This window comes from Callorhinchus milii, unplaced genomic scaffold, assembly GCF_018977255.1.
Source record: "Callorhinchus milii isolate IMCB2004 unplaced genomic scaffold, IMCB_Cmil_1.0 Scaffold3, whole genome shotgun sequence".
In the NCBI taxonomy this organism is placed as follows: domain Eukaryota; kingdom Metazoa; phylum Chordata; class Chondrichthyes; order Chimaeriformes; family Callorhinchidae; genus Callorhinchus; species Callorhinchus milii.
Window position 1 is genome coordinate 21,821,301 of NW_024704744.1, and position 72,089 is coordinate 21,893,389.

Genomic DNA, 72,089 nt, shown 5'->3' on the forward strand with positions numbered 1-72,089 from the left:
AAGATCCTCACCCTTGTTTTCAAATCCCTCCACTCCTCTGCACCCCCTACCTCTCTGACCTCCTCTCTCCTCACAACAGTGCCCGTTGCCTTCGCTCCACCAGGTCTGGCCTCCTCCTTGTCCCCCGAATCCTCCGCTCCACCATCAGCTGAGGATTCAGCCACTGTGCCCCGAGGCTCTGGAACTCCCTTTCTCACTCCCTTCGCCTCATCCCCTCTCTTCCTATTTTCAGGTCTCAGCTGAAGACCTTTCTTTTCGACTGCGCCTTTGGTCACCTTCGTCCCCCTCCCCTGGCTCGGCCCCGGAATCTGTTACTGTGAAGCGCTCTGAGATGCCGTCCGGCATGGAGGGCGCTATATAAAGTTGTTGTTATTGTTGTTGTACTCTCCCTGTAGGATCGCAGCTTTTTTTCCCCCCAGATTATAGATCCCAACAAAGACCACGACTTCTGGATGTTCCCCTTCCCCCTATAGTCTGTTTTGCATCCGTTCCTTGATGTCTTCAACCCTGGAATTAGGAAGGCAACATACCATACGAGAGTCACGTATTTGGTTGCAGAAATGCCTGTCTACTCCTTTCACCATTGTATCCCCAATGACAATTGCATTGACACTCTTCCCTGTGTCCCCCTGTGCAACCATTTGCTTTTGACTCTCGCAAGTCTTCTCCTTTATATAGGAATCCACCTCAAGATAGATTTCCCGCTCTTATGCTGAAAGAAAGAGTTCACACTTGCTTTCTGGTACCTCTCCTGCTAAAGAATTCCCACTCTCACCAAATTCCTTAACAGAATTCTCACTCTGTTCCACCTCAGTCAGTTCCTCCTCATGCTGCTGGGCTCTCTGCTCAATTCATCTGTAAAAGTAGATGGGACCTTGGTTTAATATCTCGTATGAAGGATGGTATCTTCAACAATACAACACACCTCCAGCGTTGTACTGGAATGTCATCTTAGACAATATGAGTTCAAAGTCCTGATATGAGGCCTGAACCCACAACCTAATTCAGAGAGAAGAGTGCTACCAACTGAGCTAGAGTAACATACAACATATCATGTGGAATGAAAATGTGACCCATGTGTTTCATTTTGCTCACTTTCTCCACTGGCTTATGTTTGAGCATGGAACAGAAGTGCTTTGGATTTCTTTGGTAACTCACTTATTTGGCCATTCTTCATGTAAGCCTATAGACAGTGAGCATTGACAGGGCATTTTATCATAAGATCATCACAGCCAAGCTTAATACTGTTTTAATCCAATGGCCATATATTGCCATCATGGGTCATTTGGGGTTATGGTAGTTTGTCAATAAACCTATGTCATCTATCCCTGCATAGTTGAGATAGCAAACATGTATAGCTTAGAGTGCTCAACATGCGCAAAACTGAGGCCCTCCTGATTGGCTCGCGTCAGCGCCTCCACACCTCAGGCGCTGAAAGCATCAGCATCCAAGGCTGCACTCTCCACCTCTCAAAGCCAGTCAGGAACCTTGGTGTTCTGTTCGACCCTGAGCTGTCCTTTCTTCCCCACATCCACTCCACAACTGGCACCGCCTTTCACCACCTCCGGAATGTCGCCAGACTACGGCACTACCTCACCCCTCACGCTGCTGAAACACTGGTCCACATCTTTATCACCTCAAGGCTGGACCAAGGGAGCTCTCTCCTCGCCGGCCTTCCCGGCACCTCCTTCCACAAGCTGCAGGTCATTCAGAACCCTACAGCTCATGTACCGTCCCGCACCAGGCTTCGCGACCCCATCACTCCCACCCTCGCGCGCCTCCACTGGCTCCCCATCCCCCAGAGGATCGAATTCAAGATCCTCATCCTCACCTACAAGGCCTTTCACGGCCTTGCTCCCTCCTACCTCTCCGACCTACTATTCCCCTACTTACCTGCCCGTACCCTCCGTTCCTCTGGCTCTGGTCTGCTCCACATCCTCTGCCCTAACCGCCCTACCATCGGTGGCCAGGCCTTCAGCCTCTCAGCCCCTAGGCTCTGGAACTCCATCCCCCAGTGCCTTCGCCTTGCTTCCTCCCTTTCCTCCTTCATGGCTAGTCTCAAGACCATTCTCTTCAACCGTGCCTTCAGCTCCCCTCTCGACTCTCTACCCCCTCCTCGCTCCCTACCTTCCCTCCCCTCACCCTGACCATTTCCCCTCTGCTCAGGTGCCGACCCATCTGTCCAGTGCCTTGGGACGTCCTCCCGACATGAAAGGCGCTCTATAAATGAGATGTTGTTGTTGTTGTAAAAGTCCCAGAATTGTACATTTCCTTGGTAAGACTGTATCTGGTGTTCCGCATGCAGAATTGGTCTCCTTATTTCAAACCAGATGTTGCAGGGAGTGTGGAGAAGCATAGAGGTGCTAGGTTAATTGCAGAACTTATGGGACAGAGGTATGAGGAAAGATTGGCCACCCAGGGGTTTCGGCCTTGAAAACAGAACACCGAGGCAGTCTAGATATAGGTGTTTAAAATCCTGAAGGGTTTGGAAAATTTGGTTTCAACCATGTTTTCCTGGCATGAAGAAAACAAGGGGTTGTGGCTTTAAAGTAAAGACAACAAAAGTGAAGAGAAAGAACCCACTGAAAGGATGATAGGCATGTGGAAGAATTTATGAGTGCAGGCAGTGGAAAAAGTCATTCAAGATCCTTTTCCTCACATTCAAATTCCTCCACCATGTCACCCCATCTGCAACCTCCTGCAGCCCTGCCAACCAAGCCACTTCTTCACTTAGCGAGCACTGTTCTATTTCATGTGCCCCACCCTACCTACTCCAGGATTCACAGGCAAGGTTTTAACCAATCCTTCCCCACTCTCTGGAACTCTCTGGAATTCTGTGTCACTCCCTTCTCCACTTTCAAAGACCTCCTTAAGATCACCTCTTTGACTGCTTTCAGTCATCATTCCCCTCTTATCCTCCCCTTCTCTTCTGTTTGCCCCCACCCACCACCCCCACCGGCTGAGGTGCCCAGCAAGTTTTGTGAAGCACAAAAAAATCATGTTTCATAACAGGTTTGATGTGACACAGCCAAATGTGCCAAAATATGTTAACCCGTAGTAGAATTTTTTCACTCAGAATTGTTGAGATGTGGAATGCCCTGCAAAGTAAGGTGGTAGAGGCAGTGTCCATCATGATTTTCAAAAGTGCAGTAGACAACTATATGAAGAATAGAGGCTTGAAGAGAAATGAGGATAGGGCAGGGCAGAGGGATTGAATGAACTTACTCTTAAAGGCATTGCAGACTCGATGTGCCGAATGGCCTCCTTCTGTGATTCAAGTTTCTATCAATCTATAAAATGCCTTGGCAACTAATTGGTGCAATGGGTTACCATAGATGTGTTTCTCTTCCAAGAACTGGAGTCCCGTAGGTCAGTGGTTGGAGCACTCGCCTCGCAAGCGAGAGACCTTGTTCAATTCCTGGCAAGGCAAAACCTTGGGCAAGTTTCCTTACACCACACACCTAATAATAATCCCTCAAGAAAAAAACACAATAATAAATTGGTCACTTCAATCATAGAATCATAGAATTGTACAGCACAAAAAGAGGCCATTCGGCCTATCGAGTCTGTGCCGGCTCTTTGAAAAGAGCAATGTAATGTCAATTCCACTTCCTAGCCCCTTTCCCCATAACCCTGCAAACCCATCCTCCTCAAATACCCATCCACCATGTTTTTAAAAGTTGTTATCGAATCGGCCTCCACCACCCTTTCAGGCAATGCGTTCCAGATTCGAACAACTCGTTGCGTGAAAACATTTCTTCTCACCTCCCCTCTGCTTCTTTCAGAAACTATTTTAAATCTGTGACCTCGAGTCACCAACACACCCACCAGTGGAAACAGTTTTTCCCTTTCTAACCTATCAAATCCCCTCATGATTTTGAAAATCCCTATTAGGTCTCTTCGTAACCTCCTCTGCTCCAATGAGAATAATCCCAGCCTCACTAACCTTTCTTCATAATCAAGATCCCTCATTCCTGGTACCATCCTTGTAAATCTCCACTGCATCCTTTCCAATGCCTTAACATCCTTCCTATAGTGTGGTGCACAGAACTGGGCGCAGTATTCTAACTGAGGCCTAACCAGTGTTTTATATAGGTTAATCATAACCTCCTGACTCTTGTACTCTATGCCCCTATTTATAAAGCCTAGTATCCCATATGCCCTTTTTAAAGCTTTATCTATCTGTCCTGCCACCTTCAAGGAATTCATTTACCTGAACCCCCAGGACTCTCTGTTCCTTCACCCCCCTTAAGATTGTATTACCAGGCTATATTGCCTCCCCTCATTCTTTCTTCCAAAATGCAATACCTCGTATTTCTCCACATTGAAACTCATCTGCCATGTGTCTGCCCATTTTACCATTCTGTCTATGTCTTCCTGCAGTTGGCTGCTATCCTTCTCACTGTTTTCCACCCTACCTAACTTTGTGTCGTCCGCAACCTTGGAAACGGTACTTGCTATACCCAAGTCCAGATCATTTATGTACATTAATACTGTTTGTGGGACACTGCTGTGTGCAATTGGCTGCTGCGTTTCGCCCATAAATATACAGTCAATTCACTTTACAGTATATTCTGTGAAGTGCTTTGAGACATCTATAAGACGTGAAAAGCGCTTTATGAAATGTAACGCTGTTGCATTATACTATTATATATATAAATGGGTTTGAATTCTCGCCCAGACTGACCCTATGTTTCAAGTTTGTGCATAAATGCAGTGTAGTGCGTGCATTGCCTAAACATTCCAGTTTCTATTAGCTGAAAAATTTAGGGTGAAGCATAAGTACATTTCCTGTCAGTTGTGTGTGCTGTAGAATAACCTCCCAGTTGTTAGTGTGCGAAGCCAGAGAAATATTCTTTCAGTTTCATGAAGTTGAGAGCAGATGGCTAGTTAATCAAATGATCGAATAACCTTTGTACCTGGATTTTTTTAAAATCAGGATTTCTGATCACATCTTGCACTGAATACAAGATGTGGTGAAATTGCATTCATGTTGCATTCACCTGGCATTATTTAGTGCTCAGCAAGCAGTTAGAAAATGTGCACAATTAAAACCATTTGTCATTTTTACAGTTATAATTGAGGGTACAATTGTTGTATGATTAATAATCCCTACAACAGTAGTCATGAATATTTATCAATGGATTGGGTGGCTTGAAAGAAATAATGTGTGTGTCTGTGGATGATTGCACAACTTTGAAGATTTAACTACAGACATGTTTTTGCAATTCATTAAAGCATAATAATTGGCAAACGTACAAGCCGTCGGTGCTAGGAGGCAAACAGTTTAAACTGAAATGTATTTTGCAGATACAAATAGGTTTTGGAAATCATATAACACGGTGCTTGTCATCGATTGTGGCTGTGATCAACAGATGTGCTTTTTTTTGTTAAACTTTAGTCGGATCAAAAGTTTCCAGAGCATGAAACTTATGTTTAATGGCCAGCACACCTGACCTTTTCGGAAGAGCCCTTAACCCGACAAAAGCTGCTTGGCTGGAGCAGCAGAAAAGGGCCTCCTGGTATAACACACATCATTATGTAAATGGATGTACAAGAACAATTTGAATGAGTTGAACAATTTCAAGACTTTTTTATGCAAACAAAATATTTTGCTTCTGCTCCTGGCGTTTGTCTCTTATTGATGAAAGCCAGACATGCCATGATTTTCTACTGTTGGATTTAAGTGGAACGCTGCTGTTTCATTCCGCACCGCCTTTGCATGGAGTTCAGCCTGCATGCCATTTACAATTCATTACAGACACGCTGACAAGTCTTTTCTGACATGTTAATATTTGAGCAGGCTTTATCTGCCTCAAACATTTTGCGAGCAGTTTCCATCAGCCTTTACTGTCACATATTCCTGTGACCATTGTATAAAAAAGTAACACTCATATTAGGAAGTAAAACTAACTTTACAATGCTTTGCTTCACATGGTATTTGAATCTAGATGAATCTAAATGTGTCGCCTGGTAGAGAAGTAGCCATTACTGACAACTTTTATAGCATTTACAATAAATATTTCTTTCGGGCAATAATAAATGCAAAAAAAGTGTTAATCCAGCAAAGGATTTACAGCAATGTGGGAACTATTTTAACATGAGGTGTAGTGGAATGCTTTTAAAGTGAACCAGTGTGTTAACCCATTTCACATATGCTATGGCAGCTCACTGGCGCAAGACACTAACACATAAGTGTTTTCCCTGCCAGGAACTGGGTTTGAATTCCAGCCCAGAGGAGTGAGGTAAAATGCTTCTCTGTATGACAGTTCTAAAGGAACTGGGTGAAATAAATTTGTGAAGTCTCAATCCAATCCCTAGTAAGTGTGGTTTCAAGCACAAAACTACTCATAGTTTGGAGATATAAAAAGCACTTCATCATTATATAAAAAATAAAGGAATATGAGGAGACTATTCAGCCCATCAAGTCTGTTCCACAAGTTCACAAGATTGGTTTGGTTGAAAAAAGCCCTTCAGCCAATCTGATCTCAACCCTCTAGAACACCAATCCTCCTATCACAGCACCAAACTGCTTTTTAATCAAACCATTCCTCGCCTCAACCATCCTTTCTGGCAATTTTTCAAGTCATTATTAACAATCTGGATAAAGAAACACTTCCTGGTCTCTGTCCTGAATTAGGTTTTCACAACTCTAAAGCTATGGCCTCTTGCTCCATGTCTTAGTGCATTCTAAAGTATTGATCTGGGTTTATTTTTTCGATCCCATTTAAAATTTTATATACTTGGTGACATCATCCGCAGACATGGAGTTAACGTCCACATGTATGCGGATGACACCCAACTCTACCTTTCCTCCTCTACTCTCAACTCCACGACCACCGATGTCCTGACAGCCTGCCTGTCCGACATCGAGTCCTGGACGAGAGACAACTTTCTTCAGCTCAACGTGTGAAAAACCGAGGCCCTCCTGATTGGCTCACGTCAGCGCCTCCGCACCTCAGGCGCTGACACCATCAGCATCCAAGGCTGCACTCTCCACCTCTCAAAGCCAGTCAGGAACCTCGGCGTTTTGTTCGACCCTGAGCCGTCCTTTCTCCCTCACATCCGCACCACAACTGGCACTGCCTTCCATCACCTCCGGAACATCGCCAGACTACAGCACTACCTCACCCCTCACGCTGCTGAAACCCTGGTCCACGCCTTTGTCACCTCAAGGCTGGACTACGGGAACTCTCTCCTCGCCGGCCTTCCCGCCACCTCCCTCCACAAGCTGCAGGTCATTCAGAACTCTGCAGCTCGTGTACTGTCCCGCACCAGGCTTCGGGACCACATCACTCCCACCCTCGCCCGCCTCCACTGGCTCCCCATCCCCCAGAGGATTGATTTCAAGATCCTCATCCTCACCTACAAGGCCATTCACGGCCTTGCTCCCTCCTACCTCTCCAACCTACTATCCCCCTACCTACCTGCCCGTACCCTCCGTTCCTCCGGCTCCGGTCTGCTCCACGTCCCCCGCCCCAATCGCCCTACCATCGGTGGTCGGGCCTTCAGCCTCTCAGCCCCTAGGCTCTGGAACTCTATCCCCCAGTGCCTTCGCCTTGCTTCCTCCCTCTCCTCCTTCAAGGCCGGTCTCAAAACCTTTCTCTTTGACCGAGCCTTCAGCTCCCCTCTCGACTCTCTTCCCCCTCCTCGCTCCCTCCCTCCCCTCCCCTCACCCTGACCATTTCCCCCCTCCTCGCTCCCTCCCTTCCCTCCCCTCACCCTGACCATTTCCCCCCTGTTCGGGTCATGACCCAACTGTGCAGCGCCTTGGGACGTCCTCCTGACGTGAAAGGCGCTTTATAAATGGAATCTTGTTGTTGTTGTTGTTGTTATCCCCTCTGAGACATCTTCTCTCAAGACTGAAGAGCCCTGGCTTGTCTAATCGTTGTTCACTGCTCATTCCTCCAACACCGGGGATCATCCTTGTTGCTTTCCTCTTTACTGCCTTGAGGGCTTGGGCAGTCCCTTATGCCAGAGACCAGAACTATGTGTAATACTCTTGGTGTGACCTGACCAGAGTTTTTTGTTACATCCGCATAATACACAGTAATATGAATTATTATTATTATTATTGAATCATGACAGGTCTTATTTAAATTTCTCTGCCTTTTCTTCATACTCCTTAACAACCTTACTTCCCAAAATGACCTTTACTGTATTACCAAATAAAGCACTCTCCCCATCTGAGTAATTTTAAATTATTTATTTTTTGATTTGGAACATATTTCTAAATCCAATGCTAAATGTTTTGCTTCTGAATGTTATCTATGTTCTGAATGTTATGCTAAATATTATTCATCTTGTGGATAAAGGGATTAAGGGATATTGGGATAAGGTGGGTAGGTGGAGTTAGAATAGATCAGCCATGATCTTATTGAATGGCAGGCCAGGTTCAAGGGTCCGAATGGCCGACTCCTGCTCCTAATTCTTATGTTCTTAAGATTGGGGTTAAACTTCAGCAGAAATCTATGAGCATCAGAAAATCTATCAAGTGATATTTTGCAGCCCTTATGATGCAGATCTCTCTTCAAGACTGAAATTCCACCTAGTCTTAACCTGAAAAATTATTTTGTTTTAAAGGTTTACAATTGTGCAGAATTGTGGATCATTTTGATTCAGTCTTAATTTGGGAAGCTAATTAAAAAGCAGCAGAAAATTAAATTAAGGAGTGAATTTAAGAATTTTCTGCATTCCGGACCTGGATAATGCAGTGGTGGACGTTTGTATTCCAATATCACAAACATATGTTGGTGATGGTGTAAAGGTATAGTGTGTTGTGCACGATCAAAGGTTCAAGAACTTATTAAAAAGTGAACTTGTTTATTTGCTGCAGTGGCTCAAGAATTCAAATCCGATTTCCATTGATTGTAACAAAGTGAAATACAGTATAAGCTGAGGCAACCTGGGACATAGTTAAAATTGGTCTGTTCACTGCACTATCCCGGACCTGCAACATGAGAGTTGCCATTAATATTTTATTACATTGCACCTTGTCAACAGTTGAAGCACATAATTATTTTTCTTAGCAGTGTTCTCCTCAAGTGAATTGAAGGAAGGGTTGTATTTTAACTGTTTTTGTCTGTTTTCTTTCTCATAAATGATACTGGATATTATTTTACTTGGAAAAGTTTTGAAACTCTTATCCAAATTGTGAGGTACGGAAAGGTTAAACTACCACAGGAGAAATTTCAGAGTAAACAGTGGACATTTTGTCAAGACTTTTCTTTGTCTGAATTTTTAAGTTTTTATTAAGTTTATTTATTTCCACTCTCAGTTGAGTAAAATTGAGTAAAAAGAACTCACATTTTTATACCACATTGAAACAATTTAAATATAGTCACAGATTTTGCAGGCAAATATATAACCATATTGGGATAGCAAGTTTCAATAAACAGCCGTTAAGTGAATATTCAAATAATCTGTAGGATTATCAACCAGGACACAGCCATGGGTTCATGGGTTCTATAGAGTCATGGGATCTTCAAAATCTACTGCAACAGGCAAACAAAATCTCGACTTAATGTCTCATCCAAAGAGTAGCACCTCTAACCATGGAAGCGCACCCCCAGTATTGTGCAAGTGTAAACTATAACATCAACTCTCAGTATAGAGCCGGAACTCAAAACATCTAATTCTGAGTCAAGAATGTCACAAAAACGATTAAAAAAACGATTTGATAATAAGCCTGCAATGTTTCAAACATATTTTTCCATCCTGTATTCATATTTTAAAGATACCATTGCATGATTTACAGTGATTATTCACTAATAACAATAATCCTGGCATTTCAAGAGGACATCTCAAAGTGCTTCACAGGATTTACTGTGTAGTGACTGTATATTTTGTAGGTGAACATGGTAGTTAATTTGCACATAGCAATATCTCATAAGCAACCATGAATTGAATGGCCAGGACATCAGGAGAAAGTCTCTTCACTTTTCATATGAGATCTTTAATATTCACCTAAACAAGCAAATGGGAGCTTGGCTTAACATCTTATTCAAAGGACAGCATCTCCAACACTGCAGCTCTTCCCCAACACTGTACTGTATTTGAGTGCCAACCTAGACTGTGAGCACAAAATCCTGAAGTGGGTCTTGAACCCGCAATCATCTGACTCAGAGGCGAGATAGCTCCCAAATGACGTTGTTGATAAATCATTATCAAGTTCATGTTGATTGTTTAATGATTGAACTGTGCACTAGAATATACAGAAAGAAGTTACATTATCAAGACAGCACATAATCTACTGTTTTTTTCTCATCTTTCTACACAGGAACCCTGGCTGCTGGGAGTTCGGCAGTGCCCCCTGGCTTGAAGTACAGGACTGTTGTGCACCTGCTGTGGCTGTTCATGGCCTCTCAGAATACCCCCAGCACTCACAAACAGCTGGGCTGGCGTGGCACATGAGCTGGCGTGACGCTTGGGCTGGTGTATGGGAACGGTGGAACAAAGTCATCAGGGCCTGGGATTGTGGCGTGAGGAGAACAGGAGCGAGGCCAACAACAACAACAAAATTACATTTGTATAACATCTGTCATGTCGGGAGGACGTCCCAAGGTGCTGAACAATCAGTGTTTCAAGCCCAAGCTGGGGGAAGCCAACAAGCAGGGTTTGCATGATCAAGCCTGGATATTATGAATACGTGTATGAGGGTCTCGGCAGCCTACGGTGTGAGACAGTGTCGGAGCCAGGCGATGTTGTGGAGGTGGGGGAATGGGGGAAGACAGAGCAGGTCATGGTATGGATGTGGGGTAGAAAGGATAGTTGAGGGTCAAACAAGACAGCAAATTTCCAGACTGGCTCAGTGAGGTGGAGTGTGCATCCTTGGATGGTGATGCTGTCAGTGCCTGAGGTGTGGACAATACGTGGGACTTGGCGCAGCTCGTGCCCCAGAAACTTCTTGTCTCTCTTAAAATCTTTACCCGCCCCCCCAAAAAGGACCCCTTAGAGCCACAAACACCCAGATATCATCCCCACATCAACCCACAGACAACCCACTATCATACTTCCTTGCTGCTTCCCATATGCTGACGTACATTCCTCTCCCTCTGCTGTCAATTCATCATCACAACAGCTTCTGACCAGTGGCAGAGGTAATGGGGCGAGGGGGGGGCTTAACAGTGCAGAAAATAGGGGTTTTGAGCACACCCCACTATAAAATTATTTCAGCACCACTGTTGTTTATTGACTAAACTGTGCACTCGAATATACAGAAAAAAGGTACAGCGGCAGGACAATGCTTAATTCCTTTTTTTTTCTCATCTTTCTGCAGAACCACAAATTATATATGAAAGAAGCCCATTAGATTAAATTAGTCAGAGTGCATGCTCCGTGGTCTTTTAAAGATGAGGAATAAAATTCACCCCGACCTCTGGGAATGTTTCTCTTTCAAAATTGCAGTGAGATAAAAGGGAATGGTTATCATTCACCAGGTGCCTCTGTTTGCCTCCTTCTGCATCGATGCTTCACCCGCCAGGAAGAAATTATTCCTTTGGTGAATTAATAATTGAACCCACAACCAACTCATCTGAGATTAGAAACAGTTGAAAATCAACCAGACTTGTCTTAATATTTGCTCTTCATCATTGTCACAAATCATCTATTTATGTCAATGTGTATGGGCCAGCAACTGTTTTCCATAATCCTTCTTTAATACTTAAGTATAGATACTGTTTGGTCAAGGTTCCTGTGTGCTCTTTTCACCTGAGTGTACACTGTGCTCCACAAACAGAAGACCGAGCATTAACAGCCTCACTGTGTGTCCGACCACTCAGGTTTGGTTTACTCAGACTGTAGCCCCCATTTCCCAGTAAGCAGGAGTCATACCGGTCATACAAGAAGCACTGAGATCAAAGTGCCGGGCAAGGTTTCACTGAGAGGTTACCATGAGACCAGCTATATACATATGTGAGGGAGCAGTGAGGATCCCTGTGTAAACTCACTGCTTTTAAACTCCTATCAGATTGATCAGCCTTATCACTCACAGGGCTCCAGGGTAAAATGAAGGTTTCCCTTCAAAATACCCTTCTCTTCCCATTCTTAGACCCATCAATCAAACATTTACCAGAAACAATCAGCTCCGTGGTCAGGCAAATCAAGGTTCACTCATTGTTTAGCTCAATCTGGAAGAGGGTCAATTTTACGTTATTTCTTAAAATTGAATTTCTTGACTAGAAAAAATGATTTCTTAATTGAGAAATGCAAATGGCAACTCATTCTGGTAAATGGAATTACATCACATACATCTCTGTCCTGTACAAGAGCTCCGAGACGCTCCCTTAATGAAGGTGCTATATAAATGAAAGTTGTGGTTGTTGTTGTCTTGAGAAAACCCTGCCCTGAAATATATTGAGGTTTTTTTTGATCACCCAGATGTCCATACATGTACAAACCCATCAGTTTGCTTGAGATAATCCAAACCATACAGAAAGTTCCACGTATTTAGGCCACCTACAAAAAATTCCCTGTGTCTAGCATGAAATGCACAATATCTCCCCTGTTTATCTAATTCCATAGAATATTAAGCACAGGTTGCTGTCAGCCAAAGTGTGTGATGGGGTACTGGAGTTTGACCAGCTAAACTGTATAGCTTGCCATTGAGAGCACTGTCTGGCAAGCTTCTCACTCCTTGTCCAGCTAGGACCACCCTACCCGCAGAGTGGCAGAAAGCCCAGCAGCGTGAGGAGGGACCTGAGTGAGGTGGAACAGAGTGAGATTACTGTTAAGGAATTTGGTGAGAGTGGGAATTCTTCAACAAGCGAAATACCAGAAACCAAGAGAGAACTCTTCCATTTACCAGAAGAGTGGGAAATCTTTCTTTCTTCTCTTCAAGGGGAAGAATTGAGAGAGCCTCACTTGAACAGAGAGTGAGAATTCTATTCAGGAATCTGGTGAGAGTGGGAAAGAGGTGCATAATTATAAAATATGTTATATTAAAATAATATAAAATATATTATGTGAATATGGCAGGGCAGCTGAGACCGGTTGTATGCACAATGTGTGCCATGTGGGAACTGCAGGATGCTTAGTGTGCCCTGGATAAACACATGTGTTAAAAGTGCCTCCAGCTGCTTGAGCTCAGGGATTCTAAGCTCGAAAAGAGGCTGGTGTCACAGCAAACGGGAGGCTGAAGAGTTCATGCATCAAATGTGGTGGACATCCCACAGCACAGAGAGTTAAGAAGGAGAGTGAGTGAGTGACCACCTGGCAAGGTTGGAAGAAGGGTCGGGCAGGTCAGAAGTCCCCTGAGAGTGTGGCACTCACAAACCAGTTCTCTGTACTGAATACTGATCAGGGTGATGACACCTCTGGGGATCGGAGTCAAAAGCAAATGATAGGAGGGACGCAGGGAAGAATGTAAATGCAATTGTCATTAGGGACACAATGGTGAAAGGAGTAGACAAGCATTTCTGCAACCAAAGATGTGACTCACATGGTATGTTGCTTTACTTGTGCCAGGATTGAAGACATCAAGGAACGGTACAAAACATTCTACAGGGGGAAGGGGAACATCCAGAAGTTGTGGTCCGTGTTGGGATCTATAATCTGGGAAATAAAAGGCTGAGATCTTCCAGAGAGAGTATCAGAAGCTAGAGAAAAAGCTAAAGGGCAGGACTTCGAAGGTGGTGATCGCTGGATTACTCCCAGTGTCTAATGCAGGATCAAACACATGAATGCATGGCTGGAGAAATGGTGCAGAAAGGGAGGTTTCAGGTTTCTGGATCATTGAGACCAGTTCTGGGGCAGATGAGACCTGTACAAGGTAGATGTGGTAAACCTAAACAGGGCTGAGACCAACGCCCTGGCAGGAAAGTTAACTAGTGCTGTGGGGAAGGGTTTAAACTAATTTCGAGGGGGAAGGAAATCAGGATGTAGCATTAGAGAGGACAAACAACTTACATAGAGGGCTGGTAGAGGTGAATAGAAATGTAATCAGGAGTAGAGGGGGAGAAATGCTGAGCAGACTCAGTCATCTTGGAGTGCATGTGTGTAAATGCACAGAGTGTGACAAATAAGCTTGATAAGCTGCAGGCTCAAGTTGCCACATGGGGTTATGATGTATTGGCAGTAACAGAGACCTGGCTCAAACAAGGGCAGGAATGGGAGCTGAATATTCCTGGCTACAATGTATTCAGGAGGAATAGAGAAGGAAAAAAGGAGCGGGTGGCAATATTGATTAAAGACATGGTTACGGCCCTGAAAAGAGAGAATATGCTAGAGGGTCCAAAAACAGAATCAATTTGGTTAGAGTTAAGGGGCAGAATCTGCACAAAGTTTTCAGAAAGATGCCAAACCAATAGAGTAACGATAATAGGGGACTTTAATTATCCTAATATAGACTGGCAAAATAATAGTGTAAAGGGCAAGGAGGGGGAAGGAATTCTGAAATGTGTGCAACATAACTTTCTGGATCAGTATGTTTCCATCCCAACAAAGAAGGAAGCAGTGCTGGATCTAGTTCTGGGGAATGAAGTGGTTGAAGTGGAACAGGTTTCAGTAGGAGAGCATCTGGACAACAGTGACCACAACATCATTAGGTTTAGAGTACTTATGGAAGGGACAAGGATTAATCAAAGGTGAAGGTTTTAACTGGAAGAGAACTTATTTCAGTGAGTTAAAAAGGGACCTAGCCAAGTTGGACTGGAAAGAAAGATTGGCAGGTAACACAGCTAATGAGCAATGGGAAGCCCTCAAGGAGGAGATAGTTCAGGGATAGAACAAATATATTCCCACAAAGTGGAAATGTAGGGCATCCAAATCTCCCTGGACAAATAAGGAAATTGAGATTAAAATAAAACAGAAAAATGAGGCTTATGTTAAAAGATTAGCGGGTAACATAAAAGGGAACCGTAAGCTATTTTATAAGAAAATAAAGAATGAAAGGTTAGTCAAAGGTAGGGTGGGTCCAGTTAGGGACTAAAGAGGAAATCTTCTTGTGAAGGCAGAGGGCATGGCTGACCTACTGAATGAGTACGTTGTATCTGTCTTCACAAAAGAAGACAATGCAGCCAATGCGTCAGTATCGGAGGAGAAGGTAAAGAAATTGGATAAGTCAAGAATAAACTGAGAGGAGGTACTGAAAAGGTTGACTGTGCTCAAGATAGATAAGTCACCCGGTCCGGATGGTATGCATCCTAGTTTACTGAGGGACGTAAGGGTGGAAATAATGGGGGCTCTGGCCACAATATTTCAATTCTCCTTGGACACCAGGGTGGTGCCAGTGGGCTAGATGTTACTCCCCTCTACAAAAAGGGTCAGAAGGATAAACCCGAGAACTACAGACCAGTCAGCCCAATGTCAGTAGTGGGGAAATCTCTAGACACTATAATCTGGGCTAAAATAAAGTTTTACTTAGTAAATATGGATTAATAAACGACAGCCAACACAGATTTTTTAAAGGCAAATCTTGTCTAACAAACCTATAGTTTTTGGATGAAGTAACGGAAAGGGTGGATGAAGGTAGTGCAGTTGATGTAGTTGATATGGATTTTCAAAAGGAGATTGATAAAGTGCCACATAAATGACTTGTAAGCAAAATAGAAGCCCATGGTATTAAAGGGACAGTGGCAGCATGGATACAAAACTAGCTGGGAGACAGAAAGTAGAGAGTGGTGGTGAATGGTTATTGTTCTGACTGGAGGGAAGTGTGCAGTGGTGTCTTCCAGGGTCAGTATTGGAACCAATGCTGTTTTTGACTTGTGTAACTGACCTGGACTTGGGTGTGGGAGTACATTTTCCAAGTTTCCTAAGCTAGGAAAAGTAGTAAACAGTGAGGAGAATAGTATTAACTGCAAGAAGACATAGATCAGCTGGTAAAATGGGCAGACACGTGGCAGATGAAGTTTAATAATGTGAAATGATGCATTTTGGGAGGAAGAATGAGGAGATACAACATAAGCTGGATGATAAATCTTAAGGGGGTGAAGCAACCGAGAGACCTGGGGCTTCATATAAGTAAATCTTTGAAGGTGGCAGGACAGGAAGAAAAAACTGTTAAAAAAGCATGGGATACTAGGCTTTATAAATAGGGGCACAGAATACAAAAGTCGTGAAGTTACAATGAACTTTTATAAAACACTGGTTAGGCCTCAGCTAGAGTACAGTGTTCAGTTCTGGGCACCACACTTTAGCAAGGATGTCAAGGCATTGGAGAGTGTGCAAAGGAGATTTACCAGGATGGTACCAGGAAGAAGGGACTTCAGTTATCAGAAGAGGCTAGAGAAGCCAGGATTATCCTTCCTCGAGCAAAGTTAAGCGTAGACTCAGTAGAACTTTTCAAAATTATGAGGGGATTCGATAGGGTGAACATGGAGAAACCATTTCCACTGGCGGGTGGGTCGGTAACCCAAGGACACCGATTTAAAATAGTTGTTAAAAGAAACAGGGATGTGAGGGAAAATGTTTTCACACAGCAAGTTGTTCAGATCTGGAATGCATTGCTTGAAAGGGTGGTGGAATCCGATTTGAAAGCAACATTTAAGAGAGAAGTCAATAATCATTTGGGGAGAACAAGTTTGCCGGACTACGGGAAGAGAGCAGGGGAGTGGGATTGATTTGAATAGCTCTTTTCAAAGAACCAGCACAAATACGATGGGCCGAATGGCCTCCTTCTGTGCTGTATAATTCTATGATAATATGATAATTCTATGATAACCATTACGGATTTGGCTTGTAGAGTTAACAATGATTGGTCTGTCCTGTTGACAGGCCTGGCTGCCGATTTTGCAGCAGATCCTGCAGGTCTGACTGGCTCAGGAACTGGATTACCAAAACTGAGGGTTGACTCAATTTTGACATACTGTTGCCATGTATGTCACCTTGTAGCCAGCTCAGCTCCCAGCAGAGTACACTTACCTTACCTCAGGAAGATAGTCATAGATTGTGAGTATGACCTTGTTACAGTGGTTGAGCCCAAATTCAAGTAAATATTTTAATGGATATTAAGCAGCAATAGCCATTCATAAATCTTTAATGCTTAAGGATTTGTTTACGGAGAATAGGTCCGAGGAGAGATTCCAATTGTGAATTTCAAAGATTGAGTTTGTTACTTTACTAAAATATCTAAAAATCTAAATATTTTGGGGCATTTCATTAACTATATATAGTTAAATGATAAATATGCTTCAAAAGACAACAATGACAGATTAATTCTTAAACCCCAATGAAGGCAAAAGGCAAACAGTATCATACATTCATGCTGTCATCAATGCAATTAGATGGGCACAAACAGGTTAATCCCTTCAATTCCTGGCTATGAAGACACCAATAGGCATTACGAAGGATATTTGCTGAACATTCTGTGAACATTCACTCTCTAGAACTCCATCCTGGAGTCCTTCCGACTTGCTCCCTCTTTCACTTTGTTCAAGGTCCATCTCAAAATGTACTTTGACTTTCAGTCATCTTTCCTCCTCCACTCCCATCCCCAGTTTTGATATACTATCTGAAACAGTATAAAATATTAAAGCTCCTCTCTGGTATGCAACAGTATGCCAAGCCAGTATTGTTAAGTGTCATAGCCTCCTGATGTGATGTGCTATATAAATATAAATTGTTGTATTTGCAAATAGGACAAGACTACCAACTCAGCAACCACACTGAAATTAGTGTTTTTCACTGATTTACTATTACAAGTATTTCTGAAATCATTTCCTATTCATCTCTATGAAAAAAGTGAACCAGATAATAATATTGATAAAAAAATTATTATAATAATAATAATAATCCTTGCCATCAATTTTGCGCCTTTCACATCAGGAGGATATTTCAAAGCACTTAACAGGATTTACAGCAAAGTGTATATTTCACACTGTGTATTTTATAGGCAAGTGCAACAGTCAATTTGCACACAGCAATGTCCCACAAATACCTGTGAAATGAATTACCAATTTTATTTTGGGGGTCATTGAGTGAAATTCCCTTCTCTTTTCGAATTGTACCATTGGGATGTTCAACACCTGAACAGTTAAGACCTCGGTTTGACATCTCAACTGAAGGACACAATTCCCCAAGAACTGCATTTGAGTATCGGTATAGATTTTGTGAGGTCAAAGTCTCAATGTGGGACCTCTAACTCGGAGATGAAAGTGCTACCAAATGAGCCAGGAATATATTATGGCTTTGAGGATCATTGTTAACCACAGGCTAAATATAAGGAATGATAAAGCTGAAGCAAATGTTACAACATAGGTAGTGGTGGGCTTTCGAAGTTAAATCATAAAATAGTGTCACATTTCTTCTATTAGGCATGCTGTGCGATCTGCAACATAATGGAACTATTTAGTAGACCAGAAGCTTGGATAGTACTTACAGAGTTTTCCCTTAATACTCTAATATGCTTTCAACAATCACAGATATTCTAACTAAGGATTAGCAAATTTGGTCTGCATCCAATGAACTGAAACGTATTGAACTCTGAGCCAGAAGCTGATTTAAAAATTCCTCTTCCCTCCTCCAACCCCATCAACTCTATACTGTCTGAAACAGTATAAAATATTAAAGCTCCTCTCTGGTATGTATTAATGCAGAGTTGCCCAATACATTAGCCACTAGCCACATGTGGAAAATTGGAAATCCAGAATTTGCAAAATTGCATTTTTGACCAGTGAATAAAAAATAAGTAATAGACACCTTAAGGTATGTGGTGAAAATGGTGTCACTATAGCCACACCTGTGGCTAGTCAACAATTTCTATTGGACGCACTGTGTTAATTGGATGGGATGAAATTAGTAGTGATAATCGTCACAAGGAACAGGTTCTGAAATATCTCTAATTTCAACCCATGGAATATTTAAACCCTTCTTCATCTTATAGCAATGCTTTAGACACTTACTTTCAATCCATGGTTCATATGATCTGGGATGCTACCCTGCATGAGGGTGCTATATTGTTGTTGTTCTTACTCCAGAATCTTTGCTTGGGCTCCCAGTCTGTCTCCATGAAGAGATTTAAGATGTTTTCCTATCTGAAAGGAACAATAGAACAAATGTATTTACATTTTAAAGTAAAAATAATTACTGTAAAACATCCAGCGTTCCTATTAATGCAACAACAACAAAATTACAGTTGTATAGCGCCTTTCACGTTGGGAGGACGTCCCAAGGTGCTGGACAATAAGAGTTTCGGACCCGAGTTGGGGGTTGGGATCAGGGAAGGTTTAGGGTGGAGGGGGAAGGAGGGTGACTGATGGCACAGTCGAAGAGAACGGTTTTGAGACAGGTCGTGAAGGAGGCAAAGCGCCTTGGGATGTCCTCCCGATGTGAAAGGCGCTCTATAAATGTAATTTTGTTGTTGTTGTTGTTTGCGTAGTCGAGCCTGGATGTTATGAATGCATGTATGAGGATCTCGACAGCCTATGATGTGAGACAGTAGTGGAGCAGGGCTATGTTGCAGAGTTGGTGAAGGCAGAGCAGCTCATGGCACGGAGGGGGGTAGAAAGGATAGTTGAGGGTCAAGCAATGTTTCAGAATGGCTTAGTTAAGTGGATTGTTTCCTGAAGTTGTGAATACAATGTGATCATCAAGTCAATTCCATTGTTATCCTGTAAAGCGCTTTGAGAAGCCTCAATGACAGGATAAGGAGTTTATGAAAAGCAAATATTATTATTTTATTATATACATTAAGTAGGGGTAAGAGAGATTATATATTTCATTATATTCATATATTCCACCTACGGAATACGTAGTCACTGCACTTTACAGTAAATCCCATGAAATGCTTTGAGACATTTTAATGAGGTAATAAGGCACTATATCAAATGTAAGGATTATTATTGTAACACAAAACAAGTCATATGATGTTATCAAACTATGAGCACTCATAAACACTGTTTACATGACCTAAAGTTGGCATGTATGGTGCCGCGTCCCAGAGACTTTATGTGGTACATTATTATTTCTATAAATTAATGTTTAAAAGGTGCTGATGCTGTTCTAAATATCTCTAGAATGTATTTTGTAGTATCAATATAGTAGAATTTCCACATTAATGCAGACAGTTGTATTTAACAGGCATGCATGAGTTATATTTATACTATATATGAACTATTATGTTACAATATATACAAAATATAAGAATATATTGTCCATGTAATTCACTTAATAGCATCTGAAGAACTGAAACCACACTTTCGCTGAAATTTAAAATGACTAGTTTGATTCACAATCTTTAGTGTGCTGATAAAAGCGTTATATAAAAACTGTCAAGCGAAAAGTTTAATATGACTTAGTCCAGCATGAGACAATAAATCACCAAATAATTCCATAAACTGCTCCCCTTTTTTTTACACAAAAAAGTATAAAATATTAAATCTGGAATACTCAGATCCTATTTTGCCTACCATTTTATGTTTATGAATTAAGCTGCACTGGTTACATTCAGATTTGGACCTGAAATTCAATGCTGATCTGTACAGCTTATTGCTGAGGTAGTCCTCTTGGATGGACATTAATCAGGCTTGGAGCTGATGAAATGAGCAAAGCAGAGCTCACATTTAAAGCGGCATCTTATAAATGTTGCTTTTTACCCCGTGTTAAGTTTTATATCTCAATGCAGTTCACTTAAAGTGCCTCACAAGCAATAATGGATGGGACAGTTGTGAGTTTCTGCCAGTATTTGTTCAAACGCTTTGTGGTTCACTCAGTTGATTCTAGAGTTTCTTATCAGAAGATAAGGGCTGGAGTGGCTACCATCACACATTCCCAAAGCTTCTCCAGATGGCTCAAGAGTGAAAACTCACCCTTTCCAAACAAACAAACCCCTTTATTACACCATTTGTTAGTGGCCTGACACTGGCTGCTAATGTTCTCAATATTAGCTCACCATTAGGACAGCTATTTAATTAAATTCTCAAGGCTCCATTTTGGTAAGGGTAATTCATTTGTAATGATCAACAAAATGCAAGCATCTTTGCTTTAGATAATGCGCTTTTATCAACTGCACTGCTTTACTTCAAATACTGGCTAGCAACGGTTTAACAGAGTCATTTGATCTTCCACCATAATGATTGAGCACATCTGATTAAATCAAATGTTAGCATTTCATACATCTCACATAGGATAGGGATATGCTTCTGTTTGTAGATAATGTAATTAAAGATAAATGATCCAGTTCAGAACACAAATTAGCAAATGCAGTTTTGTTACATACTAAATATTATATCGTAACATATTATTCATTTCTATATAGACCTGACTAAGTTTTCCTTCCCCCTCTCCCTTCCCCCAATATTCTCTCCTTGTCCAAACAGTGTGAGGCAGCAATAAATAAGGCAAACAGGATGCTGGGCTATATTGTTATATCGGTTGAATTCAGAAACACAAGTCATGCTCAAGCTGTAGAGTGCTTTAGTCAGGCTGCACATGAATTACTGAGGGCCACCCAAGCTCCAAAGGTAGTGCAGAGGTAGTGCACTCAGAAACACAGCTCCAATGTGTAATTCCATGTGATTCATTTTATGCATCCCTGTGCTTTTCCATCTGATGACTTGTTGATTTTATATTTATGTCCAAGTATCTCTCCCTATCTCCTTGGTATTCAGATTTATCTATTAATTTATAAATTTGTAACATGAGTCACAAGTAGCAACTACCATCAGTAACTAGAAGTGTGCCATGTTGGTAGTCTTGATCGCCAGCTTCATCTATAGCAGAGTTTTTGAGGATCAGCCTGACACTTGCTGCAGGTTACGAGCAAGAATTCCTATTTGTGAATCCAGTTACAAATTTTGCATTTGAGAGCCCATAGATCAGAACAACTTAAGAACATAGAAATATTTAGGATCAGAAACAACCATTGTTGTTCATATAATACTCCTTACATTTGATATAGCGCCTTATCACATTGTTGAGACATCTCAAAGCACTTCACAGGATATACTGTGAAGTGGAGTGACTGTGTATTTTGTGAGTGAAATGCAGCAGCCAGTTTGTGCACAACAATGTCCCATAAACAGCCATGGAGTGAGTAATCCATTTTATTTGAGGGATTCATTGGCCAACTCAGAGGTGAGGGTGCTACCATTGTGCCAGGCTGACACCATATGACCAATTTCAACATAAACAATAATATTTAGTTCACTATCGTATCAATCAATCAATCAATCGATCAATCAAATCTTGCCAAATAGATGTCCACACCTCTCTTAACTGTTCAAACAAAATCTGCCTCAGTGCCTCCTTAGGTAGATTATGGCATGTATTCAACCCTCTGTGTAAAATAATAAAATCAAAACTCTCTGTTCATATTCTCTCTTCTGAGTTTGAATCTGTGGTCTCTTATTTTAGCTTTCGTGACTTTACGAAATCTATCTAGGAGTCCTGTAGCTCAGTGGTTAGAGCACTCGCTTTGCAAGCGAGAGACCTGAGTTCAATTCCAGGCAGGGCGAAACCTTGGGCAAGTTTCCTTACTCCACACGCCTAATAATAATCCCTCCAAAAACCAAAAACAATAATAAATTGGTCATTTTCAATCTACGACTGTTTGTGGGACATTGCTGTGCGCAATTGGCTGCCGCGTTCGCCCACAAAAATACAGTCAATTCACTTTACAGTGTGTTCTGTGAAGCGCTTTGGGACGTCCTCCCGACGTGAAAAGCGCTATATCAAATGCAAGGATTATTATTATTATTATTATTATTATTGACATGAAAAGAGCTCTGTAAATATGGATTTCTTCCAGCTGTTAAAGTACCCTGTCCATGTACAACAATACAAATTTGCATTTATACAGCTCCTATCATGTTGGGAGGACATCTCAAAGTGCTTCCCTATATTGCCTGGAGGAGGGAGCTGAAGAGGGTGACGAGGGGAAATTTGGCTAAAAGTGTGGTCAAAGACTACCTCAAGACAAGGTGAGGGAGGGAGATAGTTGAAAGGAATCCAGATGGAATTCCAGAGAGTGGGGGGCAGAATGCCTGAAATCTCTCCTGACGATGGTGGGGTGAGAAGGGTGGGGTACATGAAGCAGGCCAGTGTCCACTGAGCCGATAGAATGGCCAGTAGTGCACTGGCATGAATAATATGGGAGTGGAGTGATAGAAAATGTAGTCACTTTATGAATGTATCTGAAGCCCTTGCGTTCTTCCATGTACAATTAATGAAGTTGTGGCAGCATTGCTTATCTGTAAAGAAGATCCTCATTGACCATAGAAACAAACTAGACAAATCAAGAGAGACATTGTGAAAGGCTTATCAATTTTTTGAAAGAATAGATTGGGACAGATACACTGTAGATGGATTTCAAAGGTCTGGTTTGGACTTCATCTATGAAACAGCCTTGTGAATTAGAGAAGTTTTCAGAAATCACATTATTGTTAAGTGTAATTGCAGCACATGTAGCAGTGGGTTGCAATGGTTTAGTGGCTTATGCTTGTTGTAATTACTGCCTCCGGGAGCTAATGTTTTTTGTTTGGAAGAACATTTTTTGGAAATTCTTTGCAGTTTTTGTAGAATTTTCTTTTTAGGTACTCATGATTTTTCTTCATGTTCCGTGCTTAAATTCTCCGGAATGAGTCAGTCCAAAACAAGCGAACCTAATCTTACAATTTCAGCTAGATTGGTTAAAAGTAAATCTGTAGCAGTGCACAGAAAGAGAACATGGAATGCACTGCCCTGAAGGCAGCAGAGGTAGAATAAACTGAGTTTTTTTAAAAAAAATAACGATGACATACTTGGAAAGTAAAGATATTAAGACATACAGAAATAAGTTGGGAAAATGGGATAAGAAAGGTAAATAGATTGCTCCATCCTGTCTCTGCATTCTCCTTCAGTCCCTTTTTCCTTCCCATATAGAATGATGGAATCTTAGAATATTACAGTACAGAAGGAGGCCATTTGGCTCATTGTACTTGTGCTGGCTCTCTGGAAGAGCTACTCTTTGCGTCTTTCAGTAATCCTGATGCTAGTTCCTCTTCCACTCTGTTCCACCAACAGCGGTCAAATGTTAGCTAACAATGCCCCCGGGCTCTCCTAAAATCCTTTTGTTTTCCATATCATCAACCTCCTCCATCTCTCTACCCTGCTCGGTGATCTGCTTGATCTTTGTAGTGCACTGTGTAATGTTTTCCCATCTGAAAGGTGTTATATAGATGCAAATTGTTGTTGAAATGCCAGGAACTAATAGAATGATGAAACCAGCTCTGGGTGTTGTGTGGCTTACTCCTACTGCTAACTTTTTACTTTTTTCTCTTGTTGCCAATCGTAATATAGCTTGGACCATGGTTGTGTATTATGTGTGGACAACTGATTGGATCTTTGCCTGTTCTTATGGCAGTGATCAGGGGAAGCATAGAGTTTGACTGGATTCTGGGATAGTTGTTGAGTTTGTTTGGTGAGTTTAACATTTCACAGCAGTGATTTCCTTATTTTGTGTGGAAACAGGGTCATGTAATATCATGTTCAACAGCTGTTATACAAAGCCCAAACTTGAGCCCACAAAACTGCATAAGATTACCTTTGACTTTTAAGATCATTCACGCTGACAAACCTGCAACTGTAATGAACTAGCAATAAACAAAGCACAACAGGTCGTTCCACATATTCTCACTATATTGAAGTGCTGCAGAATTATACATACCTTATTATGGTGCCTCTAAAATTTCTGCTGACAAATCTTAGTAAAACATTACAAAGAAGAAGCATTTAATGTTTCATCAAGTAAAAGAATATGGCAGGGTAAAGATTGCCAATATGCTTAATCAAGTATTTTAATATGCGTGCAGCACCTTATTGAAATCTGCTTTTTTAATGGATCTTATTAAACTAATCAATTTAATTATTCCCTACTGTTTGGCTGGCTTGCTGATGTGAGCTAATTTTTCATGAAATTCCTTGTAATTAAGCAGTCTGACTGGTGCACCCTAACTGAAGTCTCAGTGCCTAGCAGAAATTTTCATCTCCCCTTAGGAAGTGTAAGCATCCTCTGTACACTAAGAAAATGTAGAGAACAATCACAATGATAAAAATAATCCTTTCAGTATATTTTGTAACAAAAACAACTTCCAAAAGCTGTTGCTATTCCTGAACTGTTCATTCTATTAATTAATTAAATTATATTCTTTAAGGAAGATCAACTATTTTGTCACTGTTATCTAAAATTTACATTACAATAACAATAATCTTTGTATTTAACATAGCACCTTACCATGGCATTGAGATGTCTCAAGGGCTTCACAGGATATAATGTAGAGTGATGTGACTGCTTATATTTTGTGGACAAATGCGGCAGCCAATTTGCACACAGCCATGTCCCACAACAGCCATGGAGTGAGTGATCAATTTTATTTGTGGGAATTGTTGGCAAGAACACAGGAAATATCTCCCCTTCTCTTTTCAAATGTTGCCAAGGGATCTTTAATGTACACTTGGACAAGCATACAGTATCTTGGCTTAACATCTCTTCCAATGATGGCACCTCTGACAGTGCACACACCTCTAGCAAGTATCATCTTAGACTGAATGGGTTCCAGGATACGACATGGGTCTTGAATCCACAAACATTTAACTCAGAGGCAAGAGTTCTACCGACTGAGCCCATTAAAGCCCACTGAAGATCCCACGACACTATTTCAAAAATGCAGTTATCCTTGTCTCCTAGCCAAATATTCCTCCCCTCACCCAAACTAATATCATTATTGGTTGTAGGACATTGCTAGTACAGATTACCTGCCACATTAGCCTAAATATGATATGTGAGAAGAGTCAATTCTGTAGTATTTCTTCATTAAGAAGTTCAAGTAGGGATTCCTTCTAGTAGCTGGATGTATGTCACGCTTAATTATCCAGTGGCTTGGGACGTCCTTCCAAAGTGAAAGGAATTTTGTTGTTATTGCTTGTTGTCAATCAAAAGGAAATTGAAAAAAACAAACAGCTGCGTTGCAGTGTGCTGGCATGCCAGATTTTTAGTTTACTGTATTAAAGATCTGTTATGAAATACAGTAAAATCCATCTCTGTGTGAAATACCAGTTTGGTTACAAGTAACAAAAATGTATGAAAACCTATTCCCCTGATTATTTTAGAAATCCTTACAGCTGGGATCAAGTGCACTGTGCGGGCATTCATCTGGCACCGAGATAATATAGAGTTGTTAATATTGGGACTGAAACCTGTGTTGCCTTTTGGAGGGGTTGAATATTTGTGATTTTCTACTTGTTTTTGACACACCTTGGAGAATTGGGTTAAGACTCTGGAACTTACACTTGAGAACATTTTGTAACTGAACTAATCCAGACTGGGGAAGCAAAACAAATCCTATTACAAAGGGCTGTATAAACATCAACCTAATTAAGATAAGGCTGTTGTGGAAATTATACTGGAGTACTGAATTTAACATTATCCCATTCATTCACAAAGTTATGATAATTTCAGTAGTGTTTTTATTGCATCTATTTTCTGTAATAAAGTACGCTTTCAAAGCTACAATTTAGAAATTAAAAATGCCAATCTATGATACATTAACTGCTATAGCATTGAAGATAATCAAATCTTTGTACATAAATGTGGTCAATGAGGCCAGCTCATGACAAAAGACAGGGGACAGATAAAATCCCCTGGCCTGACCCCATCACAATAGTTGGACCAAAAGTTGCACAAAGAGTCCATTGGATTTATTGAATTTGCTGGCATTTTTATTACTAGTAAGTGGGATACCACCTGAACTCAACATTAAAATAATCAGGGGTATCCTGAGAATCCGCATTCCACTGTTTTGATCTGCAGCTGATGAGTCCAATTGCTGCTACCTACATGTTATTTCTCAATAATATTAATAATCCTTTCATTTGATATAGTGCCTTATCACATAATCGAGACATCTCAAAGCACTTCATAGAATATACTGTAAAGTGATTTGACTTTTTATTTTGTGTAGAAACACGCCAGCCAGTTGCACATAGCAACGACCCACAAACAGCCATGGAGTGAGTGATCAATTTTATTTGGGGGAATTGTTCGCAAAGACATTGGGAGAAATTCCATTCTTTGTTCGAAACTAATGCTTTTAACGTTCACCTGAACAGGCAGACAAGACCTCGGTTTAATATCTCATCCGAAGGACAGCACCTCCGACAATGCAAGCCCCACACCCACCTCCCCTTGCAGCATTGCATTGGAGTGTCAGTTTCCTTAAACTATGTGATTTCAAGTGCTGACATGAGCTTGACTCCATAACTCTCTGACTCAAAGGTGAGAGTGCTACCATTGAGCCAAGTTGACAGTGTCAGGAGTTTCTCTTGCCAACAGGATGGGCTCCAAGTTGAGGATTCTATCCAAATTCCAAAAAAGGTGGTAAAAGTACAGCCCAAGGGGCCTGCCATATTTTATTCTTTCTTATATTCTCTACCTGACGTCTCTTTATGATGACATCAACAACTGAGCTCATGGAGCATTGTAGGTGTGTACGCATGTCAAACCACCCCACTATACACACTAATTCACCCATGTGGCTTTTATGGTAACATATCCTATAATCTGTTCATTTAACGTTGCTTGAGGCATATTCCCTGTAAGAATACCAACAACATCACCCTGGACTTCGTTACCAATTGCAGATAATTTAAGAATCTGGGTATCATGATTTTAATTAATATTGATTTCCTTGCTTAAAATGGTACAATTACCAGTTACTGATCTTATCTGCACTTCAAAAATGGCTCGACTGATATCATGTGACTTTGAATACCAGTAGACTGGAGCTAATCTGATTTTTTCCTGGACATTGGTTTACTCGGGCCCCCTTACAAATAGGGATCAAAGCCCTTTTCTCTTTTTCAATGTCTACTGGGAACCTAAGTGTGGCTGCGTTGCTGGGGGTTAGATTCAATCAAGTCCTCTGCTTGTGCCTATCACACGTTACTTTGTTTATCAGGTTGTGTGATCCTTAGTGTTAGATAATACGTCATATCCTCAGTGGTAGCATGTGGACAATGAAGCAGATAATTGTTTCCATCAACTTTACCTGTTCTAATCGAAAGTAGGTTTGGATATTGATTTCAAAAGCAAAGCAGTCTGAACATAAGTGGCAAAATGGAATACATTTCAGACTACTGCTATTGTATGTCAATCTTTCTGATTTCTGGTCAATAATAATAGTATGATTGAACTGACTGAGATCGAATAGAAGTAGAACTAGATACACATACAGTGAACTCCTGATAACTCGTCATTCCAAGGGAAAAGGGTTCAGTGACAAGTGATCCAGAGTGGCGAGTTAGGCGTATGTATAAATTCATAAATAAATTTGGCTGGAATATGGAGAGCATGATAACCTAAGTGGTAGTGACAAATTAAGCCAGGGTTAAGTTATCAGTTATCAGTATATAAATAGCCCACACGTTTGGTCATCCCCCCTTCAGCTCCCCGCTCCCTCCACTCAGATGTCCAGCCAGCTGTGTAAACTGCTTTGAGGTGTCCTCCAACGTGAAAAGGCCCCATATAAATGTGTATACTATTATACTTCAAGAACTAAATATACAGCTTTGTTGTCTTTTTAGATGTAATGTTAAGCTCAGGTCCAGGACTGTTCAGGTGATACAGGTCGATATTACAGATGTTATGACAACATTTCAAAGAAAAGCAGTGTTGCCCAGATGTTCTGGCCACTCCTCCTGTCATCTCAACTCCGCTCCTCCCAGAACAGTTTAACAGATTTATAATTTTATTGATGCACTTGGGACATTGCTGGTGTTGATTAGGTGTTGTGTTTGCCTACAAAACAATCCCTACAGTTTTTAAAAAATCATTATTTCAAGGCATTATATTAAGTAGACATATTGCTTTTACTACCAGAAAAAAAGAAAACTAGCAAAAAAGTAGTGAAAAATGGAAACTTAAAATATATCTTCTTTAGTGTTTTCAAATTTCTGTTCTAAGCACAGTTGATTTCCATTCAGTTCAAGCCTGATAATTTCTTCCCTAAAAAGCATTTGAGATCATATCTCCTCACAACCAATAAATCACTCTCTGTAATAGAGTCAATGGCATTTAGTATGTCTTGGTAAGACATGACAGAACTTGTTAAAAAATTTGTAGAGTTATTTAAAATACTGGACTTCCTCTATGTTCTCTGTGAGATGCTGTCAAAGTTACACCTTGCTTTCTAAATTGAAAGGATTAAGAAAACTGAAGTAAACACAAGTAACAGGATTTCAGAGTAATTAGGGAATAAAATACATGAGCCTGACTCGCAAAGACTCACTGACTAGCAAAACAATGTAACCCATAGAGCGCACCCTTTTAGAGCACATAGGTTTCAGTGTGGACAACAGTGACATTTTTATTAAAACTAAAACAGCGTGGTCTGTATTAGCAGACAATAAACTTGGAAAATACTTTTGCATATACATGTATCTGTTCAGCGATCCAGTGAAATGGTTCTGAAATAGGTCATCATTCCTAGAACATAAATGAGAACTCAGGACCTGCTGAATCTGTTTCACATCAGTGAGATCAGTTATTAGCAAATTTAATACTGCTTCAACTGGTTCATAAACAGTAGTTTGAGCTGCTCTACCTTTCATGTTGGTTACTCTGGAGGTAACTGTAAACTCTGTTAGTTGTGCATTTCTATTTTGTTTAACTCTGACCATTTATAAAGTAGAATAAACAGTGAGTGTGTAATTTCCCAGTGATCCACTGTTGATTATCACTTAATAAAATTGCAATGGTTCTGTCATGCCCATTAATCCTTCAGTGTGAGCTCACTGTGTCCCAGCTCTCAGGAGAAAACAGGAACCCCAGCAGAATAAAACAACCCCATAAATTTAACAGTGTATCTAACAAAAACTATAGGTACCCTGGAGGCATTTGAAGGCTGTAATCTCATCTCACTGCTCAAATGATGCTTATAAACCTCTCAAGTGCTGTATTCTTGCAATAAGTGATGTCATATCATCTTCTGGGACCATGATTAGAAGGGACGAAGGGCTTTCTGGTCATTATTATCTTTTGAAATGATAGCAAAGCCCCAAAGCAGGTTAAAATATGGCATATAAGTGTACATAAAGCGCTCCTTCATCGTTCTGATCTCCTGGGAATGCAGCAGAGGGTATTCCTTCAGCCCATTTATGAAGTCATAGAGGATCAAGGATGCATCCAGGATGCTCAGTAACAGGACGAAAAATACTGAAGATGCTGGAAATCTGAAACAAAAACAGAAGTCACTGGGAACACTCAGCAGGTCAGACAGCATCTATGAAGAAAGAAAAGTGAGTCAATGTTTTGGGTCCACGACCCTTCGTCAGAACTGACACTGAACAGGACCTGAAAAGATGCTGGCTGACCTGCTGTATATAGCACGCTTCACGCAGTGGGAAGCTAGTCAGACAGTGCACACAATGTCAAGCTACATAACTGTAACTGGTTAACAACACAACAACTTGCATTTATATAGCACCCTTCACACAGGATAGTGTCTCAGAGTGCTAAAACTTCAGCAGTTCCCAAACGTACACCATAGGGCTCCCAAGTCTTAGTTGCTGCCAACCTGCTCCAGAATTAAATAAGCAGGATGTGTACCTCCAGGCAGAGAGAGTGGGCCCTTCATTCCAGGCAAATGGAAAATTTCCAAGTGTAGGTGACATACATATGTGGAATTCTCAGTCTGGTTTGGATTTTCTGAAGCACGACGACGGGTTTCTGCATGCACCAGACTCACTCCCATCCGATCAAAAACAAATCCTCCTCAGTAATATTGCTACTTTTCAATTACTCCCAGCTATTCACTAATCTCTTATTTTCTTTTGATTTTTATTCTTCAAATCATGTGTTTAATCACGTTGATTACAGTTAAGATTACACAGGTCTGAGGTCAGACTGTTGCAGACTACAATGTGAACTGCATTTCAGTTACACTCAGAGCTAGTAGTGCTTCCTTTCATATACCTTGGCACTATACTGCAGTTGATTTGTTACTTCATTAATTCTTCTCTTATTTTAATTTTGAAATTCTAGCATCCAGAGGTGATACACCTATGTCACTAAATTATTTAAAAGTCAAGTCGTTTTATATGTCATGGGCAACTCAATTGGTGGAACACCATAACAAGACTTTTCAGGCTAGTTCTATACTCAATTACTGTGAGTTCAATCTGTCCTTCACCCTTTCAAAACTGAAAAGTAACCAGGCAGGTCTGCAGTAATTCAAGGCATTGTTGACACTGTCTGTACATCAATGAGATGTGCTGTACATGTGTGGGGAGAAATTCCACCTACATGTAGATTTATTCTATTTGGCATCCAAAATTTGGCAAATTGTTAAATTGATTCAGAAATTTGAAGTTAGCTTTTCTGTAGTTCTTAAAAGAAGTTACGGAAAACCAGCTTAAAAATTAATGATGCATTTAAAAACTTACCAAATTCCGGGTGCTCTGAAACTCTGCGTAAATCTAGACCCAGATGGAATCTTTCTCCAGTGACCTCAAACCTCTAAGTCAAATTCCTATCTAGCAAGCAGGACATGTACTCTGCAGTTATCATTTACTGTTTTTACCATTAATAAGAGTGAGCATTTTTCAATGCTCTCTTGTTGGGAAGTGCATATGCTTGGATAACAGGACAGTATAACTTGGTTGTAATTCCTCTCTTTGTTCTCATTGTTCATTAACCTTTTATCAATTTTTGGGGGTCAGCTGGGAACCCTTCACCATGCTTAAGAGTATCCAGATCATACTAAGAATTCCATGCATCCCACCTACACATGTAAATTCCAGAGATAGATTGTTGGAATACAATGTGCATTCTTTCCCTGGAGGGTCGCATCCTGGTTACCCTATTCTGGAAAGTATTCAGTGCAAGTTGGCAAGGACGAAGGCTTGGGGAACCCCAGAGCATGTTTTGGGATACTGCTGGAGTCTAACCAGCTAAAACTGCATAATTTGCAATTGATATTGTTCTGTGGTAAGCTTTCTCACTGCTTGTCCAGTTAGGTCCATCCTACCAGTTAGGGATTTGGCTTGCAGGATTAACATGAGTTGAGTGGGATGGCCCCCTGCCCTCAGGGACTGGTCTGCCCTTCCAGGTCCTGCTGATGAGCCAGCAGTGCCCGTAAATACTGCGGACCTGCCTGGCTCAGGAACCGGACTACCAAGACCGCAGAGGGCTGGCTCGATTCTGACATTCCATTCCATTCCCAAGCATGTTACCTCCACTCCAAGGATGAAATGTTATCATTCATTGTCAAGGTCGACATATAATGGCCATTTAGGCAATGTATTGAAGGACTATTGATGCCCATGGTACTTCAGCCTATCAGCCTTGAGAGAGAAGAGAGAGAGTAATAGATGTAGTAGAAATGTAGTAGAAAAATTTAAACAAATCTGTCTCTTTAAAGTTAATACAAATAGCCCCTTTTCACCCAAAATGTAAAAACCCCAAATATTTGGGAATTCATGCTGGAGAGAAATCTCTGGATGTGAAAGGGTTAATTTTCTTTATTTTAAAGAACTCTTTCTGCACATGCATAAATGTTCAAAATTGTATTGTGCTGCTGAAAGTGAATGAGAAAATTTGTTTGCCCTGGTGCTTAAACCATTAAACGTGAAACTGGAGGACCCTGGAATTAACAGGAGGACTATAAAAACTACGGAACCCAAAGTATATTTGCCAAAATGCTGCCCAAACCCAGTTGGAGCTGAACACAGTTCAATGCACTGGCAAGAGCTTTATGTGGCCCCTTCCTTAGTGAGTCATATGGTCTTTCTCGTCAATCAGAGTTTGCTTTTTCTTCTTGTGAATACAGGGTGGGATATTCCAATTATATGATAATGGTATTTAAATACCTCCTTGATGGCATCCAACTGGCTGATGATAATAATGGCATAATGTGATCATTAAACACTGGATTGGGTAAGTAGCTTTGCTGGTGGTGGGCCAAGACAAAAATTTAAAATGTAGCAATTTTTTTTCAGAAGGGAATTAAAGGACAAGAACACTTAAGTTTTTCCATGTTACCTTTGGAAATGTCTGTGTCTAAATATGGTTAAATTGACATATGGCATATGTCCTCATGAAAATGATTGCAGGCATCTGCAAGCACAAGGGCTTTGGAATACAACATATGCCCTTAAATAGAAGGGAGTCAAGGTTACCACCACAGGGCTTGTACAGATGCAACTATGCAAATACAGTAGAGTACATAAAACATATCAATTGTGTGTAAGGGACACAATGCGTGCCCTGCCTGCCCTTGCCCCATAATTGCACACTCTTACTTTTACATCAGTAATCTCCAGTCTGTATCCTTGAGCACAAATTGTACCCGGGTGATTTTATCTACCATCCGTGCTTTAATCTGCAAGTTGCCTTTCTTTAGCTAAAGAATCTGGAAAGTGAAATCTGTCTACTTTTGCAGTTCTGATTCTCTACCAACACACTAATAAATTATATAATACAATTTACATAGCACTTTTCAAGTAAGGAGGATATTTTAATGCCCTTAAGAGATTAAATACATGCATTTAGAGATTAAATATATGCATTGAGTTCATATTATGAAGACTGGTTGTAAGTGATTCCAGTCCTGTGAATGGGCTAATTGAAAATCCATAACAAGACTTTACTGAGGCAAATGGTCGATCATCAGACTAGGGAAGATGCTCTCCCTTATTCATCTGCGTGATTCCATGCTCTCCTTTTCCTGGTCTCTCATTGCGGAAAACTATCACCATGCTTAAGAGTTTCCATCCAAAGTAAGAATTCCACGCATCCCAGCTACACATGGAAATTCCAGAGATAGATTGTTGGAATGGAATGCGCACTCTCTCCCTGAAGGGATGCATCCCGCTTATTTAATTCCGGAAAGTATTAGGTGCAGGTTGTCAGGAATCAAGCTTCAGGACCCAGGAATGTGTGTAATAAACTCATTATCAATACAAGAAGAAGCTCCCCCAAAATGTCTTTCCCAAAAAACAGCCTGCATATTGAGGTCTAAAATGTGGGTTTGGCCAAAGTGCAAGTGCAAAGATATTTTTTAAATGATTTATAGTTGATTCTGCAATCCATTCAGCTGGCTCCAGGCTCCTGTTTGTTGCTCATCCCCTCCGCTCCACCATCGGTGGCCGTGCATTCAGCCACTATGTTCCGAAACTCTGGAACTCTCTCCCTCAATCCCTCCGCCTTGTCCCCTCCATCCCCACTTTCAAATCCCACCTAAAGACCATTCTTTTTGATAAATGCAAGTTGTTATTGTTAATTCCATAATACCTCATTCAATACCATTAAAAAATACTCGACCTAAAGGGTTCTCTCCTTCCTTCACCTCTTTCAAGCTCTGTCTCAAGACCTACCACTTTTACTGCACCTTCGGTCATCTCTCCTCTCCCATTCCCCCTTGGCTCCCACCCCCAACTCAGGTGCCATGTCAGGACTGTTAAGCACTTTGTAATATCCTCCCAATGCGAAAAACGTGATATAGATGAAAATTTGTATTGCGTTGTAACACTTTGTTACAGTCTGAAACCTGAAGTTCACAAACCTGAAGGTGAATAGATACTTCACATTTAATTATTTTAAAAAGCTGGTAACTGTGTGGAATGGATTATCCAGGGAGGTGGTGGAGGCAGGTTGTGTGAACAAATTCAAGAAGGAATTGAATAGCTATTTGATGAAGAAACCAATTGAGGTGTATGAGCCAATGCAGAATTATTTTTCTTGTTACTTTGGGACTGGCCAGATGGTCATTCCAATATTTTTTTCCGGTTGAGTACATTCCTATGTTCCTATGTAGAAACTCCACAACATCCTCCAAAAATAAAGACCGAAGCCTTACATTGACTCTAAGGTCTCAGCACAGCAGCATCCACTCATAATTTGTTCATTCTCTGCTCCCCTTCTGGTGGCTTGCCAGCACAGCTATATTATCGTAACTGTACCACACATGTGGCTGAGCAGCTCTGAACCAGTACATGTACAGATTTCTTCCTCGCATATTGCAGAGAAGCACATTTCAGAGATAAATTTCTGACTGATATTGTTTTCTCTGCTACTCTTTGTGGTGTATAAACTCTGGGCACTGAGTCTTCTCGACAAATTTGTATTTCTGTAGCACGTTTCACATCAGGAGGACACCCCAACATGCTTACAGGTGTCTGTCATTTATTACATTTGCCCCATAGTTAAAATGTAATTGGAAATTATAAAAGTTATGGCATAGAAAGAGGTCATTTGTTGCATCAGATAGAGATTGGGCATAGTTAATCTTGTAACAAAGAATGAGAAATGGGCTTGATGGTGCTTCTTATTTCCTAGTGGGCTGTACATATGGATGTGCCTATGATCACCTTCCCTTTCTTCTCGGCTTTCCGTCAAACTATATATTGTTCAGTGCTCCGAGAAACTACCCTCCCACATTGAAGAGAAGCACACTTCAGAGATACAGTTCAGAATTAGGTCACAGAATTACAGCACAGAATAGGTCAACAATGTATGTCACTCTGGGGGAAGAGGGCACTCCAGATAAAGGGAAACCAGTACATGTACTGGTTCAGAGCTGCTCAGTCTGGTTTGGACATACTTAATGGCAATGCATTTCCACATGTGTCAGACACCTGGCTGTCCAATTTTCTTTTAAAAATTCAAAGCAAAAATAGTTTCAATACTTCGAATATGAAGTGATAACATTTCCATTAAATATAAAAGAACATATTCATGCAAGTAAGATTGTTACATGTGTTGTAAATTAATTGTGTTTGTTTTTTCTCTTTCTTGGAAATGACGTATTTATAAAGGAAGAAATTCTATTCTCTTGCCAGAACAACTTTGTTGGTTATGCAATAAAAGATGCAAAAAATGTCCTTAGCACTCTCTACCTTATCATGGCCTGACCCCTTTCCCCCAACCTTTTCCTAAATGAATGTGAAGCACAGTGTTGGGTTACCAATAGCTCTCAATCATATTATATGATTATCACTGCAATAATTATGCCCAATGTGTGTCAGATTAGCTCAATTTGTTCATCAGTGAAGTTGGAATCAGAATGCTTGTATGAACTGAGACCACTACTTCTGTAATAATCTATTTCTCTCTCTTCTCTCCCTTTTCCAACAAAAAAGGGCATAGTTAGCCACTGAAAGCATTGCCTTGCAAGGTGTGTGTAGGATCACACTACCCATTAGGGTTTGGGATAACAGGATTAACAGGAGCCAAGTGGGAAGAATCCCTCCCCTAGTGACTAGATTCCCACTCCACATATTGCTGATGAGCCAGGCTGACTGTTCTGTCATCACCAGTTCCTTGGAATACTGTGGGCCTGCCAAGGCCACCACAATAGATTCCAACCTTCCACTGCCAAGCAGGTCACCTTTGAGCCAGTTCAGCTCCAAGTAGACCCTGCTTAGCTCCTCCCCAAGGAGGATAGTCATTAGATGTTCATTTGACATTTGACAAATATAGATTTGAGCCCTCACTAGGTGCATGAGAGTATTGTCAACATCTTCCTACCCTCTCTGCATACCAAACAAGGTGGATTCCAAGTCCTGAATATCTCAATGCATATTTTGCAGTCCCCAAACCTTCGCTCTCACGAAACTGTAGGGTAAGCAGGGTATATCCCTTCAAGAAAACACTTTGCTTTCCAGACACAGGAACATTTCCATGTTTAGGTGGCATACACGTGTAGAACTCTCATTCTGGATTGGATACTGTTAAGCACAGTGATATGTTTCCCCATGTGTTAGACACCTGGCTGACGGAAACAAAAAGCCCTTTCCCCAAAATGTCTACAGTTGATTATTAACTCAAGTGAGATATACTATTTTTGTCAAGTTAGAAAAGGTATAACAACAACATTTATATAGCACCTTTCATTCGAGGTAGCATCCTCGAGCACAAATTGGCTGATGCGTCAGTCACTCCACTTCACTGTAAATCCTGTGAAGAACTTTGAGACATCCGACTCGAAAGGCACTATATCAAATACAAGGATTGTTATATAATTTGTATCAGTTTAGAGATGTATGTGTCTGACCTATATTCATAAAAACACCCATATCTTGTTCAGTTGATTCTTACATCTATTTTGATTTTTTTCTGGTATTTTTTACATCAAAAGAACAAGTACAATTGAATGAGGCATTGGTTTTATTGATGTAACTCACCAGAAGTCAGTTTTCCAATTCAAATAATTCAAATAAAACAATTCTATTTTAATTCTTTCCTTTTCTCAATGTTTCCTATTAGCCCGTCCTACAGTTTTGAACAGTGAGGAAATTGGCCGGTAGCATCTTATGTCTGAGCAAGGTAAGGAAAGTAAGAGGAGATGCTGAACTTCTCTGTATTAAGATATAAGAATTGGTGGGAGGGAACTTGTTTTAACACAGGCCAATGTTATAAATTAAAGTTAACAAGAATTGCAGCTTGTAGGGAAGCTTACCTTCTTGACCCAGAAAGCACAAAGACCCTCAATAAAATTCCCTGTGGGGGAGTTAACAAGGCAGCTAAGTAGGTACAACTTTTAGGAACTAAAATTCTTTGTGAGAAAAAGCAAATAAATCATTGCACATCCCAGTGTGAATGGGAAACAGATTTCCTTGTGTTGCCTTCTGCTTAATATCATTTCTGAGGTTAGGTCTGATGCAAAATCTTTATTATGCAGTTCAGCACATCACCTTGATTGACTGCAGCAGTATTTTGTTCAGACACTGTATCTCTGAAGCTGTGAATTAATATATTAATGATTATTTGAAAACAGTCAGCAATATCCTGAGTTTGCAGGAAGAGACACACTGTATAAATAGTGTAGCAATAATACTTACCTTTGAGAAACAGTTTACATGGATTGTGTTAAACATTGCAATACATTACCATACAGTTTAGGGACCCTAGCTTCCCTAAATAGACCACAACGTGTCTACAAATAACTAACTTCCAGCAATGGGCTCTAATTTGGAAATACTTGGAAATATTCCTCACGGGGATAGGAAGTGCTAATGCCTTAACGATAAATCCCATCAGAATTCCCTTTGACCAGCAGAACTCCGCTACAGAAGTACATCATGGCAGAGTACAGTTTCCATAGTCAGTGTGGCATAATTCCAGTTGCTGGATGGAATCCTCACAGATTATTTATTAAGGAATCCTATTAAGAATTGTTCATCTTAAAGTTGAAAATGATGACCTGGTTTCTAGAATGTTGGCCATATTTATAACATTGGCCTCTGTTAAAAGAAGTTCCAGAAACAAATCTAAATAAATGTAGATAAATGAACAACTGTAAACCTTACATAGCTTCTGGGTGAACATTTCCTGCATGTGAGTCTAGTTCCCACCATTTAGATTTCACAATGCCCTGTACATGTGCAGGCTAACGAGAATGTAACTGTCATTTTCTCAGAGGCTACGCACTCTATTCATTATTTGTCCCAGAGACAGCATGCAGGGAATCAATGAGAGCCACGGAGGGCAATTGGGAAGCATCCTGTGGCTTTCCCCTGTATGTGGAGGGGTTTGGCTGACTCCAGCTCAGGGAGATTTTTCTTCAATTCGCTTCTTTCTTTCCTATCATGTTCACTTTCAGAATTAAGAATACTTGAATAAAGATTCTTCAAAGCAAGTGATTGATAATTTGCCTTGTTTTAACTGCAGTTATACTCCCTTTTTATATTGTTTGTTTTATTACTCGTTGAATACCAACAATTCAATAAATAATGTAATAGGAATTATAACTACATAGATGGTTTGGGACATATGTACATGCGACCACCAGGAAGGTGGAAGATGAACTAGATGGACCTTGGTCTTATTTCTTATGTTCTTATGTTTTTATAACTGTATTTGCTATAAATATGCAACTTCTCTATTTAGGCAGCCAAGGTGCTGTGTGTGACACTTGCAATTTGTTTCCTGGAAACTGGTCCAAACATTCACTTTAATTGAAATAAGGGATGATCCACAAATTCCTTTCTTGGAAGGAAAGCATGCAAGATCACTGGGGATGAAATCAAGCTGTTATATCATGTATCATTACAGCTGCCATTCTGCTCTGACTCAGGCTTCAGTAACTACACCCCAGCCCTTTGGAACTCCCTCCCTTTATCGCTGTGTCTCACCTCCTCTCCTTGCTATCTGTCTTTAAATACCACCTAAGTAGCTACCTCTTTGACCACGTCTTTAGTCACTTCCCACTCCTGTCTTCTCAGTGTCCCACACCCTATGAAACATTCCTGCACGAATGCAAGTTATTGTTGCTGATTGATCATCAAACAGACTGTCCTGTCACGCTGGTAAGCAACACTTTATCCATGTGGTTGAACAATGCCGTGCCAGCCCCAAGTCTGCAGTGAAGTGAGTGAACAGTATAACTGCAGCTCCCTGATTTGCATCCCACTTGAATTATGTAAGTACTGTACTGGAAAGCTTGGTGTGATGACAGCATCCGATTAAAGAAGTAGAATTCTCAATATTTATGTCCTTCTGGTGATATCTTCTCCACAATGGATGCGAGGCTCAGTATTTTACTTTTTGTTGCTGAATCTGGAACAAAACCAAACAGCTAATACAGCACTTCTAAAACGTTTTTCACTGAATGTTCAGTCTGCCTCAATTGCATCTAATATAGTCCAAATATGTCTGAAGTCTATTATAGGTCAAGAATGAAATTAACTGTCAGTCCAGTGCCAGCAGGCATGAGTCCACGGCATATAAGTGTCAACTTTCAGCCAAAAATTTGAGGATGACTAATTTATTTTGTAAGTGTCCGAGGTTTTACACGAAACAGAATGTGGAAAGATGTGTGTAGTGAGCCATGAGCAAGAGGAACAGCTGCTCCATTTGTATGACCATCATTTGACTGGAGCTGGTCTGGTGAGGCATTTTATTTTACAAAGAAATGACAGACGTATAAACAGGAATTATGCTGTGGGTGGTATAGTAACCACATGTTTACTGTGGATAGTGATATGGTTCTTTTGGCAATAATACATTATAAACAAAATTAATGCCAATATCTGAAATGCCAACTGAATCAATTGTTGTGGCGGCTTCAATAAAATAAGCCAAACTGTCATATTATAAAGTTTGGTGGGCAATAAACAGGTGCAGTACTTCAAGTTTAGTTAAAAATATCCTCCACTGTTGGAGTAATATTAAGTCATAAATTTGACATTTATTTTACTCTTAAATATGAGTCTTGTGAGTTTACAATAGAGAGACGCCGAAACTCACGATGATGCAATCACGGCAAAATGTTAGCACTTCAACAAAATTGTTGATATTCTCAACAAACTGCACTGATGATATAGAGCTGTCTTAACTCTTAGGCTGCTGGAGGTCTATAAAGACTTCTGTCTGTGTGGGTGAAACAGTTCAGTGTATTTTCAATTTAAAATACTCGTGGAAAACCAGTTTCCAAATTAGGACTGAATATAATCATTTCCCAAAGATCGGCACCATCTTACAGTTTAAGACCATGGGTTAAATTCATTAAGGCTAAGCCCAGATGGCATTTCAGGTCTCTCATGATGCCACAAAGTCCTCATTGTTTCCTGTGTCTGAATACATGTGGTACAGTGAGGCTTTGAGCTAAAGCTCCCCCCACTTCTGGTTGACATGCACATTATGTTTTGTTGGTAAATTGACTGGTATTCATAGTTTTTTTGAGATATTTGGAGAATGTCCACTTTGCTTTCTTGACAGGGTTGTAACTTTTCCAATGCCAAAATGAATCACTCCCTCTTTTCAATTCTGCACTGCCATCACTTCCTGTGCCTGCTATGAGCACCAAGCTCCATAATGTAATTTCCTGTGTACTGCACATATACATTATGTGCAAGAAGCACTACTGACCCCACTTCCTTTGCAAAGCAGAGTGAAACATCATATGATTGATGCTAAAAAGATTACTGATATGATGCACAACAACAACATTTATGTAGCATCCTTCACTTGGGGCAATGTCTCAGAGTGCTTAAATATGATTAAATATGATTAAATATGACGTAATATGACTCCCACAAGATGATAGACTTGCCATTGCTACTCAACCATAACAAACTGGTTATTTACACTTTATAAAGTAAGGAATTTCAATAGGTGTATTGTAACCTAGTTAAAGAGTTTATTATATTCTGGTAAAAAGATACTTACTGTCAACTCCTGTTATTGGAGTCTTGGATAACTTTATGCTATTTCCTTGTGAGTCATGCCTTATTGTATTTTATTGCATGTTTCCTTACTCCAAACGCCTGTTTAACCTAGCAGTAAGTAGGAACCCAGTTGTTAGTCGAATGTCGGATCACTTTCCAGAGTAATAATCCCGTCAAAAAAAATAATAATTTGGTCACTCAATCCACAACTGTTTGTGGGATACTGATGTGTGCAATTGACTGCAGCATTTCGCCCACAATATACACAGCCAATCCATTTTACAGTTTATCCTGTGAATCGCTTTGAGACATGTTGAAGATTTGATAAGGCACTATATCAAATGCAATGATTATTGCAATGTGATAATTTGAAGTTCCTGTGAATTAGAAAGATTCATCTTACAAATGGATTGTTCTGAATTGCGTCATTTTCTCCATTGCTATGAGACCCAATCAATGTTGTGTCATATTCAGCTACTTCCAGTGTTGCAAAAATGTGTTGATACAAAAAGAAAGGCTGGGTTTGTGTTCAAAGATGTAACACATACTTAAGGTTTGAAAAATAAAGCACCTGAGTTTGAGTTTGCAGTTGTGATGTCATCCGAATTTTTTTTTAGACTTTCATAGCAAACCCTCTCTTGAACTCTGTATGATTACTCGGGTTTCTGCTTGTCCAATTGCAGTCTGCATTGAGCCTTTCCGCAAGGCGCATATGCTTACAAAAAGTGCTCTTGTGAGAAGCAGCAGCTATTGAAATAGCTATCTGATCCAAATTGATGCTGGATGTGAAGTAAATTGCTATTAGAGGAAATTACTTTTAGTGACTTATTCTTACACAGAATAAAGTGCATTTCAATTTAAACACTTTAAATTACTTACCGAAATGTTCAACAATGGAAAATATTGAGCACAGCACAGAACTCCTCAGTGCATTATTTATAAGGGAACTTATATGAGATTGTTTAACAAAAAGCCTCAAATAAAGTGTATGGAGAATCTCCATCTGTTGGGTAAATACACCCTGAATTTGAGCTCAGACTTTTGCAAGTATTTATGTGATGATGGACACACTAGTATTGAAAGAATTAGTTACATGTGACAAGATCAGAATGAAGTTAAAAACACAGATTAAAGTATATTGTTGTTATGAAAGAAATATTGATCTCTTCCAAACAATTTGCTTTTCAATGTATTACAAATTATAACAATTCATCTTTTAAGGGAACTTGAATTTACAATATTGGAATAACATCCTGCTGTAGGAATGTTGATATTGTGAAAAAGGTTTAGTCTGTTTCATTTCAGAAGATACTTCGAACCATAAGGTCAATTTCAGAAAAAATATTAGTTTAACTTTAACAGTTTCTGTCAAATATATACTTGTAGTTTTACTTCCCACATCAAAGTTTACATCAAATATTGCCTAGCAAATGAATGCAAGTGTTGCTTGGTTTCATCTGTTAAGATCTTTGCAAATGTATACTCATCATTATGCCCAAAATAGCAAGTATTTCTCTGAATATGTATGGATAAATTGTTCTAGATATAAAATATTGTGCTCCACCACCAGCAACTTCAAAAGTGACATTAGGTTTGAACTTTTTCCAAAGTTTGGTCTGTGTGTGTGTGTGTAATTTTTGGGGGAACATCCTCATACAATCATCAATAAGCTCAAGCACGACTGCAATTTTCAACATTGTGATGATTATCACCAGTATGATAATCACATCACATCACACATACTTTGCCCCCATTGCAACATAATCTGTTTCAAAATCGACTTTTTTGGATATTGCATGCAACAACCAGTGCAAGCTTTTCCTCTCAAACACCTTCACCCAATCGAACTTTTACAATAACACTGAATTTCATATCAAAGTATAACAAAACAAAACCCCATGGACATCACAAGAAAGGTTTGGCTGAAGAAGGCCATTCAGCCTGTTCAATCTTGTCCTTCCATGATTGCATGCAGTTATTGACTTTCCATAGTGATCTGTGCTGGGACTTTAATAGTTTCCCATTTACATTCATGCTCTGGAAATAGTTATGAGACTGCTAATATTAACAAATTAGTGGGTAAGGTAAGTTGTGTGAAATAAAGCAAGAAGTTGCAGGATCATTTTTAATATATAACTGCATAGGCTGGTAGGTGCAGTTTGTGGTGTGAAATATGAAGTCGTATATTTTGGAAAAAGAATGAAGAAAGGAAGTGTACTCCAGTTTGCATAGTTCCTATTGATGTTCATAAGATTTGGAGAATACATACAGTATATCAATAATTAAAAATATGAGTGCAGGGTAGAAAAGGCCATAAAAGACTAATGGGATTCTGGGTTTTATGTATAGGGCATTGAATATAAAGCAAGAAAATGCACATGTATAAATTGGTTAGGCCGTATTTGGAGTATTATACACATTTCTGGATGTCCTAGAACAATGGAAATGGCACAGCATAGATTGACAAGAACGATACCAAGGAAGAAAATAGGCTGGAAAAAACTATGTCTGCTTTCATTGGAACAGAAGGGATCCACTAGATATCTGAAAGGTTTTGAGAGAATGCCTGATAAAGGATTATTTGTGCTGCTTGATAAATTGGTAACTAAGTCCCATCCACACATGATTGTGACCAGAAGAGTTAAGGAAGAAGTTAGAAGAGTTTTTTATTTTAATGCTGAGGGCTATGGGACCACTTAACACTTTGCCACAAGTGAATACAACAACAACAAGATTACATTTGTATAGCGCCTTTCACATTGGGAGGATATCCCAAGATGCTGGACAGCGTACAGCATTTCATTCCTGAGCTGGGGTCAGGGAGGGAGAAGGGAGGGGAGGGGAAGGGGTGTGACTGATGGCATGGTCGAAGAGGAGGGTTTTGAGGCAGGACTTGAAGGAGGCTAAGGAGGAGGCGAGGCGGAGTGTTTGGGGAACAAAATTCCAGTGGCTGAAGGCTCTCCCGCCAATGGTGGGAGGGTGGGTCAGGGGACATGGAGCAGGGCAGGCCAGAGCCGGCTGAGCGGAGGAAGCGGGCGGGTTGATAGGGGGTTAGGAGGTCGCAGAGGTATGCTAGGGCGAGGCCATGGAAGGCTTTGTAGGTGAGGACCAGGATCTTGAACTGGATCCTCTGAAGGATAGGGAGCTAGTGGAGTCGGGGGAGAATGGGTGAGATGGGATCACAGAGTTTGGTGCGGGAGAGGACAAGGGCTGCAGAGTTCTGGATTATCTGCAGCCTGTGGAGGGAGGAGTTGGGAAGGCCGACCAGCAGGGCGTTTGTATAGTCGAGCCTGGAGGTGATGAAGGCATGAACAAGGGTTTCAGCGGCCTGAGTGTTGAGGTAGTGGTGGAGTCGAGCGATGTTACAGAGTGAGGGAAGGCAGAGCGAGTCATGACTTGGATGTGGGGAAGAAAAGACAGGTGAGGGTTGAACAAGACACCTAGGTTTCTGACTGGCTTGGTGAATATTGAGTTTGAGACCACATAAACATTTAAAAGGGAACTAGAAGAGGAGCGATATAAAGGGTAAAGAGGAGAAGCAGGGAATCGGAGCCTCAGTGGAGGAGGGAAACATTATTTCAGGCTCAATGGGCAAATAGATTTCTTCTATTCTATGATTTCTATGATTCCAGAATATCAACTTCTCATTGCAGTACTTAGCTTTTTGTAGAATTGTTCCCAATTCATGCATTTTTTACAGAAAGATTAACTCATGAAATTTAAGAACTGATTGTTAATGTAGTTCCATGATGAATGATATTATTCAATCCAACCAAGAATATTGCAAAAGAATTACAACTTACTTTGCCATGACATACTTTTAATGTAAAGCTACAAAATAAAATGATTTATCTTTCAAGGACCTGCAATTCATATGTGTAAATTATTATGTATTACGTTTTGTTTTGCAGAATAAGGCTGTCACCATTCACAAGCTAGATTAAGTAATTAATGTTCCATAAACTGGAGAAACAGGAAATGTTTGTTACCTGGGCAAAAATAAAATAAAATAAAGACCTGGTGCTGGAACATATGGTTGTTATTAATTTTTGCTTTATCATTTTTCATTCTGACATTAAAGTTGCCATGTAGTGGATTGTGTGTACTGTGCATTGTAAACTGTAATCTGAAATGAGGGTTACAGCTTCATGCCAAAGGAAATGTGATACAGAAACAATTTGAAGCCAGCTGCAAGGTGATGTGCCACAGAATACCAGAAGCTGTTGAAAGTTTCAATACCATACCTGGACAATATAATACTTACTACAAAGAGACTCATAAAAACAAGTGAAAGTCACCTCTTTACCCCATAAATAATTCCTGGGTAGTTTAATCCGCAGGTCTGCAGTTCAACTATTTTTGTTGATCTGAATGTAGTCATATTTTGTTCCCAACACAATTATGTAAATTGTGTCACAAAGTAAACACTTTTTAAAATAATGGGTTTCCTGAGAATAGGAACAAAACTCTAAATTGATGAAATCAATGAAATCAATGATGAAATTGTGGAGTCCTGTAGCTCAGTGGTTAGAGCACTCACTTTGCAAGCGAGAGACCTGAGTTCAATTCCAGGCAGGGCGAAACCTTGGGCAAGTTTCCTTACTCCACACGCCTAATAATAATCCCTCCAAAAAAACAAAACAATAATAAATTGGTCATTTTCAATCCATGACTGTTTGTGGGACATTGCTGTGCGCAATTGACTGCCGCGTTCGCCCACAAATATACAGTCAATTCACTTTACAGTGTGTTCTGTGAAGCGCTTTGGGACGTCCTCCTGACGTGAAAAGCGCTATATCAAATGCAAGGATTATTATTATTATTAAATCCAGGACGATTGTTATAAGTACCAAAAAAACTCCACAAAGTATCTGATCAATCGTAGGTAACACAAATTTCTGTGTTGCAAATATTACTAATTAAAGTGAAAATTGCATCAAACTGATTAAAGATTCATTAAAATAATATGACAGTAGTATTTTACTTGATCTTACTTGAAATCTCCCATTGTATTTAAGTTGTACTTAAAAAAAAGCCACAGTATAAAGAGCTCTTTATAAAGCTTCACATCTATGATTAGGAACAGCATCTGTTCTCCAGAGAGAAGTGCATTGACAACTCTGCCAACAAATTTTTCCGATATAGTAACAGCACAAATGTAGTAAGAAGGGAAGAAGTTGAAACCCTAAAGGACTCAATGGGGTTTATCAACAAAAGGATGCACAGGATATAGTAAACACATTAAACAGCTACTTCTTGGAGGATCTTACCAGGGAGGATAATAAAAACATGCTGTGCAACATCCAAGACACATCATGTGAGCTCCTCGACAACATTAGCAAGGCAGAGATTCTACATAGGCACAGGGGGCTGAAAATTAACATGTCTCCTGGGATAGATGAACCGTACCCTAAGGTACTTAGACAGACAAAGGAGAAAATTTGTGAAACTTTTAACAGACATTTTGAAGGCATCAATCAACACTGGGGAAGTTCTGATTGACTGGAACCAAGCAAATGAGTTTCCTATATTCAAGAAAGCTGACGGAACCATACCTGGTAATAACCGACCCATTAGCCTGACCTCATTAATTGGTAAACCAACAAAATCAATCATTAGAAGCAAAATGGAACATTACCTATATAAAAATAGCCTAATAAATGATAGTCAACATGGCTTAGAAAGCAGGTTATCTTGTCTAAAGCTAAAAATATTTATGATGACTTCCTAGTCTGATAGTGAGAAATCATATGACAACGATTATATGGTAGTGAAACTATACTTGCAATAGACCTTTGACTAAGTATCACACAAAAGATTGCTTTACAAATTGGTGTCACTGGGTAGCAAGTGTAAGCCTAAGACATGGATATGTGACTGGCTAAAGGGGAAAAAACAGAGGATTTTTTTTAGGAGAGCTACAATTAAATGAGGAGGGGGAGAGTTTTCTTCATCCAAACCTCTCTTGTGTTCTATTGTTTAGTGATTATTTGAATGTAGTTTCCATTCATTATCCTTTCCATCTTGTGGTCTTCAACTTAATTCACCACCAGTTATAATAGTAATAATCCTTGCATTTGATGTAGCATCTTAACATGTCAGCAAAACATCTCCAAGTACTGTAAAGTGCTATTACTGTGTATTTTGTGAGCGTATATGACAGCCAATTTGCGCACAGCAATGTCCCACAAACAGCCATGGAGCGAGTGACCAATTTGATTTGGAGGATTGTTGGCCAGGACACCGGGAGAAACTCCCTTCTCTTTTTTAACGCCCAGCTGCACAACTAAAAATTGAATGTTAGTTTAATGTCTCATTCGAAAAACAGCACCTCTGGCAATCCAGCACCCCACCAGCATTCTACTGGAGTATCAGCATAGACTATATGGGTTCCAATTTCCGACACCTTCTAATTCAAATAAACAAACAACAAACATATTGCATTGTATAGTGCCTTTCACATTGCGAGGACGTCCCAAGGCACTGAACAGTCATAGGTTTACACTCAAGCTGGAGGTTGGACTCAGAGATGAGAGTGCTACCAACTGAGCCATAGTGACACATTCCCATTGTTACACAGTTGAGTTTTGCTTGGAATACGAAGCAGTTATAATACATGTTCCTATGTAACTCATTGTAATAAAGTAAATAGTTCAGAATGAAAAAAATATGCATGGGAAAACAGCACAAGAATTCCACCAAAATTTGGGACATCAGTTTCTACAATTGCAATGGAACAAAGATATTTCTCTGCTTTATAGCAGCATGACCAGATAATCCGGTACAGTAAAGTTCAGAAAAGTACAAAAGACAATCTGGGTTTCTTTACCATTTATCAAGGTAAAATTTAAAATGGCAGCTTATTAATAATGCTGGAGCACAACAGTGAAATGAAAGGCTCTGGCACAGAATCACTGCAAATACAGCAGCCTCTGTAACTCCTCAGAATTTGTACATCACCATCAATTGCATATAGCACGAAAAAAAAATGAAATTCAAATTCAGAACCAATCCAAATGTAGCCACTTTTGTGCATATAAAGCCAGGCCCTGAGGCAACAAAGGGGAAATGGGTCACAGCACTGCATATGGTCAATCTACTCCTGCACATATTCAAAGGGTATGGAGAATCGCAAGTTTTAACTGCTGGGCACCATTCCGCAACCAGAATCGATTTCCATGTGTAAAGCAGAATAATTATACCAAGACTGCTCGTTTCAGCCAATATACGTGTGTCACAGTAGTACGATTCCATGATGTGAAGAATGGGAGTTCTGGTGTAAAAAGGCACTTTAGCTAATTTCTAATAGTCCAAATTTTCCATCCTATGTCTATTAGCACGGAAAAGATTTTGTATATTCTACCAAAAACCAATAATCCTAGCAATCTTAATGAGGAACAGATCTCTTTGGTCAACCAGGCGTCTAAGACACATGGAAACTCATCATTATGGTTAAGAGTACCTAAACCAGAGAGTTCCACACATGTGTACCACTTACAATATATGCATTTTTTTCGATCGCCTCTCTTGTGTGGCCCTGTTTTATTCTCTGGGTCCTGTCTTAATGAATAAAGCAAATAGTAGGTGATTTAGATTGTGCCCATTCCCCGATATGAGTTTTGCTGTCATACTCATAAATTTCCACATACACATGTTCCATAGATTGACAGTCTCTGCAATGGGTGCTAAAATTGTACTGACAAGATTTATGTTGTGAAATTTTAGCACTCATCAATGCAGCAATGAGGTATTGGTTTATTGCTATTGCTGTTTGTAATGGAAAATATCATAATAAAATGTATATTATAAATCGTTTCTTAAATTTTTAATGTTCGCTTGATTTTTAATGGTTTTGAGTATTTAAATCAAATGGAATCACATTTCAGTTTTGTCCTTAGTGAAAGCATTGTGGAAAATTATGCAGTTCTAAAGTTGGCATCTGAAGTTAATGTTTGAAGCCCTAACAATTAGGTAGAGCTTCAGATATTAACTTCAAATGTCAACTTTAAAATTACATTATTTTCCACTATGGACAAATAGCAGGAATCTTGCCAGACAGTGCTCCCAATGACAAGCTATATGGTCTTACGTGACTGAACGCCAGGAGTACCGCAATGCAACATTCTAAAGTCTTCAAGCCTCAGCTCTGGGCTCTTACCTCAGGCGCTGACAGCATCAGCATCCAGGGCTGCACTCTAAACCTCTCAAAGCCGGTCAGGAACTTCGGGGTTCTGTTCCACCCTGAGCTGTCCTTTCTCCCTCATATCCGCGCCACAACTGGCACCGCCTTCCATCACCTCCGGAATGTCGCCAGACTACGGCACTACCTCACCCCTCACGCAGCTGAAACTCGGTCCACGCCTTTATCACCTCAAGGCTGTACTATGGGAACTCTCTCCTCACCGGCCTTCCCGGCACCTCCCTCCACAAACTGCAGGTCATTCAGAACTCTGCAGCTCGTGTACTGCCCCGCACCAGGCTTCGGGAACACATCACTCCCACCCTCGCTCACCTCCACTGGCTCCCCATCCCCCAGAGGATCGAATTCAAGATCCTCATCCTCACCTACAAGGCCATTCACGGCCTTGCTCCCTCTTACCTCTCCGACCTACTATCCCCCTACCTACCTGCCCATACCCTCCGTTCCTCTGGCTCCAATCTGCTCCACATCCCCGCCCCAACCGCCCTACCATCGGTGGTCGGGCCTTCAGCCTCTCAGCCCCGAGGCTCTGGAACTCTATCCTCCAGTGCCTTCGCCGCCTCCTCCCTTTCCTCCTTCAAGGCCGGTCTCAAGACCTTTCTCTTTGACCGTGCCTTCAGCTCCCCTCTCGACTCTCTACCCCCTCCTCGCTCCCTCCTTTCCCTCCCCTCACCCTGACCATTTCCCCCTTGCTCGGGTCCTGACCCAACTATTCAGCGCCTTGGGACGTCCTCCCAACCTGAAAGGCGCTCAATAAATGGAATCTTGCTGTTGTTGTTACATACCAACTGGCATGTAACATGGGATATAAAACAACATTTATATAGCTTTCACCAAGGTCAATGTACTTGTCACCTGATCTGAGGATGGGAGCTGAGGGGTTGGGGAGGAAAAAGATTTTGAAACGTGGTTAAAGGGGAAGGTCTTGAGACCCCCCTTGAAACCGGTGAGGGAAGAGATGATATGGGAGGACTCCAAGATGGAGTTCCAGAGAGTGAGAGCAGATAGGCTGAAAGCCCAACCACCAATGGTGGGGTAGCCAGGACAGGGGACCTGAAGCAAGGCAAGCTTATTATTATTCAATAATTAAACTAAATAATTATTTTTTTGATTCTTCTGTGCCGTGTCTCACCAATCTTAATTGCTTAAGAGATCACGGTTGTTATCATGTGATAACCTGAAACATCTCACAGCCACATCAGCCAAACGCAACACAATTTCAGGGGCTGGTGACATACTGGTAACAGTTTTCTAGCTTGTATTATTTTTGTCCCATTTCCAGTGTTGAAGCAATTGGATAATATTTGGTGTATGAATTACTGATCACTGATGTAGTCCAGCATGTCTGCTGTTGGTTGACTATAAATGCATGAAGACAAGATGCATGATTTAAACTGCATACCACGATTTTAAAAAATGTGAGTTTGAAAATCATGGCACTGCTGTCAAAACTTGAATCAAGAATGCAAAGGAAAATCCAGAATTGGGGAAAAAGAACACAACCAGTGAATATTTTTATTTGTTTTACACAGAGGAGCCCTTTTGTGAAGAGGTGCAGGATGATATTAATGACTCTCAGAGGCATAGTTTTTGCAACTGTACAAATATAACCAGCAGACAAGTTACATCCCGATCAGCCAAATGAATGTTTTACTGGAGTGTTTGTGTCCTAAACTGAATGATTCAGTCATTAGAAAAGTCAGATAACATGCTCTAAATTACACCCAGCTTGTGAGATAATTTGATCTTAATATTTAAGATGGTCCAGAATTGTGGAAAAATCTTTAATTCAGTCTTATTTTGGAAAAAAGTATTTCATAAATAGATCCAGCTTCCAAATATGGTCCAATTTATTTATTTCAACAATTCTGCATCATCTCAAGACCAAATGGTTCTGCGGGCTAAGACTATCAAGAGCAAAGACGGTATGCATATAGATTGGAACTCATAGGCTTTTAAAATGGGTTTCAACAAACTTTCAAACATGAAGGACTTATTCAGCATTTTTATTTCAGTTTACAGGAAGGACACAGTCCTTCTGGGACTGAGTTGAGTCAGCGCGATGGCAACAGAACCCCATTCCTTAGACAAGCAATAGTTTCTGAAACAGTCGACTCACTCTATTATAATATAAACACAGTGGGCATGAATCAAATTGAGCTCTGCTCCCCCATGGTGCAATAAACCACCCAGGAATTATCAAGGAACCATTCTTTAATATTATTAAAGAGCTTCACATTGCTCTACTGCTGGAACTGAAATCACATTGCTTCCATCTAAATCAGTATAAACACATCATGAGTGTATTATCTTTGACATCAGTGATATCACTTCTGAAACAGAGGATAATGTTGCTACTCAGAAGCCAGTGTCTGTACACAGAAGAAGGTGTTTGCACACAGTGGGAGATGTCTACACACAGGGGAGGGTGACCACACACTGGGGGAGATGTCTACACAGGGAATGGTTTCTACACGTACCGGAAGATATTTACACACAGGCGAAGATGAGTTTACACAGAAGACAGTTTGAATGAATGTGGAATATTGTGCCACAAGCTGTTATTGAAGCACAATCCTTAAGATCTTTTACCATTTGTACCATTTGTATTGTTAAACTCATGGAAATTCTTCTGAGCAGGATATTTATAAACAAATCAATTTATCAATGGCAATATTTGAGAAATGTTCTTAACTGATTAAATAAATATTTGTTTAACTCCATTCCACTCCACCATGTAATTAACCATGCTGCTCTACAGGACCAAAATTCCACATTGTCTTAGTAATATTAATTTGCCTAAAATAGTATGATTATGCAGTAATATGGAAAAATCGTAAATTCAGTCTTAATTTGAAAACAGCAGAAAGCACCTTCCACATTAAGAGTAAAGTTTGGAATTTTCCACAATTCTGCAGCATCCTAAACATCGTAAAAGGCCCTATATCCAATGCAAGGTTTATTATTATCACAATACTCGACAGGCAAGGTCGAATTGAATACTCAATTCCGCCAGCTGGAAACTCTGCAGTTTATTTACAAAGTGTGGTGAACATTGTATTGTAACTTATTCACTGGGTGATGTTCTGAAATATGTAGTCTGAAATAATATTTAAAGGTATGGGGAAACAGACAGGAGAATGCAGCAGATAGCTTGCACCAGAACAGACACAACAGGTCAAATAGCCTCCTTCTGTGCTAAAACGATCCTATGATTGTCTGTATTCTGCATTCAGCATTGCAGGTGGGGACTAACAGCGGTGAATATTATATGTTGGGTAAAAACAATATATTCTTTCCAGCTGTTGTTCCCAATAGTCTTACGTTAAACAGTATTAAATGACAGAAGAAACCTGAGGGTTGAGTCATACAGATACTTCACATTTATCCAATGAGTTATCACAGAAATCCCAAGAGCTTTGACTTTAAGCCTTGACTATCAATCAATGTTTAATTGATAAAACTAAATTCAAATGTCACTTGCTTGTAAACACAATTCACTGCATTTCACCCTTGTGATGTATGACCGGAATTTGAACAATCTTTCTGTATTATTATTCTATTACCTAAGAAACTATCTTTAACAACAGAGGGGAGATAAATACTGCACATCTACTTTTGACACTTTCCTCAACTAGATATGTTTACCATTTGGCTGATGTACATTGCTGAAGATAAACTAGCACCCAGTGCCAGAATGCTATCCCTCTCAAGACTCAGCTCTTGGATGCATACTATTTAAGTTGCAGCCCACACTAGAGTGATTGAACACTGCTGGAGCACAAAGAACAGAATTTGGGCTACTGTAATGCAGGGCCTGAATTTGTCTAGTACCAGGTCTGCAGCAGCATTGAGTACCACTCACCTCACAGTTCCAACTTACAAGTATGTTTTGAGATACATAAAAACTTTAAGTGAAATATGGGAATAATTAAAGTCACACAATCCATCTTCTTGGGGTGTGTTTCTGACAGGAAGCAAATAATTATGATATTAAGGAAGTGCCTCTGCCATAAATCTACCAAAACGATTTCCACTAACAAATATTATGTATGTGTTTATTGTTCAGTATAGAAGCGATTAAAACAATTTAGCAATGCTGACAATAGCTTTATTATTCAATGTACTGTTGTGTAGAGAAGTACATACTTGTTCTGACTGAACCTCACCGATCCCTGAAACACACAAAGAGGTTTTGAATAGCTTTCTGTTGAGGAACGTCTAATCCATCACTTGGAGTCCCAGAGTCACTTTTAATTAACTCAGCTTTCGTTTAAGCTTTTGAAGTGCGTTTGTCTCACCTGCTCATTTCCCTGACCACAAATGCAAAAATGCATGCAAATGAACCTTGTGGCTTTATGCCTCATGTGCTGCACATACATTCTACTGGATTTGCCTCTGAACAACCAATATTTAGCCATAATACAGAACAAAAATGGGGTTTGAAAAAGCACCTCCTTTGCAAAGTGGTAGCATTACTGCCCGTCAAAAAAAAGCACTTTGCAATGTAAACTCTTGTCTTCTGCAGGAAATAATAATAATCCTTGCATTTACATTTGACATAGTGCCTTATCACATCCTCTAGATATTTCAAAGCACTTCACAGAATATACTGTAAAGTGAATTGATTGCATATTTTGTGGGCGAAATCATATGTATGTCACACAGTGATCTCGGAGCCAACTCAGATTTTCTGTGTGGAGGTGAAGTCTTGTGACTCCAAATGCTGCAGAGGGAGCAAACATTTTGTTCTGGTCATCTTTGTGTTGCATTTATTCTTATTTTCTCATAAATGCTATTCTATCCTGGACCAGGGTGATATGCACCTCATTTTACATTAACTGAGCAAATCTTTCATGCAAGCAAATTCACAGTGAGACCAGCCAGATTTCAGTAATTGCTATTATCTATGTACTAATGTGTTGAAAGTATTTCATGTTATTGGAGAGCAGGGAGTGTAGAGCAGGAAATATGAACATTCTTAAATGTAAAGCAAACCATAAAAATAAATCACCAAAACAAAGGAAGGCAAGTGATACTTTGGTTGCAGGTGCATATTTGTTGGTGTGGAGTTCCAGTGGGAAATCTGTATACTTACAGACAAGTGGAAAATTGGGTCTTCTCATCCACCAAGAACCAGAACCTTACTAACAATGAAAGAATCATTCACAAGGAGTTAAACACATTTCACATTTATAAAGGTCACTTAGATCCAGAAAGATAGTTTGGATTTGGATTGCAAATTAATGAACATCACAGAAAATTATCAATAATTGTTACTCAGCTATGAATGCCTTAGGCTTGAAATGAGCTATTTTCATATAACTTTATTCATTTTTCTCCAAGTTTAATACTGTTCAGAAATAATTATAATTGGTGACCATGGTTTTCTAGCTCTAGGTTATATTGACAAAACAGTGCACCAACTGTAAGATTAATCTGAGTATAACAAACAGAAGTTTAAGCAATCTGACCCCTGCTGTGTGATTTAAATATTACTGTTCAAAGTTCTAAACCTTTGTACTGAAAGTGAAGAGTCTGCCTTCAAAAAGAAAGCAGATATATCCCAGCATTTTAACCGCAAACTATGGTTCATTTGGAACTAAAATCTTTGAAATAAAGCAGAAACTCTGTTTGTCCTGTGAGGGTACACGTGGATTGCCTGGAAACTAGACATGTTCAGCACACATTATACCATTCATCCATCATTGGGTATAAGTAAATCAGCTTAACCCAGACAGAGGCAGCAAACTGCACACCAGTCAAAATTCACAGACCCTTCTGTTTGACATGGCATTAAACATAAAAAAAATACTCTTTGTCTTTAAGATTATTCTTGCACATTCAATGCATCTTGGATGTATTGTTCATGCCAGGAGTCATTTGATCATGTTCACTCCATTTTCCAAACACAAGAATGCATTTCCATGCTTAATAATTTCCTGCTTTACCTGTCATCTTTCTATTTGCTACTGGCTCCAGCCACGGCACCTTCAAAGACTCCAGAAAAGGCACCACAATCAGGTGGACTTTCAGGCTCCAGAATCAAGGTGAGGCCATATTGATCTGACAAAAGATTAAACAACTGTGACAATAGTAGCCTTTATGGGATGATTCTAAACCACAGTCAACGTGCAAATAAAGCCCTTTTTTCCCTAAATGTCAGAAGACATCTTGGGAGACGATGAGAATGATTTAAACCTGCAGGTTTGCTGATTCCTCACAACAAGTGTCATAAAGATCTGAAAGTACATATTTTTGTATGACTGCAATTATTTTGCTTTGGCACATTCTCTGACGTGAAAGGTGCTATATAAGTGTAAATTGTATTAATTATTCATTTATCTGATTTAAAATAATAATATTTGTAATGATAAGATTAAGAACATACACATGTTTGGAGAGCTGAGCAATGCAGGTGAATTTGTTCCAATGATATATCTAATATTTTACTTACTGGGATGTATAGAATGAGATTTTATATGTTACAATCAAGTGATTAAATAAAGGGCTGGGGGTGGCCTTATTCATATTTTACATGGGAAGCGGCCAGGATATTGGTAGGATGATGATGTAAACCATGTGATGATATAAGCCATGGTCTTATTATCAGGAATTCTCTATGTATAGATGTTTGCTGGTACTTTACAGGAAGCCCACAAATGATATTAGAAGAGATTTATTTTGGGTAGGGGGCAAATTAGGGCATTTCTTAACTTACTCAGTGTGGGAAGAAAGACGAGTAATTTTAATTTCATCTTTCCATTTTATGTTGTGAGCAGCAGGTCAAACTATCACTAGTTCAGTTTTGTGAAGGTAAATTTTAGGACAGATACCAGGAAGTATTTATTTACCCGGAGGGTAGGCAGTAGCCAGAATAGGATACTGAGAAGTGAAGTATAATGACCCATTTCTGAAACAGCTTGCTGCTGTAATAAGAAATTGTATGTTGGAATTTTGGAAGAATATGTTCAATGGGCCGAAGAGTCTTCTTCACTCGTGTCTTTTTTCTAATCTCTTGATCATCGTAACATCTCCTATGCTAACTCATTCTTTCCCAGGACCTCAGCAGAGTGGCACTTCTTATATTCCTCAATCTTTATGTCCCTCAATCTTTCTTTCTACCTTTGTGTTACAGTTTTTAAAACTTGAATCACTTAACCATTACTGTAATTTATGTAATTTATGTAATTATGTAATGTAATTTATGTAATACCTATTTCCTATTCTGTTCATTCATTGAGAAAGGGAGAAATAGAGGGGATCAGGAGAGGTGGCGGCACATGCAGTATACACCTTGATAGGGACTAGTTGGCCGGAATGGCCTGTTTCTGCACCAAATCACTCTATGTACCTCTATGGTAGTGTCCTCTACTATGATAGGCCATTCACTGAGATAAACATTCTTGCCCCAAAGAGTTTGGCACAATGATTTTGACCTGAAACTATTGTTGTTGCCACCCACGGAGCACAGCGATTCAGCGTCACTGTCAGATACTGATCTAACTCACTCTGAATTCAGCATGTATCCCATCAAATACACACAGAACAAGTAGTTAATCGAACAGAATCATCCTCTTTAAATATAAGGTCTCAGTGTAGCATTGGGATCATATAAACAACTTCCAGTCACTGTCCTTTAACTACCCCACTGGTTAAACAACACTAATTCCATTTGACTAGTATCAAGCCAAGAAGACACAACAGCAAAAACATGGTTCAACCTTGAGCAAAACATCTGGGAGAGCTTCTCTGCATTACATTTAAATGAGAACATCTCTCCACCCAAACTTTACAATGTGGCCTAAAAAAGGGTGAGTAGAGTACAATTTTTATTCATGTTTTCCAACATGCTTCACAGCCAGTGATCTGCAAATGAACTTCTTTATGTTTCAGCAGCAGCAGCAGCAACTAAAATGAGGTCAGACAACAAAATCTTTGTGCCCAGTAACAAAGAAAGACACACTTTGTGCAGCTGCCTCATTGAAATCCATGAACCTCATTTACAACATAAGTCTCATAAGAATGCACTATTTGGCTCACTTCCCAAGCGCTGCACTGAAGCGAGGGTCCTCGTAATAGGGTTGAGAAAGATCATGACAACAGTTTCTTAAACTGAATAATTGCAATGAAAAAGGGGCAGAATCAGGTCAATTGCAGCTATTATGCTGGAGTTTTGAACAATGACTTCACCGAACTTTGCTGCTTTGGTGTTAATATAAGTTATGAATCACCAGCGATTTCATTAGTAAAAGCAAAACGTTGGAAGTTGTCCCTGCAGGGGACTAATAAGGGGTAACTTTGCAAGGCGTGCGAGAGGAAGGAGTCCTGGGCAGAGCTAATGCAACATCAAAGTCAATGCAGAAGCTTTACCTGAAGACCAGAGACATGAGGTGACAGCTATTGTAGTGCTGCACTGTTCTGCTTTTCAACAGATTATAATAATAATACCTTACATTTATATAGCACCTTTCACACAAAATAAATGGCTGAAAGCACTTCCCAAAATATAATTGACAAGAAACTAAAGTGAATGCTATGTAGGCAAATAAGGCAGCCAGGTCCTTAAGGTATGTTTTAATAAATTACTAGTTATTACCACTTACACTGTTAACAGATTATTGACTAAATAGTTGTGGGGGCCAAGAGGAATTCTGACATGAACCCAAAGTTCTCAAAATACAATTTTGTAAGTGAGCCTGCTATTGAGGATTTTGTTTTACTCAGCTGGGTGTCTGATACATCTGGACACCCATCATCATGCTTAAGAGCATTCAAACCAGACTGAGAGGTCCACATATGTATGCCACCTACACATGGAAATTTCCCTGTATCTGGTAATAAACACCCTGTGGCAAAGCTTCCAGATAATGTGGCTTTTCCTGCCTTGATTTCAAACCCTAGCTTGAGTGCAAACCTTTATCTGTCCAGCGGCTTGATACGTCCTTCTGATGTGAAAGGTGCTATATGAATGTAATTTGTGTTTGTTGTTTTTCAGTTTACCAGTATGTTTTTATATGCTTTTGTTATTTCCCCGCATGTTTTCCTGCAAGCACACACACAAGGGGAAAGACACTGATAAGAAAATGAGTTTGACTTGACGGATCGAGATATTTTTAACCAAGGTTATAAGATGGCATGTATGACTCTCATCTTTGCTGTGAGGTTTCATTGCCTGTCTTCAGCTGCTGCTCTTACTTTTTCAGTTAAATTTGTGCCACTGAGCTTTTCATTTGTCAGTGGTAGTCTCATGTCTGAGATCAGCCGCCAGGAAACGGAATGTGCCAGAATTTCCTCTTCATCACTCGTTCTCCCATTCAGCTCTTTTTGGATTTACTCTCTTTTCCTTGCCCTCTTTTTGTTTCCCATTCTGCCTTTTCTCTCCTCTCCTTTGTGTTACCTCTCATAACACATTTATTATTTAGATTTTCTTTCACTCACCGCATTGAATACAAGGTTGTAATTTCACCCTGATTTTAAACTGCTTGTGATTCATGCTCAAGGTTCATGACATTGATGTCTAAAGCACGGCAATTTCAGATGGGATTCCTTAATGAAGGAGTCTGAATTGGAGACCTGGAATTCAATTGGCTCTGAATTAGGGACTAGGAGCCAGTCACGCCAACTCAGGGCAAGTTCGCTCTGAAAGAAGATCGCGTCGGAGAGATTTCCCACAAATTAGAGTGACATACTTCTGTTTTCTTCACTAAGAAATTTTATTTGAATACCACATTCAAGGCTGCATCATATGAAACCCTGAATGAATTCACTGCTGTTTCATCACTCCCAGGTATCCTTTATTCTCTAAGTGCTTAACCAGAAAGAGAATAACATCACTTGGGATGTTCCAATGTTTCCATAGTTTTAACACAATAATGCAACTTGAAAATAACATGGCTATAGTTTAACTCTTCACGAGCCACGAATGAGCTCACTTATCTAGGCAACCTGCTGGTCTGTATATTTGCTTTCAGCAGCCCCTTCCTTTGTTAATGGAGTCCTGTAGCTCAGTGGTAAGAGCACTCGCTTTGCAAGCGAGAGACCTGAGTTCAATTCCAGGCAGGGCGAAACCTTGGGCAAGTTTCCTTACTCCACACGCCTAATAATAATCCCTCCAAAAAATAAATAAATAAATAATAAATAAATTGGTCATTTTCAATCTACGACTGTTTGTGCGACATGCTGTGCGCAATGGGCTGCCGCGTTCGCCCACAAATATGCAGTCAATTCACTTTACAGTATATTCTGTGAAGCGCTTTGGGATGTCTATAAGACATGAAAAGTGCTGTATCAAATGCAAGGATTATTATTATTATTATTATTAATGCATCTAAAGGCAACACAGAATCATCTGAATCTTGGATGTCAAACTTCAATTATTTGCTCTTTGGAGCTGATTGTCAAGCAATCAGACCTCATGTTTAGAAAGTTATCTGACCTTCTAAAAATCGGCAGTGAATCCAGTAAGAGTTAAAATTCATATATATATATAAAAAAACAAAAGCTGATAGGAACACAATGGATAAGGTTAATTTGATGGAAAAGAAAGTAAAATTTGAAGTCAAGAAAGTAAAAATAAGACAAAGACAGAGAGGATGGAAAGAAAAGACAACATGGAAACAAGTTTCATTTATATGGCGTCTTTCACCCGAGTAGCATCTCGGAGAGCTTAACGGAGCGTGGAACATCCCCCCAAGCTGCGGAGAGATAGGTGACCATAGGCATGATCAAAGAAGAAGGTCTTCAGATGCTGAAGACAGGCAAGGAAGAGGCAAGGTGGAGGGATTGAAGCAAAGAATTTCAGGCCATAGTGGCTGAAAGCATGGCCACCGATGGTGGAGTAGAGGGGATCAAGGACATGTAGAGGGCAGGAGTTAGCTGAGCAAAGGAGGTGGGCAGAGGAGTGGGGTGTGAACAGATCAGAGAGGTATGAAGGTGCAATGGTGAATTGATTTGTATATAGAAAAGGGAAGTAGGGAAAAGTAAAATTAGTGTTCAAATTCAAGTATTGTAGTTTATTGCTATAATATTAGTGTTTCTAGTACAGTGTCACAGTGTCAATGCTGAAAACTTATTAAAATATCCAGTCGAGGGACAGTCAATTCTTTCCACATGCTGGCAGTCTAAGGGTTAATGAAGTTTATTAGATATCATAAACCAAGAAAGTGAAGCCCGAAATTCTCAAGAGCCTCTCATTGGACTACAGCCCTGAAATGAATTCCTGGTATCTGGTATACTTTATAATAATGTGCATTGCCTCTATTGAACACCAGTGTCAGCTTAGCTCAGCTGGTAGCACTCTTGTCTCTCATTCACCAGGTTGTGGGCTCAAGCCCCATGTTGGGAACTGGGGTCATAGTCTAAGTTTATGTTCGCAGTGGGGAAGTGCTGCACTGCTGGAGGTGTTGTCTTTTGTTCTCATATGTTATTTTTTACTATTGATTTAGATTTTGTATCTGTAAAGACTCACAGTGCACTCCACATCTTTGAAGCACAATGACATTCACAGAAGAGAATTTATGATGGTGAAATTATTATTGGAGGTATATCAAGAAATAATCTGCAGTTGGCTACATATAATATCTAATATGCTCTGATCGCTAAAATAGCAATTTGTTTGCCAAGTCCTTATAAAGGGATGTCCTGTTATAAAGGTTTAGCAAAAAAGTTAAATATTATTAGTGATCAAAGTACTTTAGGCCTTTTAGCCACATTTAGTGAATGTTATAAAGTTTGTGTTTTCACTCCTCTTTAGAAGGAACAACTTCACATGATAGTGAGAATGTGAAACTCGTTGCCTGAAGCGGTGGTTGAATTAGATAGTATAGATGTATTTAAGAGGAAAGTAGATAAATACATGAGAAAGAGGGGCACAGAAAGGTATGGGAGGAAATATACTCATGTGGAGTATAAACACCGGCCCGGACTAGTTGGTCTGTTTCCGTGCTGTATAATCTATCTAAATCTTTGTAAATTTATGAACCAGTTATATCAATGCATCAGGATTGCTTCTTTACATCCTAGCTTCTCTGCAGTAACTATTTTGAGCTAAAGAGGCAGTCTGATACCTACATTTTGTGTTTGTTTCAAGGGTGATCTTTTGGACTTTTTATATGTTGCTTTATCTAACTGAGTTGTGCCAAACATATTTTTTTGTGTGTCCATTATACCTTTTAAATTAGATCCAAATGTTATGAATGAAAAAGTAAGGAAGTCCTGTAACAACATGTTGTCAAGTTCAGAAATTGCATTTGTGTGTCATTTTGTGGATCACAAAGTTTTAAATCTTCAAAACGGTTGAGGTGGGGCAGAAAGGGTTAACATTTTACCAAAATAAATGCATATTTGAATAAGTGTGCACCAAATTAAAATGCCATTCATGGAACTTTTAATAAGCAATTTATGATAATAAATTTATAATAATAATGTCATTCCTACAAATCCCGCAATCTGCCTTTAATCAAACGTGGACTGATTGATTACTTCATGATGATCTTTTTCCATGAGCAACAGCACAGCTTACGTCAGATTTGACTTATTTTTCTTTCAAGTTCAGCATTGTAATTAAAAGGCATTTGAAGGATATTGACGGACTAATTCAAAACAAATTGCGGTTCACTTCTGCTGCCTCTCCAAAATACTCTGTGAGGATTGAGGTTACCCTGAGTACAATTTTAGATGTTCTGTAGCTTCCACAAAAAACCTAATAAGTTATTAAAAAAATTCCACAAATAATATAAATTCAGAAAAACAATTCCCCAGTGGATCTGTTGATTCAATGATGTAGGTGATATAAATCACACAGACCATGAAGTCAGGCAATGCTGAGTTAGTTGATCTCAGCTGGGATAGTCGTGTATGTGGTACTTTAAAAATAAAAGAGGACATTCACTTCCTGGCTGTTTTCTGTGCTCAAATTGGCTGCCGCATTCGCCTACGAAAATACAGTCACTACATTTCACAGTGAAATCCTGTGAAGCGCTTTGACAAGCCACAAAGACCTGACAAGGTGCTGTGTCAGATGAAAATATTATTATTATATATTACAACTTTAGCTTCAGTGCCCCTGAGCTAGGGAGGTAAAAAGTGGGCTATTTGCTACACTTGATTGTTGTCCAGTTCCCCCTGCTGGAAAGCATTTGTGTGTATGTGTAAGTATTGAACAAGAATAGGATTGGCCTTGGTTTCAATGCCCCCCCATAGTTGCACAGCCGGCTTACACTCTGAGCTCACGCATGAAGAATGGTGACTTGGCCTGCGGTAGCACATGTGGAAGTGCACCTCAGCATGAGTCAGTGCCTTCAGGAAAGGAGAAGTGAAAATTGAAGGGAGGAAAAACAGAAAGAAAGAACAAAACAGTGCCTGAACTGTCAATAAAATCAGTAATAAATTAGAATTGAAAGCAGGGGCTCACTCTCAGTGAAGTAAAAACAGTGTGCTTTTCGGATGACTAAGTGTTGACTGAGCTGTTTTAAGTTGGCCCTATGTTGTGCACTGTGCCATTTATATTCCACTCTTTGAGGAGAAATAACTGATCTATGTAGGTTCTGAAAGCAATTTTTTCTGGATTCTTTTGTGAATATTGTGGTATACCTTAGATACAGAAGATCTCATGATTGCTAGAAACGAAAAAATGTGAATGTGTTAATATTTAGTTGGTTGTATGAATGTTTGTGTGACTGAGAGCAGCCAATTCAGAAAGGATGTGATAAAGTACAAACTCCATGTAGAGACTGTATGAGTGCCTGAATGTCTCTCCAGTGCTTTCATTTCCATCTTATTATTTATGAGGGGTATATGATGTGATAAATATCATAGGGAACAATGGTAACCTTGCTTGCTTTACAAAATGTCACAATAATAATAATAATCCATGCAACTTATCACATCTTTGAGATGTCCCAATGCACTTCACAGAATATTTTTTAAAGTGAATTGACTGTAAATAAATAAATAATCAATATTTATATGAATTGACTGTTTATCTTGTGGGCAAAACGCAGCAGCCAATTGGCACAGCAGTGTCCCACAAACAGTCATATTCAGACACTCACACAATCCCTATACAGATTTTATACTTTATTATATTCTTTCTGAATTGGCTGCCCTCCTTCATACAAGCATACATACAACCTTCTAAGTATTAACACTGATATGGAATATTCAGCAGGGTTAGGCAAAGACATGTTTCCAAACCAGGGGTGGGAGAACAGGACACCTATTGTTAAAAACTGATTTTAAGGCCAGGTTTAAATGCACTTCCTCACCTCAATTATCTGATATGATAATTTGCGTCAGTGATATTTATACAATCACATATTGATTCCTTCTCCCCTGAAAGTATAGTTTTTGCAGTTTTCAAGGTGACATACATCATATTTTCTGATGGACAATCCATTTCATGTTAGGAATTGAGTTTGACCAACTGAAATTCACGTGTCTTTGTGGCTCGGTTGGTAACACTCTCACATCAGAAACACAAGTTTGTGGGTCCAGGCTCACATTGACTTTGAACTTAAGGGCAGCGCTGGGAGAACACGCCCCAGAATCTATAATCAGATTGTAACTGTGTTTTATTGATGTTTACACCATAGTAACAACAAAATAAAGTATTGTCTCAATATGTTCATCACCTGAAGGAAGAAGTTGCACCCAGGTCTAGACTTACACTCTTTTCTTAGCATTCCAAAGTAGTTTTATTTTTGGAGTCATTTTTCCACAGATTGGTTTGAAGTAAGAATAAGAATCATAGAAATTCACAGCACAGAAGGAGGCCATTCAGCCTGAATCTACACCTGCTGTCGGAGCAAGGTAATTATTCAATCCAACTGCTCTGCCCTATCCCCATAACCCTTCAGGCTCTGAAATAATAAGAAAATAATTTAAGTCTTGATCCAGATGAAATTCTGCTCCAACTTTTTTTGTCAAACTCCTCAATTGTTGGAGTTGTCATATATACTTTGTTTTAAAGAAATCCTCTATTTTAAAACTTGAATACAAGGTTCCTCTCAAATATTGCATTATACAAAGATTTACGTAGATTGTACAGCACACAAACAAACCACTCAGCCCAACCTCGTCGATGTTTATACTCTACACAAGTCTCCACCCATTCCTTACTGCCTTCCACATCCTTCTATTCCCCTTTCCCTCATGTGAAGGTCTAGCTTCCTATTGAAAGCATCTATACTATCTGATTTAACCTCTGCCTTAGGCAGCGAGTTCTGCTACCCTCTGTTTGAAGCAGTTCCTTCTAAATTCTCTTTTGGATTCCCCCAGTCGCTACCTTATACTTGTATCCCCCAGTTACTGACTCCCAAACCAGTGGAAACAACCTATTTATGATAACCTTATGATAACCTTTTCTCATTTTAAACACTTCTATTATGTTCCCTCTTAGCGAATAAAGATCTAACCTTGCCAGTCTGTCCTGATAGCAGTCACCTGCCAGCTCTGTGATCATCCTTGTAAACCTACATTTTTTCTTTCCTTCATTGTTTTATCCTTCCTTTAGACCCCAAACTCCAAATGCGGTCTAACCAAGGTTTTGTACAAACTCAATATCACCTACTCAATTTTATATTCTACACCTCTGGATATAAAGCCAAATTGGCTTTTTTTAAATAGCCTTATCTTCCTGTGGAGCTACTTTTAGAGATTTGTGGATCTAAATCCGCAGATCTGTTTGCTCCTCCACTCAACCCTCTTGGGTTCCTGTCATCTAGACAAGAGACCAAGTCTTTATTTTTCCTTACACAATGAAATACTTCGCATTTTCCTACAATAAACTTCATTTGCCATCTGTCTGCCCCTTCTGTTAGCCTATTTGTAACATTCTTCTGCATTCCTCTTCACTGTTCACCATGCTTCCAGTTTGGTGTCATCTGCAAATTTCGACACCACGTGTCCTACACCGGAATTCAAATTGTTTATTTATATGCTGAACATATATATGTATATATATATATATTCTTTATGTATATGGTCTTAATACAGATCCCTGTGGAACACCACTTCCTATCTCTTGCCAGGCTGAAAAGATGCCCTTGGCCCCAACTCATTGATTTTTGGTTCTTAACTGCTACCTCTCCCATTCTGCTACCTCTCCCAAGATTCCACATGCCCTGGTTGTAGTCATTACAACATAGTGTCTTATACTAATCCCAAATATAGGAGTACAGTGCAGATGCTTCACACCAGTGGAGCATGTTTACCATGTCCTTTATAGCTTGTAGAACATTAGAAGGAATAAAGAGAACATAACCATAAGTGTCACAATTCTGCTTTTATGAAAGGTAAGTGTAAATATTGCTCTGTTACCACAAACTGAAATCATTTGTTATTAATTTAAATGCGTTTTTTGAAAACCCTGTAATGCCAGACAGGATAACTCATATGTGAAATGATTTTTGACCTTCGTCCCACAAGGGAAAGATCCAAGTAACTTATGAAGCATGAAATAGCAAGTAAGTTAAATGTTTTGCTTCTAGGTGGAGTTAATAGGTTGATGCAATACATCATGGGTGGGTTTATTAATTTCACTATTAAATTCAAAGGGAAAGCGCACTTCAAATAACTAACAGCAGCAGGGATTGCATTTTTGATAAGCATGTATTTTACAATAATAACCTATATGGCATATAAAGTACTGAAAATTCGACATATAAAGTACTGAAAATTCGAATAATGTTGGCAGATGGATCTGTCTCACAAAACACATCTGTTATACAGTCTGGAAAACTACATTCTCCCAATAACAGTGAAACAATGGGGTCAATTTAAGCAGTACATTCCATATTTAGACCATCAAATGTACCCGGATGATTGAAGCTGGGCATTGGCCATGAACTCCTTGTTAGCTAGCAGTTTAGCAAGCAAAAGTCTGAGATGTCTCTGTATGATGGAAGGATTACAATTATTGTAAAGGGCTGATAACCTGTTAGCCTGCTGACAAAGATTAGGATCATGGCTCTCCATTGACTTTGTCATTGAGAATAGCATCAGGGGAAGAGGGGATTTTCAAGCCACACACATTAGGATCCATTTAATGTCTAAATATGTATGACATTGACCCCAATAGTAACATGAATTTTCTTTTACCAATTTGAATTTCTAAGTGCTGACTGGAATATGAATTAGAAATTGATTAGAAATGCTATTGAGTTATCAGAAGAGATAGAACTTCCGGATTTTTGTCAGTAGTATTCCTAGGTAGTTAAGGAAACAAATAAAATGCGATCTATAGCTATATAGTTGAGACAGTAATGGTTTGGAAAAATTAGGTGCATTTTCGGATTTCTCCCACATAGAGAACTCAAGAACAAGGGACAACAAAAGTGAATAAAAAATGCAGTGGATTTCTTTTTGTATGTTTCACCCACAAAACACACAGTCACTACACTTTACAGTATATTCTGTGAAGCACTTTGAGATGTCTAGAAGACTTGATAAGGCACTGTATCAAATGCAAGGATTATTGTTATTAAATGAGTGATATGGGGGTGGAAGAAACTACATTCTAGGTGATGGAAAAGTAATTGTAATATGATTCAGGGTTCTTAGATTATAAAATGGGCATGTTAATTAACTCCCGCCTCTGAGTCAGAAGGTTGTGGGTTCAAGTCTCGTGTCAGAATTTGAGCTTACATTAATTAAGCTGAAACTCTAATGAAGCTCTGGAGGAGTGCTGCATTTTTCAAGGTGCCATCCTTCGGATAAGATGTTAAACCAAAGTTCCGTCTGCCTGTTCAGGTGGACGTTAAAGTTCCTATGGCACTATTTGAAAAATGAAGGGAGTTTCTCCCAGTGTCCTTGCAACAAATCCCCCAAATAAAAAGTTGGTCATTTGTTTCAAAGCTGTTTGTGGGACAATGCTGTGTGCTGCCACGTTTGCCGATAAATAAACAGTCATTCCATTTCAAAGTAAATCCTGTGAAGCCTTTTGAGATATCCTTCCGATAAGGAGCTATACCAAATGCAAGGATTATTATCATGATACAGTGAAACAATTCACACCCCCACCCCGCCCCCGCCATCCCCCTCCAAGAGGGATGACTGAAATGGCTTAGAGTCGATAGTAAAGCACACTGGCAGTGATAGAGATAGTATTAGTTCATCATTGTTGCTCTCTGCATGTTAACAACAAACTGCATAGAAACTACAGCATCATAACAGCCATTTGGCTTACAGCTCATTGTGACATATTTCAAGCAAAATTTATAAAGAATAATCTACTCTACTGTGCAATCACCAGACAGCTTTAGAATGTTAGAGGCTAAACAAATTTTTCAATTTGCTTGAGAACAAATCTGGCTGAGATGAATAGTGCGTACAATTTTTCTCAGTATAGCTCAGATTTATTAATGCAATCATAATTAAACAACTGTGAATCTCACCATCCACATGTCCAATAGGAAAGATGATAGTTTACAATTACCTGCATAATTACTGAGCAGTACCATTACACCAAAGGCTTGCTGGCAATTCTTATTGGGCTGGGTTTCTCAATCATATTTAGCCCTTGGACTTCTGCCAGGTTCAGTAAAATATCAGTTTCCTTGGGCCAACTGTTTTGTTTATAATTAAGCTCACACAGCATGATTCTGAAACAAACATGCATATTAGCAGGAAAATGCACGGGAAAAATACTTAAAAATACAAGGGAGATATCTGTAGGGCACAAAAAGTTTGATTGCACTCTGGGGGACAATCTATGCTAAACAGTATAGCAGTAAATGTTACACATCGTTGAACACTGTCATGCTTGGACTATCACAGTAGCACAGAAAAGGGAGAGTTAATTTTAGCTTATGGAGAAAGAATGATTTCTACTTTAAATAAAAAGAAAATAAATATGATCTCCTCTCTTTGAAACACTTTCCCTTTATATAAAAATATGTTTTGCTTTAAAAGTGAAGATAGTATCTAACTTTGATATGAATAGCTTTAGCCCTAACTCCATACTGGCTTCAAAACTCCCTGTGGCTGCATTTGACTACAAGTCAAAAACTTGGCTTGAGCATCTGGATTCAGCAGTAATGGGAAGGACTGCTGCAGAGATAACTTTCTTTTGAACTGAAAGTTTTGAACTGTACAGTGAATTAATAATGTATATTCCTGTAGAGAAAGGGAACAGACTAAAATGAGTGGGAGGCAATAAACACTTTTACGGTACCACTGAGCTTCTAAAACATTGTTCTACTCTTTTGATTCACAAATGTCTGAACAATGTTGCTCAATATTAATTCATTTAATTTCACTTTATATTAAAGAGAATCCGTTTAGCCTTACATTAGTTGCTGAAAAAAAACATTTCCCTAAAGTAATTCACTTACTTGGTAAACACAATCTGCACGTTTTGGGCAATAGTTCAGTTTGTTGGGAACCATGTGATTCGCCGCATTGGTGTGTGCAATGGCACTGAGGCCACTACACTGTGGTCTGTTGAAAGCTTTCGGGACATTTTTAGTGTAAAAAGCTGACTGTTTCTTACCAGATTGAATGTGACCACACACAGTCTGTTAAGAAATATCATAAATTTTCAATCTATTACTAAATAGATTGAGCCCCTACTCCCCACCTCCTCCCACCAATCCCCAGCTGTCAATTTCCAACAGGATTCCTTTATGATTCCTCCATGTTGCAGGAGAGATGGGAAACAGACAGAAGGCCCATGTTTGCCAAGAGAAAAAGATGAGCAGAGAAATTGGGTAAGAGAAGATCACAGAGACACAATACAGATTTACATTTATGCAGTAACCTTTCCAACCCTCAACAATGTGGTGAACACTAGTATTTTAAACAAAACCGTCCCAACACTGTCAGGGAATAGAGAAACCATAAGGATAACCATAAGTCGCTTATAATTCTTTGTGATAGCTTTGCATATAGTGAGACGCCCTCTTTGTAACAACAGCAAAACAATTATAATGTTTCTGTGGCAGCTCAAAGCTTAGATGATAAAACTTAATTTTATATATGAAAGAATGTTTTGGCTACAAACAAGCCACAAAGGAGAATTTATGCTTGGAAAGGAAATGTTGTAAAATAAAGCTTTCAGAGTTGGAAAGCTGAATATAATTATGTGTACTTACACACCATGGAACTGTATCCCATTTAACACCCAACATTACCAGTCTCAATTACACGTTTTCCTTTTTGGTTCCTGGCTCCCCCCAAAAAGTATCTAACATTAGTTAATGTTTGACTGTAATTCAACTGCATGTGGAGTATCCACTACATATCCCCCCAAATACCTAAAACAGTATGAGCTGACAGTTGAATATTCATCTTGTCCAAAGGTTTCCCATATGCTTTCTGGTGTTTATTTTTGTAGGTAGAAGTTATCCCAACTCCAGGTCCTTAAGTCTTCAGAAGCCAACTTGTTTATGCTATAAAACTGGATCTTGTATTTGCAATGTATCACAAATCGTAAACAATTTCAAAGGAGAGGTTAAGTATGAAAATAATTAACAGTAACTCGGATGTTTGTCAATAGTACAAGTTCCATTTGTTTGAGCCCATATAGTGATGGAGTTGTGAGCAATTACCACAGGTGAAACTTATTCTGCATAATGAATGAAAAAGGGGTGCTGCTATAGGTGTAATTTTTTATTAAGAAACCCACCTGAGGAGTGAAAGCTATAGTGCCGAACATAACCAAGAATGGGAAAGCGCTCAGGGTTCTAGTTGGGTGATACCAAGCATGGAAATGATAAACCTGTAGATTGTAAGAGTAAGGGAAGACTGAGATGAACTAACTCATTCTTTCCCAGGACCTTAAGACTGTGGAACACCACTGAAACAAGGTGTTCCACAGTCTTAAGGTCCTGGGAAAGAATGAGTGAGTGGAGTTGAAAAGCATTTCTCAGGAAGCAATGATATTACTGATGCTTCACTGTTGGAAAAGTGCCTCCCATGTAAACACATTTTCTGCATGGAAAACCCTGTCCGGGACATCAACTCACAGGACCTCAGTCTGACACCCAAAATGCTTCAGAGCAGAGGGGCTTTTGAGTTGATTTCCCTGTTTGAGACACAATTTAATTTGCAGATATCCTTCTGGGAATTAAATGCCAGTAACACTGTCACTTTCCTGAGGAGTGTTTTTTTCAAAGTAGGAGTAGGAGACAACTAAGTGTTGATGTGGATACAAAAGAGGGAGAACAATAGGAGATTGTATATGGACCTTGAGAGGTGCAGGCAAGGCAAATTCAGAGGAGCATTGAGCATCATTGCGGTATCAATAAAATAAGAGAAGGTAAAGGTAATGCCAGAGGGAGGTATAGAGAGAGAGTTTGGAAGCAAGAGGTGAGGTGGGGATAATCTATCAGCCAACATGTCATTTTTTGTATCCTGTCTAGAAATGTGAAATAGACACTGTAGGATGCTGCAATGTATCCAAGTCTTAGACAGAAATAGCCTGTAAAGAGAGTTAATAGTTGTTGAGGGAGAAAAAAGGGTTTGGCACAAATGTGGAAAGTGAGCTTCTTGGAGGTTGTTTCAGCAAATGCAATGCAAATGTGGGAGTTCCACTAAGATGAAAGGAAAGAGAAAGGCCAATAGAAGAACAAAAGAATGAATGAACATTTCCTGCTCTCTTTATATGTACTAAAAAAGCTGACCAGTTTCACCTGCTCATGATCGTAACAGTGTCAGTTGTACCCATTTAATATGATTTACACTTATTTTTTGACTTCCAGCAGCATTTTCAAAGTTGCTGCTGTAAATGCTTAGATGAGTAATATTTAATGTTAAACAGGAAGATTTCATAAAGACATTAGATTTAATTGTGCTTGAATATAGTTTACAACTAAAGTAAGTCTGCCTCTGCTTTCCATCTGTGACCACGACTCTGTTTTCTTCTTTGATCCCCTTGATCTCTCTGCCACCTTCAGCAACAACAACAAGATTCCATTTATTGAGCACCTTTCACGTCGGGAGGACGTCCCAAGGCACTGTACAGTTGGGTCAGGACCCGAGCAAGGGGGAAATGGTCAGGGTGAGGGGAGGGAAGGGAGGGAGCGAGGAGGGGGTAGAGAGTTGAGAGGAGAGCTGAAGGCACGGTCAAAGAGAAAGGTCTTGAGACCGGCCTTGAAGGAGGAAAGGGAGGAGGCAAGGCGAAGGCACTGGGGGATAGAGTTCCAGAGCCTAGGGGCTGAGAGGCTGAAGGCCCGGCCACCGATGGTAGGGCGGTTGGGGCGGGGGATGTGGAGCAGACCGGAGCCAGAGGAACGGAGGGTACGGGCGGGTAGGTAGGGGGATAGTAGGTCGGAGAGGTAGGAGGGAGCAAGGCCGTCAATGGCCTTGTAGTTGAGGGTGAGGATCTTGAATTCGATCCTTCAATCCTATTGGTCACTCTGTCCTTCTCCACTAACTCCCTCCCCACCCCCGGTCCACTACCACGGTTTTGTCCTTTCCTGCTTTCACTTTTACCTTTCCCATCGTCATCACTTTGTGTCTTTCCATGATTACTCCTCTCGCTCCAACACATGTGACATTCCTCATGGGACCTTACTCATTCCTCTTCTTTTCACCAACTACATAGGTCTACCTTAATGGTGTAATCTATAGGCATGGGATGCACTTTCACGTGGACAAATGCATGCCATCTAACTCTTGCCCACAAAATATACAGTCAATTAATTTTACAGTATATTATGTGGTGCGCTTTGAGATGTTTCAAAGAGGTGATAAGGTACTATATCAAATGCAAGTATTATTAATATTATCTTTAGTTGTCAATTGGGCTCTGTTGGGTAGTACTCTTGCATCTGAGTCAGAAGGTTGTGGGTTCAAGCCCATATCGGAACTT